Source organism: Polypterus senegalus, chromosome 12, assembly GCF_016835505.1.
Source record: "Polypterus senegalus isolate Bchr_013 chromosome 12, ASM1683550v1, whole genome shotgun sequence".
NCBI classification, from domain to species: Eukaryota; Metazoa; Chordata; class Cladistia; order Polypteriformes; family Polypteridae; genus Polypterus; species Polypterus senegalus.
The window spans coordinates 162,446,438-162,508,534 of NC_053165.1; the positions used below are offsets into that span (position 1 = coordinate 162,446,438).

At 40.6% G+C, this 62,097-nt stretch overlaps 2 protein-coding genes across 3 annotated transcripts in view; both read right to left on the bottom strand.

Annotated features, from left to right (window-relative positions):
- The window catches only part of LOC120540092 (hepcidin antimicrobial peptide), a 6,071-nt gene extending 5,387 nt beyond the window's left edge, over window positions 1–684 (bottom strand). The window contains exon 1 of one of the 2 annotated variants that reach the window (XM_039770578.1): window positions 459–684. In XM_039770578.1, coding sequence (XP_039626512.1) covers window positions 459–536 — 78 coding nt within the window. In that variant the 5' untranslated portion in view covers window positions 537–684. The remainder of the gene's footprint in view (window positions 1–458) is intronic. The other variant, XM_039770577.1, reaches the window with a different exon arrangement.
- Window positions 685–16,488: 15,804 nt separating this feature from the next.
- LOC120540548 (upstream stimulatory factor 2-like) lies at window positions 16,489–57,117 on the bottom strand (the record flags this gene model as incomplete). The annotated part of the gene is made up of 8 exons (XM_039771386.1): window positions 16,489–22,125; window positions 22,235–22,363; window positions 23,097–23,191; window positions 24,541–24,599; window positions 27,754–27,841; window positions 38,937–39,090; window positions 44,330–44,452; window positions 56,974–57,117. Coding segments are annotated over 8 exons (882 nt in total), but the record flags the coding sequence as incomplete, so codon positions are not given.
- Window positions 57,118–62,097: the final 4,980 nt, after the last annotated feature.

The following is a 62,097-nucleotide window of genomic DNA, read 5'->3' on the forward strand; positions in this document are numbered from 1 at the left end:
GGGACGTGATCCCCGGTCTCTATGTTTGTGAGGCGGCTGAGCCACCGTGCTGCCCCCCGGAGTTCCTGAAAGGATCAAATGACTGGTAGAATTCCAGGGAGATCCGCCGACCACCTGTGCGGCATTTTTTTTTTAAAAGTTCATCAAGGACTAAAAAGTCATTTGATGTGCGCACACGGCGCGGTGGTCTGTTCTGCTCTTTTGGACCTCCAAGGTCCCCAGTACGAATCGTGTCACCCACCCTGCCTGACTGTGTGGAGTTTGCAGGGTCTCCCCGTGCAGTTTTTTTTTTTTTGTTTTAACCTCCCGACCCAAAGCCCATCTAAGCTGGTAGTGCGAGTGTGGGCGTCAATGCGCACGGTGGACTTGTGTCCCGTCCAGGACTGGTCACCTGCTTTGTGCCTAATGCTGCTGGGTCAGGACCACCGAGTCATGCATGCGGACTTCATTGTACTCACCTCTGTGAGGGGGCTGCACTGTGAGGTCTGAGCCCAAACGGACAGCACGACGAGAAAGAGGACGGAGGTGGCCGACATCGCGTCTTGTACTTTGCGTTTCGAACAAATCGCTCAAAAACTTCTTCTTGTGTTCAGCTGCGCTTCTCCTCGGCTTACTTCGGATCTCCTGCGCCTGCGCCTGGCAAGTTTGATGAGAGGAGTGAAGAACGAATGAAGTCCGAGGCGGCGAGTGGCGCTACTTATAGTAAAAATCTGTCGGGATTACCTCACAGGTCCCAGCTGTCAGGTGGGACATATCGGACATCACCGCCCCATTACCCCCCACCCCACCCCCCGCAGGCTTCCGGACTTTCGGTAAGTGGGGGGTCTGTCCTCTTTTGGCTAAGTGACCGTCTGTCATGTGGTGTCGCCATTCTGGGTGTCATCATGGCACTGGCTGATTGGAAAGGAAACGAAAAAAGGAAAGAAAGAAAGGAGGACAGAAAGAAAGATGTCCAAAAGCCACAAATGACACACCGTATAATCTATTTAGGGGTCCGATCTTTCCACACTCAGCATACACATTTAAGGTCTACTTTGATCCCATACGAGTTCATTTAATAATGGCGTTTTTGCTTTGTATACATACTTTTAAATCTCATAGATACATAGGAGGAGTTTAAGGGGTGGGGTCGGGGCGAGCACTGTGTTACTAAAATAAGTCTGTAAGAAGGGGATGCTGTCCGTCAAAAGTTTTTTAAGGCCACAGCTAATTGCAAATGTGTTCATAATCAACAAATACGAACAATAAATCCATCTTAAACAAGGAAAACTTATTTTCACGTCTCCAGTGTTTAAAACAAAGAGTGAAACGCACTGCACGACATAAATGACAGATTTACTTTACTCTTTTAATTTCCGCTTGCCAGACGCCACTTCAACGTGTAGATTTCGTTTACAGGGCTGTCCTCATTTACATGGCGGATCATTAAGCTGCGATTTAAATGAACGGAACGCTGCGCGCGCACGTGCTCGTGCCCGCGCCTTATGGCAGAATGTGCACTGGCAACCTGCGATGGAGCGGACTGGGCGGACTGGGCAGACGGCAATCAAACGTTACGCGCACCACCGTGACGAAATAGTTACTAAATGAAAACGTCTCTGTGATGAAAATAAGGAATCGTTAAAAGTGCTTTAAGGTTCCATCAATCCACCCGATTTTTAAACCCACTAATTTTGAGCTGTGGCGCAGGAAACGTCATCGGGTGCAAGGCAGGAACAATCCTGGACAGGACGCCAGCCCATCGCAGGACGAACACACACACAGACACAGAGACACCACTGGGCAATGCCAACTCTCCTAACCAGCTTGTCTTTCAAAACAGCTAATCCAATCCCAGAACATCCGATTCACGTACACATTTTCGACCTTGTTTAAAAAATAAGAACGTGTTGATTTCTGACACAAGAATAATAAGCAGTCAAGAAAAAAAAAAGGTTTCGGTCATTTCAATATTATTAGCGTAACTTATGTACCTCTTCAGAATTACAAAGTGTTATACATGTGATGGCGAGATTTACGGTATAGAAATTTTTATTACAAACAATTCATGATATGTGACATGGGAGGTGATGTGAATATGTAGCAGCCTAACGTCAAATGCCACACCAATAAATGTACTGAGAGAGAGATAGAGTGAAAGGCACTATATTATAGATAAATAGTGTAGTTGGCAGGATTAGATAGAGAGAGATAGAGTGAAAGGCACTATATTATAGATAAATAGTGTAGTTGGCAGTTACCCTGTTGAACCCACCAGACAGACGTCCAAGACACACGTTTAAAACACCAAGAACATTCTTTAATAATATTTCTTTAATAATAGTGCACAAACCCCGCACACTCCAAATCAATAACAATAATAAACCACAACCAATCCTCCACTCCCAGCAGCTCCGTCACACTTCCTTCCAACTTGGCTCCCTCGGCTGAGTTTCCCACAGTCCTTTTAAAGTCCACGACCCGGAAGGATTCCTTCTCCGGGTCAAACGCCTTCTTCAAGTATCCCAGAAGTACTGCGGGTTTCTGGCCTCGTGCCTCTGAAGTACTTCCAGGTTAGTCCCCTGGTTCTTGGCGAGCTCCCCCTGGTGGCACCCAACAGGGCTGAAGAGACGGACCTCATGTCCCATACTGCCCTGCGGGAATCCGAGGATCCATTTCCATCCAGGGGAGCTGCCATCTAGCGTCCCGGGGGATGTAGTGCTCTGAAAAGGCTCGTTTCTTCAGTTGAGGGACATCCCGGCAGGGCTGAAATGCCGGTCGTCCATCATAATAGACCGATAGATAAAGTTTAGTATAGTCAGCAGGATTGGACAGATAGATATGAAAGGTGATATATAATGAATGGCTACATCCGTCAATTAACATTTTTTAATAAAAAACTTTTTTTATAAATATATATAAATAAATATGTATCTAGTACCTTTCAAACAAAAAACTGCCTGTTTAATTTTTTGTGAATTCACAATTAGAATTAAACAGACAATTGATTTTGTGTAGGTAGGCGTGAAAGACACTATAGAAGCTGGATAGTTAGTCTCTATACTAGAAATTGGATAGATCGTAAAGGCTCTATGTAATGTATGCATAGGTGAGAAATAATAATACATTCTACATTTTATTTATTTGTAGGCACCTTTCTAAACACTCAAGGACACCGAACAAAAGATAAAACACAAAAGTTAAAATCAGACCAAACAATTGTAATCAAAGAGTAAAAGCAGTATTAAACAAATGAGTTTAAGTTTAGATTTGAAAGTAAAAATGATTCAATATTTCTAAGCTCAGGTGGTAGTGACTTCCAGAGCAACTGAATGCCGTGCCCCCCATGGTGGCACGACGGGCGAAGGGGAGAGTCAGGTGGATGGAGGAAGAGGATCTGAGGGTACGGGAGGGAATGGCAACATGGAGGAGGTCCGACAGATATGGAGGGGCGAGGGTGTGGAGAGCCTTATTAAAAGTTAGTGGGACAATTTGGGATTGAATTTGGAACTGAAAGGCAATGAAGCTGCTGCACGATGGGGGTGATGTGGTGAATAGAGGGGGTCCTGGTAAAGACGAGGGTGGGCAGCTGAATTCTGGACCAGCTGAAGCTTATAAAGACCAAAGAAAAGGGAATTGCGATAATGGAGACAAGAAGTGACAAGACTATGAATGAGGATAGCAGTGGTGTGGGGTGAATACGATTAACGTTACGCAAGTGGAAATATGAAGACCGGGAGATGTTATTGAGGTGGGACTGAAAAGATAAAGTTCTGTCAATGATAAGACCTGCGGGGAAGGGCAGACAGAGAAATTACCAATAACAGGAAAAATGATCCGTTTTGGATAATGTGGATTTTGTACCAATGAGGAGAACCTCAGTGTTGTCACTTGTTATTTAATTTAAGAAAGTTTGAAGAAAACCAGGATTTGATTTCTGCTATGCAATCAGTAAGTGAGGAGGGTGGAAAGGAAGCAGTAAGTCGGCTAGTGAGGTAGAGCTGGGGGGCATCAGCATAAGAGTGGGAGCCAATGTTATATTTATAAAAGGGAAAGGAGGTCAATAATGGAGAGGAGCGGCCCCAGGACAGAGCCCACCTGAGGTAACAGCGATGGGTTAGGATGTGAAGGTTTTAAGATGAACAAACTGAGTGCGGCCTGAGAGGTAAGATCTGAACCAGTCTAGTGGAGTGTGGGTAATGCCAACCGAAGATAATCTACTGAGAAGAGTCGTGTGACAAATAGTGACAAAGGCAGCACTGCGATCGAGGAGGATGAGAATAGGAATTAAACCAGAAACAGCGGCCATAGGGAGGTCATTGGTCATTTTTATAAGTGCCATTTCTGTACTGTGGAAGGGATAAAAACCAGACTGGCACTGTTCATACAGATTATTTTGAGATAAATGAGAATGAAGTTGAATAGCCACTATTTTATCAAGAATTTTGGAAATGAAGGGTAGATTAGAAAATGGACGAAAATTACTGAGATAGATAGATGAGAAAGGCACAATATGACAGATAGATAGATAGATATGAAAGGCACTATATAATAGATAGAAAGATAGATATATAGATAGATGTGAAAGGCACTATATAATAGATAGATATATAGATAGATGTGAAAGGCACTATATAATAGATATATAGATAGATGTGAAAGGCACTATAATAGATAGATGTGAAAGGCACTATATAATAGATAGATATATAGATAGAGATGAAAGGCACTATATAAAGGGATTTTCAGACAGATAGATGTGAAAGAAGACAGCTAGAAGTTGGCCAGTGCCGTGTGTACGACTGATGTAATGAGACACACACACACACAGACACACACACACACAGACAGACAGACAGAAGTGTTAATAAAAGTGTATCTCATACGTCAGCTTTCTCTAAAGTTCACGGTGTAGGTCGCATTTCGATTTATTTATTGCTTTATTGAAATGACATGTTGCATAGCCGGCTGCGCTTGTCTTCTACAAGTCTGTAAATTAAAACAAGATACGCGTTTGTAAAAGTAATTTGCCACTCATCCTTCACGTCACGCGGTGCAGATGCTGCCTCCCCACTACGCGCTCTGCCTCTGTCGGCGTTTTGCTTCATTCACCCCACGGGCGCCCATATTTGCCAACTTTTGATTTTTGCTCCTCTCCTTCCCATCCGCACACGAAGCTTCCCGTATAAAAACAACGTCGGCTTTCATCTGCGTCACTTTCTGAAGCCGGCAGTCCAAGGCTCCACTTCGCAAACACGATCGTGTGACCTGCGCGGCGAGACGGAGAGGCGCCACACCGTGCGACTCTGCCACAGGACAATGACCCAGAAGAGGAAAGCTGGAGCACCTTTTGTGCCAGCCTGAATGGCCTGCCAGATATGTGCAAGTCACGGAAAAGTACGCAGAGGTCAGTAACACTTGGTTACACGTTTTTCTGACGACGCTAAGCACAAATCTGCATGGCAGGCAGGCTGGCCGCGCCGTACCGGAATATCTGAACAAAAAACCCTCATGTAGCTCCAGAGAGCCGGGGGTCCAGAGGTGGTACTGGTGGGCACTGTCCGGTGGTACATGGCGTGAAAGCGGCAGCCTTTTAAATGTTTGCCTCTCCGCAGCATCCTGCTGTTGAGGTGGAGGAGTTTTCTGCATTTTCTTTTTCTCAGAAATATTCAGTTATGTGAAAAAGTAAGTGCACCCCATGAAATGCATTCGCTTTTTGAACATATGTATGTATGTATAGAAACAGAGGACTGTTTTACTAAAGGACAGCATGGCATCAAGAGGTGGGGGGCTTTAGAGGATTAAGACCCTTGTCTCTGGCACCTTGCCCCTGATCTTTCAGTTCCAGATATACATGAATAATTGCGCTAAGCCCCTGAATTTCTTGCCCATCGTGTGCCACTGATATTCCGTTATTCTGATGAATAAAAAGTATGAAATGCTCCAACTTTTGTAACTTAGGCACCAAACACAACTGGATGTTACACCATGCCGCCATTGTCGAACTTATTTTCTTAATAGTTAATAATTGTTGTGTTTGTTAAAATTCTATACAAGTCACTGAAAGATTTTCAATATGTGCAGCTGTAAAAAGGATGGGCTGTCGAAAGTTGTGAACCTTCAGGCTGAGACCGACATCTCAGATCAGCAGAGACCACCCAGCATTGTTTTACTCATCTTTTAAATGTTGAGTAGGCCGACATCTTGAGATCTTAATGCATGCTGTGCTTTGTGTGTAGTGACAAGTCTGGATAGTTTAGCAGGTCCACGGCCATTTAAGTCTTTACATGTAAAGAGGAGGATTTTAAAAATGAGCTCTAAGCTTAACTGGAAGCCAGTGTAACGAGCTGAGGACTGGGGTTATGTGGTCGACCTTCCTCTTCTTGTGAGGATTCTGAATGAAATGAAAGCTGCATCAGGGAAGACCTGAAGAAAACCCGGATGAAGATGGTGGAGGAGGCCCGAGTACTGCTTTGATAATCAGCTCATGAGTGGGATGAGGTGCATTTGGAAAGGGAACACTTCAGACTATGGGGGTCCCAAGAACTGGAATTGTCAAGCTATGGGGGGTGTACGTGTGACAGAACGTGGCCTGTATGTTCTCGAGTGTTACAAATCTGGCTTATCAGTGGAAATTTACAGAAACGTTTAGAATCATAAATGTAATTAAAACACAAAACTATTAACACAATGATAAGAACGCACCAAAATAATAACTGAATTGTGTGGCCCCGTCCCCCCAACCTTCTTAAACTTCCGAAAAGCAGCCCAGCTTAGATCAGCTCACATAGTTGGAGAAGCTAAGCGCCGATGGCGTTACCTCCGAGTCCAAAGAAGCATGCAAAGAAATGGTGTGAACGTGCGGGCAGTGGAGGAGGCAGAGAGAAGATCATTAAAGCCACGTGGAAGGAGGCCTGGAAAAAGTCAGAGGAAGGAGATGACCTCGGTAAATCTCAAGTGAGGTAGAGAGAGAGAGACACCGAGGGTCTGACATTCAGTGTGTTTACATGCCTTCGGGTAGTCCAGTTATTCACAGCCACCCACTTCCTAAAATTTCACGTCAGCTCTCATTCCAGTTAGTGAAAACGGGTTATTGGTCTGTGAGAAACGTGGGGAACACGTGGAGATCTCTTCACAAGCAAACTGGTTACGTGGCTGTTGCCTGTGAGTATATTGTGGTCCACACACGTGTTCAGCAGCCACAAATGGAAACGTCCACCAAGATGCATTTCCTGGGGCGACCGCATTATTTGAAATGACCCGTCTCTGTATTTCAGACATGCTAACATTGCAAAGCTCAGCGGCAAGCATTGGGGGTAACACGGTAAAAACAGGCACTGGCATGATGGTGGCAGTTTACACACAGGCTGGTACAGAAGCACATGCCAGGGAGAGGTTAAAGATGTCAGTAGAAACCTCTGCCAGTCCCTAAGCACCAAGACTGGGATCCCTGCCGCCTTCTTGACACAGACAGTTGTCAGCACTCACTTAACCGCCAGCTGTCTGCCAAGTCAAAAAAGCGCCAGCACCCGGGCCTGCCACCAATCGGGTGAAGAAACAAGTCAGTTCCTCAGCAAGTAGGACCCTGGACTCTGCCCGTTGGCCTCTCCCGTTTTTAAAGTTAGTCATCTGCTGCACACCCCGCCACATACGAGTCGTTCACAGGACCCTCAGTCACCTCCCTCTCTTTATACCCCTCTGGCGGTCACGTCTGGCAGCATCGGCGAGTGAGGGTACTGGAAATAAACTCAAGTCAGAAGTTAAGAACTTAGGGGTGATTACTGAATTCTGGCCTGAATTGTAAATCACATATTAATCAGATTGCCAGGACAACATTTTTACTTTCTCGTAGTGTTGGAATCGTCCGAAAACCTGACTCTGAAATTTTGATGAATCTCGATGTTTTGACGTCCCCAAGAGTCTGATTTACTTTCTCATAGGAGAAAGTATTGAAGTCGTCCAAACATTTGATTTCGAGATTTTGATGAATCTCAACATTTAAGACCTCCCGGAGTCCGAAAATACCGTTTTTTGGAATTCCCTCTCCACACCAGGTAGGCAGCGTCTGTCAATATTAATGATATCTGTGCCCCAGTTATCATTTGTGTCAGGCCGTTTGGATCCCGTTGTGCATAAATGAGACCCTGCTAACCTCGACATCTCTCTTTGCTTTATGGCGGTTGTTACCTTTGTGCTTCCCGTTGCTTGCCATTGTTCCTCGGGTACCCTAACCCCTCGCACCCGTCCTCCTTTGGGGTTGTTGTTGCCTGTGATCGTCGCCTATTGTAGAGCTCTAACATTTGCAGCTCAGGCCCTTCTTCAGACGAGATGTAATTCTTCTTGTTCTTCTTACCTGAAGAAGGGGCCTGAGTTGCCTCGACAGCCTGCATATTGTAATCTTTTTAGTTAGCCAATAAAAGGGGTCACTTTACTTGACTTCTCAGTACATTCATAACGGCTAACGCGGCACGGCACCGAGTACTACAAGGCATCGTGCAGTTCTGTTTGTGATTAGGTTTCTTGATGGTCTTTATGCAAAAAACATTTATATCTCTCTATTATAAAAGAGAACAAATCTTGAGACGAGACGAGACTATTGCCGAGAGATTTGTTCAAGTCCCGCCCTCCTCTTCACCATTTCCACGCCCCGCGGTCCTCTCGCCTCTCATTGGTGTGAATGCTTTTGACAGACACAGCTCCTGCTCTCTCAGCTCTTATAAATTTTTACATTTTCCTCACTAAGTTCCCAATAAAAGAATTTCATCCCGAAGGGTTATCAACAGAAGAAATGAGTACACGGGCACTCCTAGCACCGAGAAACAATGAAGACAAACAAATTCACGCAAAAATCGTTCATCGGTTACACGGCAGATTGGTTAAATGCGTATCAATCGACTACGCTGGAAGAGTTGGCGGTGACGGTGCAGAAGATGAAAACATCAACTTACAAAATCACGAAGAGTATTGACAACCGTTAACACCGTCTGGTCTTCTACCGGCCGAATTACTGTAAAAAGGACGACGTATCGTAATGTTATCACGTAATTTATGTCTGAGTGCAATAGGACAAGATGAGTTGTATTCAAAATGAGTCAAACAATTCTGACTGTCAAATTTTAACAGGCAACAAGAAAGGTAATGGAGTCCATCTTCAGGGATAACATGAGACTCCAAAGGAGATCTGGATATGCCATTCGTATTAAAACGTTAACAGTTTCACGTTAGAATCGCTTCTGCTATGACAATCAACAAATCACAGCGACAAACATTTGAAAAAGTCGGTTTATTTATTAGAGAGAAAGAAACGAAATTTACTCACGGGTAGTTAGTTATGCGTGGCGTTGTCACGATGAGAGTCCAAACACGGAATCCAAATTCAATGCACTTTTGATGAACTTCTTTCCAAGTATTGTTTTTTCTGTAAAAGTTTAAAAAGTATTTGCGTGTTAATTCCAAAGCCAAACAGAACAAAAACGGATAATACAATGAATACCTCGAACACAACATGAAACATAATTTTCGTTCAAATCACAGGGGGTCCTCGGGTTACAACGCTCACTCCCATAAAAACGTAAAAAAAAAAAAAAATCGAGACGTGAGAAGGAATAAAGGATTTTTTTTTTTTTTTATACTCATTATTTTTTCTGTTCCTACAGTAAAGTATATTTATGTCCTTTTCCTTTTTCTGTGGCTTAGTTGTGCTTTTATGTTCTAGATTATGATTTTGCAAATGTGTTAGGATAGGTAAGTGCCTTAGGTTAGGGTGTGTTTCGACTTGCATCACCGTTGTAGGAACAGAACTGTGTCGTAACCCGAGGACCCCCCGTATTACGTTTTACTATTTTCTTCTATGGTTAATTACTTGCATTAATGTAAAATCGTTAGTTTTATTACGCACATGTAACAATTCCCATGAAAATAACAATCTGTTTAAATTGTACATTCGCTTCCCCATACGCGAGCGGCAGAGTCGTGAGGTGGCTAACATGTAGCGCCCACCCGGGTGTTGGCGAGCAGAGCCCCCTAGTTACTTATATAAACGTCACGTGTCCCAAATGATGATATATTATTTTCCGTCTACAACTCCAGACACCTCAGACGCTCATAAACAAGACTTGAGCTGGGAGAACTTTATTCCCCCGTGAGTTGAGGTGCGTCGGTCTGGGATGGAATAGCAGGCTGCCTGCTGCTTGTGCCGATCCACACATTTACAAAACAAGAGACGCCGATAAGGAGGTGCGAAGGAATTTAATGAGGCACGGGATTACGACTGGTTTTGTAGGCTTCATCGCTTCTAGTGTTAAAAGCATTTCAACTTGCTGCGCCATAACATCAAACTCCATAAACCTGCCAACCTCCCCCAAAAAAAAAAAAAAATCTCAAACCAAATGCCGACAAGATGAGCCCCCCGTGGTGGTATGAAGTTATTTTCCGCCCTACGCCAGGCTTATTAGGGCGGCCACTGACTGCTGCGTAGTCAACCCATGGCTGGGTCGCCTTATGATATGGCACTGGCCCTGTGACTGCCACTGCCAGGAGAGAGAGAGAGATGAGAAAACAGACCACCCGCCTTATTAAAATTCTTGTCAGGCCGATGCCATCGCCATCAAGAACAAGGCAGGAGACAACGCGAGGTGGGAGCCTGAGCCACCTACTCACACCCAATTGATGTGGACTGGGAGTCGGAGTGTGACCAGGACATTGGGAACAGGAGCAAAGGGCCTGAAGCTGCGAGACTGCACGAACGGTGACGGTGCCACCATGCTGCTCAAAATACTGAAATACAAATAACCCAGCAGTCTAATCCTATTCACTTCTACCATAAAGGCACTATATACAGTATGTTGAGGGTCTTCTTCGGCACAGCTCGAGTGAGACTCTGTGGAGGGGACTAGCGTGCAGCACTATGTGAGCACAGAGTCTAACATGAATTATTACTCAACAGACAAGAGAGAGGCAGAGAGATCAAAGACCACCAGAGCAAACAGCAGGCCGAGCAGCAAGGCGCCTGGCTGTGTGCAGAAGTGGCGCCGGACCTGACCGAGTGGTCTGGGATCAAGGATGGACGCCAAAGAAGGGCCAGGAAGAGTCACTGGAGGATACCAGTGCAAGGTTGGTTCTCAAATCCAAACTTGGCCTCAGTAGAATGACACACAACTTGGCTATGTGACAATTCATGATCCAATCAAGAGCCACACTACCTATTTCTAGGGTTCTGGTTTTGGGTGGTGCAGCGGTGTACCAGTTGCCTCACACCTCCGGTGGTCTGCGTTCATCTCTCTAGAACAGTTGTAGTCAGTTTATGGGGTTTGGTGAGTCTCAAGGCTAAGATATTGGGCTTCTAAAAGCATGGACTATAAGAGTCCTACTGCGAAAGACCACTTGGGCCCACCCCAGATTGGAGTGGAAGATGAGATTATCCGTCTGCTCCACAAGGCTGGACAAAGCTGGCCGCACTGTGAGGACTCTGCTGGTTTGATGCCTCCAGGACCATCCAGCCATCCCTGTTAAGGTGGTCATCTTAGAGAAGAATGAGCCCCTGATGTCCTGGATCAAGGACCATCGGTCAAGCAGACCACCGTTTGTGAGGATCAAGGACTGTGTCATCCCACACTGGAGCAGCACAAGGCACAAGCCGGTCTGCTTTACTCTTCACTCTCTAAACCTACAAATATAACAGCAGGACAGGTCACTGGCAGACATTCTTAGATGATTCTGTACTTATGGGGTCTATCGATAAGGGGGATGAGACAAAGGAGAGCAGTCAGGGGCAGAATTTCCAGAATTGTCTGCAACACCAAGAAACTACTGATTGATTTCACCACACCAAAGACCTTCTATGTCTGGTCACAATTTTCATATATACACATATATATATATATATATATATATTCTTTTGCATGTTTGTCACACACAATGTTTCTGATCATCAAACACATTTAACCATTAGTCAAATATAACACAAGTAAACACAAAATGCAGTTTTTAAATGATGGGTTTTTATTATTTAGGGAGAAAAAAAATCCAAACCTACATGGCCCTGTGTGAAAAGTAATTGCCCCCTGAACCTAATAACTGGTTGGGCCACCCTTAGCAGCAATAACTGCAATCAAGCGTTTGCGATAACTTGCAGTGAGTCTTTTACAGCTCTGGAGGAATTTTGGCCCACTCATCTTTGCAGAATTGTTGTAATTCAGCTTTATTTGAGGGTTTTCTAGCATGAAGCGCCTTTTTAAGGTCATGCAGGTCATAGCATCTCAATTGGATTCAGGTCAGGACTTTGACTAGGCCACTCCAAAGTCTTCATTTTGTTTTCTTCAGCCATTCAGAGGTGGATTTGCTGGTGTGTTTTGGGTCATTGTCCTGTTGCAGCACCCAAGATCGCTTCAGCTTGAGTTGACGAACAGATGGCGGACATTCTCCTTCAGGATTTTTGGTAGACAGTAGAATTCATGGTTCCATCTATCACAGCAAGCCTTCCAGGTCCTGAAGCAGCAAAACAACCCCAGACCATCACACTACCACCACCATATTTTACTGTTGGTATGATGTTCTTTTTCTGAAATGCTGTGTTCCTTTTACGCTAGATGTAACGGGACATTTGCCTTCCAAAAAGTTCAACTTTTGTCTCATCAGTCCACAAGGTATTTCCCAAAAGTCTTGGCAATCATTGAGATGTTTCTTAGCAAAATTGAGACGAGCCCTAATGTTCTTTTTGCTTAACAGTGGTTTGCGTCTTGGAAATCTGCCATGCAGGCCGTTTTTGCAGGCCAGTCTCTTTCTTATGGTGGAGTCGTGAACACTGACCTTAATTGAGGCAAGTGAGGCCTGCAGTTCTTTAGACGTTGTCCTGGGGTCTTTTGTGACCTCTCGGATGAGTCGTCTCTGCGCTCTTGGTGTATTTTGGTCGGCCGGCCACTCCTGGGAAGGTTCACCACTGTTCCATGTTTTTGCCATTTGTGGATAATGGCTCTCACTGTCGTTCACTGGAGTCCCAAAGCTTTAGAAATGGCTTTATAACCTTTACCAGACTGATAGAGCTCAATTACTTCTGTTCTCATTTGTTCCTGAATTTCTTTGGATCTTGGCATGATGTCTAGCTTTGGAGGTGCTTTTGGTCTACTTCTCTGTGTCAGGCAGCTCCTATTTAAGTGATTTCCTGATTGAAAAGGTGTGGCAGTAATCAGGAAATTGAACTCAGGTGTGATACACCACAGTTAGGTGATTTTTGAACAAGGGGGCAATTACTTTTTCACACAGGGCCATGTAGGTTTGGATTTTTTTTCTCCCTAAATTATAAAAACCATCATTTAAAAACTGCATTTTGTGTTTACTTGTGTTATATTTGACTAATGGTTAAATGTGTTTGATGATCAGAAACATTTTGTGTGACAAACATGCAAAAGAATAAGAAATCAGGAAGGGGGCAAATAGTTTTTCACACCACTGTATATATATTATATATATACACACACACACACACACACATATAGATAGATAGATATGAAAGGCACTATATAATAGATATGAAAGGCACTATATAATATAGATAGATAGATAGATAAGAAAGGCACTATATAATAGATATAAAAGGCACTATATAATATAGATAGATATGAAAGGCACTATATAATAGATATAAAAGGCACTATATAATATAGATAGATATGAAAGGCACTATATAATAGATATGAAAGGCACTATATAATATAGATAGATATACACACACACACTCACACACACACACACACACACACACACTAACCGACCCCCATGGCGCCGCCCAAGTAGTAGTGAAACAGGGCAGTGATGAGGGCCCTGCCCGGCAGTCTTGTCTTGGACTAGCACGAATAGATCATCCAGCAAGCAAACTCTCTTAGCGCAAGGAGAGAAGTCACAAAATCAACCAGAATGTTCAAGCAAATTCTAGAAATAAGCCCAATCTAAAGCTGTTAAATAGTTTGCTCATTTGCTAGCAAATAGAAGGTGAGGTACACCCTGAGGCTGCTGCGTGAGTGAAGAGGGACCTGCACCGCTGTCTCTCTCTCGGATTTGTGCAAATAAATTGGTACCCCAAGCAAACTTTGATTCTTAGCACAATGAGAGAAGTTGCAAAATCAACTAGAATGTTCAAGCAAATTACAGAGAGAAACCCAATCTAAATCCATTAAGTATTTCTCTCGTGAAAAGCAGACAGACGGAGTTTATTAGAAAAAAACTTGATGCATTAGGGTTAAAAGTAAAAGGAGGTAAGGAATTTAGGGGTAACTATTGATTCTGACCTGAATTTTAAATCGCATATTCATCAGACCACTAGGACAGCATTTTTTTCACTTAAGAAACATAGCTAAAGTTAGACCTCTTATAACATTACATGATGCTGAGAAATGAGTTCATGCGTTCGTTTTCAGTCGACTAGATTACTGTAACGCACTCCTCTCAGGACCACCCAAAAAAGACATAAATCGATTGCAACGAGTGCAGAATGGAGCTGCTAGAATCCGAACTAGGAAAAGAAAATCTGAACACATTTCTCCAGTCTGAGCGTCACTACACTGGTCACCAGTGTCATTCAGAATTGACTTTAAAATACTGCTTATGGTTTACAAAGCCTTAAATAATCTGCTCCATCTTATATATCAGAGTGTCTGACATCTTATATTCCAAATCGTAACCTCAGATCTTCAAATGAGGGTCTGCTTAGAATTCCAAGAGCTAAACTTAAGTGGTGAGGCGGGCAGGCGGCCTTCTGCTGTTATGCACCTCAAATCTGGAATAGCCTGCCAACAGGAATTCACCAGGCTGATACGGTGGAGCTCTTTAAAAAACTGTTAACACCACATTACTTTATCATGGCCTTCCCATAACTTCATTTTAGTTTAATCCTGATACTCTGTATATTCAATTAACTATCATTATTATTCATGGTGGCTCCCAAATCCAGACAAACCCCTACTTTCTCTTCTGTTTTTTTCCGGTTTTCTGTGGTGGTGACCTGTGTCACCACCACCTGATCAAAGCACTGTGATGTCCCTACATTGATGGTACATGGCCATCATCATCATCAAGTTCTTCCATGAGAACCCTGAATACCATGAGGACTGACTGAGGTCATTTATGTCAGGTACAATGCCTAGAGAGGGCTGGGTGGTCTCGTGGCCTCGGTACCCCTGTAGATCTTAATTTTTTTTTTCTCCAGCTGTCTGCAGTTTTTTTTTTTGTGTGTGTGTGTGTGTGTGTGTGTGTGTGTTTTCTGTCCTCCCTGGCCATCGGATATTACTTTTTTTTTTCTATGTTAATTAATGTTCCGGGCGGCACGGTGGCGCAGTGGTAGCGCTGCTGCCTCACAGTTAGTAGACCCGGGTTCGCTTCCTGGGTCCTCCCTGCGTGGAGTCTGCCTGTTCTCCCCGTGTCTGCGTGGGTTTCCTCCCACAATCCAAAGACATGCAGGTTAGGTGGATTGGCGATTCTAAATTGGCCCGTGTGTGTGCTTGGTGTGTGTGTGTGTCCTGCGGTGGGTTGGCACCCTGCCCAGGATTGGTTCCTGCCTTGTGCCCTGTGTTGGCTGGGATTGGCTCCAGCAGACCCCCGTGACCCTGTATTCGGATTCAGCGGGTTAGGAAATGGATGGATGGATGGATAATTAATGTTCCTTTATTCTAATTCTTTCTTCATCATGTAACGCACTTTGAGCTTCATAATTTGTATGAAAATGTGCTCTAGAAATAAATGCTGTTGTTCTACACACATACATACACACACATACAGAGAGAGATTTCTCCATTGAGACATATGAAGTCCTGTCAGTCATCTTTCCTATCTATCTACTATACAGCGCCTTTACATCTATTACAAACGCCTTCTCGATCTGTCTATGTACGCACTGCGACGTACCGATACAAACTGAATCTTCAAGTCATCTTCACATGAAATCTTTAAGTCACCAAAATTACAAAACAGTGCAAGAAAGAGCAAAAGCTGCCGATGTTTCAAACCCCAAGGCGCAGTGAACAGACAGTAAGGCTACAAACAGAAGGGCTATTTTAGGCACAATACATACAATAAATATGCTCATTAATATGTGTATGAGGAAATGTAAAAATCAATAAACAGAATGGCATTGGAGCATAAACAAATAAATGCTTCATAAAATCAGTTGTTTGGTTTATGAAACAGTACAAAAGCAAGACTTTTTTTTTTTCTTTCTTCACATGTGTGGGTGTATCACGATTTGACTGCCATTTAAATAGTTTCTTTAGATAAAGGTGATATAATTTAACAAACATCAGGCCAGATTTACATTTCCTAGATAAAGGTGATAAAACACAACAAACTTCAGGCTGCTTTTCTATTTTGCAGTCCATCGATTTATAAATTAAATAAACATAAATGCAAATTTCACATGTAGGAAAAAGTTAAGTGCAGCCCTCCATTCATCATCACCACTACCTCAGATACCTCAAAATCTGGTGCAAGTGATCAGACTTCCTGAAAGAAGGTTCTAGATACCTAGGAATCTGGGAAGGCCGTGAAAAAGTCCACCATTTCACCGTCCAAAAGGTCATCGACAAGCAGAGAAGATTTCAAACAACTGGCAACTTCTCCAGGCCAGGCCACCCCAGCAAGTTCAGCTTGAGAACAGAAGCCAGGATTTCATCACAGGACTTCCAGGTCACTCTTACCCAGCGTTGATGTCAAAGTGCACAAGTCAGCCATTAGAAACGAGATCTACATGGGAGGTATACTAGAAAGAAACAGAAAGAGCATCAGGGAGCAAGACCACAGAAAGGAAAAAAAAAAAAAAAGACCACCCATCCATCAATCCATTTTGCAAACCTACTTCTCCAAAACAGGATCAAGAGCAAGCAGGAGCCTATCCCATCAAGCACTGGGTGCAAGGCAGGAATGAGCTCCAGGCAGGACGCTTGTCCATTGCAGGGCGAACAAACACACACACACACAGAGACACACACACAGACAGACCCCTAAAGGACTAAGTTAACCACACCAACTCACCTAAAGGGGCTTCAGCTGCCCCACTACCCTGTTCTGGATAAGCAGATTAGGATACACTGAATAACAAGTGATCTATTCAACTTCCATGGTCTAATTCAGTAGATGGACAGCACTGCTGCCTCACACCAAGAAGACTGGAGTTCAAGTCCCGAGGTCTCAACATCTTGATGTGCGTTTCCTCCCACAGTCCAGAGTCATGCCAGTTAGATGCACAGACAATGCTAAATCGGCCCTGATATGTAAGTGTTAAGGTAGGGGTTACAGCGTGAATTGGTCATGCTAAGGCACACAGACCCTGCAATTAATTTTTCATTGTCCAAAAAACACAAAAACATTTTCTCTCTCGTATTTAAGCACAAAGGATAACATGTATTAAGATTTTGAATCCTGTGTGTGTGTGTGTTCACCCTGCGATGAGCTGGCAGTCCCATCCATTCCTGCCATGTGCCCAGTGCTTGCTAGAATGGGCTCCAGCATCCCTCCAATCCTGCTCTGGATAAGTAGGATGTGTGGCTACAAATCCTTTAGATGATATCCTTGGGAAGAAGAATATCTACAATACAAGAACGACCTGACAGGGCAGAACAAAACTCTAACCAGCCGTAAAAAGCCATGTTTCTAATTAAGCAATTGAGGTAAAAAAAAACACGAAAAGCTACAGTTACTATGGCTGTTTAGGACGGACTCTGCAGCCCCCAGTTTATACCAAACTCTAATATTAACATTGAACATGGTGGAACGCAAACTTCAGACCGGCATGTTAGTGCCACCCTCTGGTCAGGATAGGTATTGCAGTGTTTCAGGTATGTAATTACATAACGATCTTCTTTGGGGCACTGGGAAGAAGAGTTTTAATGGAGCTCTCCATACTGTACGCAGAACATAATCACACATTGCACTTTAACTTGGCCCAGTGAATAACAAATAGCACACACACACACACACAAATCCTTGGTTCAAACCCTGGACCTATGAATATTTGCATGCTAGGGTTTCTTTTTTTTGAGGTGCTCAGATTTCCATGATACAGCAATCATAAAAACCCGCTTTGGCAGAAGTTAATCAGGAAAAGTTAATGAATGAACCAAAGTGAGACTAACCTTACATTCGTATATCTTACCTTGAAACATCGGCATTCGTCTGCTCGAAAAATCTTAATAGTTTTATGCAGTAAAACAGGTTGAATTTACCTCTAAAAAAGGAAAACAGTGCAACTGACCACAAATCATAATACAAAAATGATCTGATTATATATACTGTACATATGTATACACGCAAAGACACAATTTAATATTTTACATTTTTTTCCTTTAAGGAAACATACATTGGCAAGTAATCAGTAACAGACTGACAGCAGACAAAGAAATTAGCCATTGTTTATTTCGCAATGATACAAAAAAAAAAAAAAAAAAAAAAAAGTGATTGGTTCTTAGCTGTAAACAACCAACAGTTTGGGCCAAATGTCTCCGCATTATTTCTGCCTTCAGCATTGGTTGCTACTGCTGTTACTTGTTTAGGACAAATGGGGATGGTTCACAATTGGCCGTTTTGTTTTTATCACAGTCCTTAGCCGTGGGTTAGTCCTATCATGCTAATATTACTAAAAGGGGCTCCAAGATGTAGGAAAAACAAAAATAAATCAAACTGCAATTTTTGCTTTGTGTTTATATTCTTTCCCTCGGCCCCACCTTCCTCAGAAAGTCTAAAATATTTCAGCTCCTTTATACACTGTTCAGCTTTCACAGCTATACTACAATGTAAGAAGTCCGGTAAATAGTTTGAGAAAGCAAAAATGGAGATGGCAAATTGGAAAATATCCATCCTCTCAAATGAATGAGTCCAGCCATTTCATTTCGCAGACGCATGTCCATTCTCTGTCCTTCACGAGATCCTGTTTGAATGCACTGTACTGTATATACACACACACAACAGGCCACAAAAACATGGCCTCCTTTGACTCAAGTGAAAAAGCTGCAAGTATAAAAATGAACTCCAGTTGGCAGATAAAGGACAGGGTGATGCTGTTACCATTGAAATCCTAGAGGGCTGAACATTTTCTAGGCCTCAATAAGAGGATCATTTCAGAATAAACTCAAATGATGTCAAGTGAAGTATAATCACAAGCCTGTACACAAGGACTTCCTCTGATTCAGAGAACCGCCGCCTCTGTCACAGGATATTCAAGAAATAAACAGTTCATTTATTAGATAAAAGATGTACCTTGAAGTGCATTAAATAATCTGTGCCTTGCTAATTTCTTCACGTTTTTGGAAGCACCTGCTGATGTTCAAAATACCAGATTACAAGAGGCTCATACACCTTATCATTATAGGGTTACGTGTGAGCGCACAGGTTGTACAGAACATTTCGAAATAATTATGCAGGGGTCAGCATGAAAAGAAACCTACTGAATACCTTTTCAATTTTTATTTCCCTTTAGTCATACAAGTTGGGGATTTTAGACGGAATATAGACAAACACAAACTTGTTAGTCTGGACGTTTCACAAAGCCGAAACTCTCGAAACATTTTCCAAACGTGAATGTACGCCGTTGCTTCTACTACAGCAGAATGTGATGAATGTCCGCTATAACCAGCGCTGAAAACGGAGGATGCACGCCCGGTGTAAATCACTGAATGGCGTACAGCCTTTCACAGTGGTACATGTTAACAGGAATAAATTAAGATGATCGCATTTGACAGACCATTTGCAAAAATGTACCATTATTGATGAAGTCTAAGAATAACAAAAAAAGCTTTAAATTTGATATAAGGTGTCTAGTTTTAAAGTCCTATCACGTTTGGCATCATTTGAAATATCAGCATAAAACGTCACATACACACAATCCTTTCTCCACCTCACTAAAGAAAAAGTGCTCTTGAAATGCAACTTCAAACAGAATCCCAAATTATTAGCAAAACACCTTCCAAATGCCACTCCCTACCTTGCGATATTTGTTAAACTAAATAAAAGCCTTTAACTACAATGTGAAAATTGAAAAAAAAATCTAAAAAGTGTCATACCTAAACCCATAGTAACAAAAACTAATCTTTTAAATATGTAGCAAACTTACTTTTCACTAAAGCTGCTGTATAAAGCGAAGCCTTTGACCGACATTTTGCTCCAAAACCCTTCCTTACTTAATTTTAAGTTAGTCTTGCCTCCGTCTTATTAGAAAGCTACAACATAATGCTTTCCCTCCATCAATTTACTTTTCCTATTAAATCCCAGTCTGACAACATTTGTCAAAAGTTTACTCCTTTGAATATTGATTTGTTACTTTCTACGCATCCTTAAGGTCTTCATTTAATGTTCGTTTTCTATTCAAGCAAGCAGCTGGGTTTCCAAGAGCCAACCGGGTTATTAATGTTGCCCAAGGTAAAGGTAAGCCTCTCAAAACATAAACTTTAAAATCTTTATATGTTAACTTGATTTTGTAATGTTTACACATAAACTACTAACACAGATCACATTAAAACTCAGTACATTTGTTATAGTGATGAAGCTGATGAAAGGTGGGCCACAGGGTTGGGGGGGGGAGGTATTTCTTCTTTGTAAATATTTACTATATTTGTGCACAAGAAAACTAATATAACATAAAATGAAGTGAAAGGGAAATAGAAGACTGACGTCTGCAGTGTTTGTGACCAACTGTTCCTCCCTAAGACATACACCTCTGTGTCCGCTTTAAGGCTTTCATTGACTACAAAAGGAATGGCTGGTTTATTGTTCATCTTATATTTGGGGATTCTGTACAAAGATGTTCTTAGGATCACTCAGACTCAACTATTCACACTTCAGTTATTTTGTTTAGTAAATATGTACAAAATGTAATGAAAGACACAGATATACATCAAAACATGACTAATTCTACACATTATCCAAATCCCTCACAACTGGCTCAATTTACAATGGTGGAGATGAGACGTGCTGCATGCAGTGTGCTATACATCATCAAATGTTGCAGCAGCAAATACACTTTATTTTTTTAAATTGTCGTTTTTTATATATCAACATGATTATATTTACTGCTAAAATGATTTCTGGCGATTTACAATGTCTGGGAAAGAAAATTTTGCTGAAGGTGCGGCGAGGTTTGAATTTCTGCACTTTTCTACATCCACAAATATCAACAACAACATAATACCATAAATATAAAACTTATAATTAGTCATTCTGTACACATAGAAAAGCGAGCAGGAAAAGAGGCAGAAAGGGTCACCGATCTGCTTGTGAGGCACATTGTTCTCTTTATCAGTCTGGCAACTTCCTCTTTGCAAAAATGACGTTTTGTTACTTTATTTTCAACGTCATTCACGTAAAGCTCTAAACTGATGTACTTTTTTTTAAAGCACGTACGATGCTCCTTTTCAACCTTCACTTCATCTTTACTATTATGGCTTTTGATTCCAATCAAGCACCAGCCATTCCATTTCATTTCTTAAATGTGATATTAAAAACTCTACCTAACACTGCAGACCATCCTGCTCTGGTTTCATGACGAAGAGCACCAGTTACACTTTACTAAAGTGGTAAAAATCCACGGTTGGGGAGGGGGGGGTTTACTTTAACTTTAGCCTTTAACTTCTGCATCAATATCTTGTTGCAGATAATTTGCACTAGGAAGACTAGCCAATTGTACTTCTTCAACCACAACAGCTCCTTCATTGGCAGTATAGTGACAATGCTGCAACCTACATTCAAATATTATAATTTATAGTAAACATCCAACCACTAGGATGGGGCCGTCTTAACAGCATTTAACTGATTTGGGACATAAAATTGCCCCAACCTACACTCACCAAGCACATCAATCAGATTTCTTTGCCAACAGCACCACCCATAATCCAAATATTTAAAGTCAGCTTCAGATATCACTTTCTGAATGAAAGGCTAATGACACTGGAATTTGGGGCCTTTTATTTCTCTCTCTCCTCTCTTTTATCTCCTCTTGAAATACGTGGTGTTGCAAGACTTCACGCAGCATAAAGGGAGTGGGGCGGATCTCAGCGAGTCATTTTCTCCTTGACCTGTTGATAGTTATTGTCCAGTAGACTCTCCCACTATTTCAATTCCATGCTGCTGTAGCTGAGCTCGGAGAAGTGCATTTTCATTTTTCATTTCTTCTACCTGTGATCCAGAAATGAAAGAGAAAAAGCAAACATTAGTAGGACAGAAATGTACAGGGCCAAAAAACATAAAATTAACACTTGTCATCACTTATTCACTGATGCTGCACCTGCTGCCTGAGGAGCTCATTGTCCACCTGGACTCTTTCCACTTCCTTGAAGCTTTCCTGAAGTCTCTGGTTGGTTTGTCTCAGCTCCCTAATGTAGTCGCACGCTTTGGACAGGATACCTCCTTTACTCTGAAACCAAAACATGTTCATTTTCAGTATTATGCCGATATTTTAGCAAAGCTGGGGTACCCTTGCTCCTGGCTGTGTCTTTGCCCTTCTCTTAAAAAATAAAAATAAAAAAAACACGGGAGAAGTGAATTTAAAGATGGGATATATAGCTAGATTTTTTTCTGAGAAAAATTAATTAAAAGGTAAGATTTTACATACCTCATACAAAATAAGGACATACAGGTGAAATATTTTTTTTAAGTACAATGCAACATACTGTACAGATAGTAAACATATGTGAACGATTTAATCATAAAATTGTACTTTTTTGAGCTGCCATTTAAATCATATTAAGCATTTAGCATACAGAGATTACATTTCAAGAAAGGCTGAACATTTTTTTTTTACTTCAATTAACTAGGCTGCACTCACTCACTGTATTTATAGTTAAGCAGAGGTAATATGTCAGTTCCTGTTAAGTAAATAATGAGCACAGTAGGTAAATGTAGTACAGAAAATGGAAAAAGAACAACACACACATCAAAAACAAAAAAAAGTGAAATGTTTATATCACTATTCACCGTGCTCTTCAATGCAAATGTCTTTACAGAATTTTTAGCATAAACATCAATAACCAAGTGTATGTCCAGCTGGATTTTCATTTTTTTTAGATTTAGATTTTTTTCTTGATAAAACAAATGTAGTGACTGTATCCCATATAGAAAAAAAAATTAAAGGAGGAATAAATTCTTACAGCTCCAGTCTTGCTGTTGTCAGTGTTGCATTCTGGAATGATCTTAGACAAGGTCACAATCCAATTGTTTATTTTGTCTCTCCGTCGTCTTTCAACTACAAAAGATTCCAAGGTGTAGGGATAATAAAAACATTAATAAAGTTCAGGCTCCTAACACAGTACATATTTTCCCTATAAAATAACGTACACATTCATTGCTAGAGTGATAATGATGAAATTGTGGGGGGATTGAGGGCAACAGTTGTACTGTATGTAATCTGTAACTTGATGCATATATCTCAGTTAAACAGAAGAAAGACTAAGTCAGTTATTATTTGCTTAAGTGCTTTACACAGGTTTTATACATGACAATTTTGAGCATCCCAAAAGTATTCTGAGATTATAAATTTGGGATTTTCAGTTGCTAGCATGCATAGTAATGATGCAGAAATGACATGTGCCTAGACCATTTACCATTTCATAAATATATTTCCATATCATAAAAAGTATCATCTCCAGAGCAGAAAGGGAAATTATATCAACTTTCTAGGTATTTTTGTTTGCTTTGAGATAGTACTTCTTTAAAAAACAACACTGCAAGAGAATTAGAAGTTCCTCTTCACTGATCATTTGGTAAGCAGCTGCTAAAGCAAGAGGGTTAAAGACAACCTTGGAAAGAGAGAGACACAGACAGACAGAGAGAGCGCACACAATTTTCAATTAGGAGACACCTTAGCACACTAGTTTGGGTACAGAAGGATCGCCAGGGATACTCTGCACATAGTATAAGTAAGTAAAAAAAATAAAATAAATGAACGCCACAGGTGCGGGGTTGGAAGTTTGATTCTTCAAAGTCTGTCCAGAGCTACAACAGTCCCCTAAGCTATCTGATGATAGTTAGACCTAATGGCTCAGAAACTTCACAGGTTTATTTTTTCAAATTTCAGAAGTATAAAACTCTGCAGGAAAAAAAGATGTAAAACAACAGAGACAGAGAGAGAACATGCAAGTGAGCAAAAGTGGACAGTTAAGTAGGGAAAATCAGTTTTTTTCTTGAGTGGGCTAAAGGTTTCATTAGCCAAATGTAGCAAATGTTTGAAAAGAAAGGCCCAAGGAAAAGCAAGCTTTGTTTATTATTTACTTTTAATCAGTTAGCTTGCTTTCCCTCGGACTATCCCTACTGACATTTTTAACATCTTTCCAATTTAGATTTTTAGTTCTCTTTGGCTCTTCTTTGCCTTTCATTAAAGATCGGACTCATTTTGGCTATGTTGGATGGCATTAGACAGAATGCACTCAGACATGCTGTTTACTACACAATTACTCATGTGTCTGTATGCTTTTATCTTTGTCAATTTGTCCACATAGAAATAATAGAAAAACGGCAAGCAAAATATTTCAAATGTGTATTAATTAACACATACATTCTCAGTGTCACTGAAATACAAGAAAAAGCTGTACTCGCCTTCATTGTGTTGTGCTCTCCTCCTTTCATCTCTAGGTGTTCTTGGGCCGTCCATCTTCCTGTAAAGAGATAAAAGAAAAAGTCAACCTAATGAGCTTGTAATACAAGATGTGGAAGACTGATTCTTATTGAGGACTAAAGTACATTAATAATGTGTTTTCCATTTAATATTTTGCAACTTTCTTTGGTTAAAAGACAATGCCTTAATGAATAATTATTTTTTTCACCTTTTTAATATTATTAGTATTATTATTTTCACCCTATTTTGAACATCAATGTAGAATTGTTACTATTAGTGATCTGAGCAAAAGAGACTTCAACTAAAGATTTAAGATTGGGTGTGTGATTTATGTACAAAAAGAATACAACATTTTGGGTTTAAAAATTCAGGTTGCAGTGCTTATTTTTTCATACAACACATATCAAAAGGCTACACATCTAAAATGATTCTTGTATTTCTCACTTAAATAACAATGGCTAGAAGAATGAATTACAAGATAGAAAAGATCTAATATGATTTGCCTTTATTTCAACTTTTATATTAACAGTAGCTGAAATTATAATATATGACACACACAATCCTAATAAAATAAGCTTATCTTCTGAAATGATCAAACAAAAGGTTGACTCCGATATCCAAAGGTATAGCTAACTCAGGATTGGATAAAAGGGAATCCCTCTTTACAAAAGAAATCTTTATTATTAACTTAAAGCAAAAGTTCTGCAAAATACTCTAGGGCATAGAAATTTGAACTCCACCCATATTTTTTTGTTAAAAAGTGAAGCATAAATTATTTAAGACAAAGAAAAAAAATAGTAAATTTAAGAAACAACACAGGGCAAACTTCTTGACAGAAGTGGAAATGTGACTCAAAAGCTGCCCTATCGTGTCACTGAAGATAACAATCACTTACGTATAAAAAGAAAAGCTATGCAGATTTTATCCTAATAGTTTTCCTTTGTTGGTAAATCTTAGGATTTAGCTTTTTAGTTCAACTAAACATGGAGATCTTATTATGTAAATCACATACAATTAGGATAAAACATTTAAACAAAATCAAAAGATATGGCACATATGTTGAGTCTTCTTAGCATCCTCTCAAAAACTCACATGGGCCTTAGGAATCCTGGCATATTCTGACACTCTAAAATTAGAATAAAAGTGAGATTTCATACAGGGCAAACTTAAAAATAATGTTTCAGTTACTCAAACTATTACACTTAGAGGTGTCAAGGAACACTGTAGATACATCACCTGCCCTACTAACTTTTGATTAAAAATCTACAGAAAGGTAAAACCCTTAATGCAAAACACAAGACTGAAGTTAATAGTTAAATGCCCTGTAATTAATTATAATAACTATTCAAATTTACCTCCACAAATGTGTTTTGGTTTTGTATTCTGTTTTGACTGTTTTAGCTAAACAAGGCAGAAGTTAACTCTGCTTCTTCACAGCTCTGGAGTCTTGCATTTGAACTCTGGCCTGGGCACCGTCTTCTGGGAGTCTACATTTTCTCACCATGTTTGCTTGGGTTCTCCTCTTTGAGCTCGTGTTTTGTGTTACACCTCTCTGTGAGTGTAAAGACACGCGCATGTGTGTGTGTGTGTAGTGTGCCCTCAGTTTTGCCGCGCTCTTTCCAGGGCCCATGCCCACTTCAGACTCAGATTTCTTCTGAACCACATATGCAGGTTAGTAAATAGATAAATGGATATCCCAAGGACAGGGAACACAGAATACACTCACTTTACTGTCTGTCTGTAGGAAAGGGCACATTATGACACCTATATACAGTATCTAGATATGGGGCTCATAGTTGTATTTGTATACACAGGGTGCCTGCGTTTTCTTTTTGCATACCACAGTTCACATTTTAAGTTGATTCAATTGTGCTTCACCACTAATTCTGTGTGTGCAGCCTAGAAAACATTAAGAAAGGAATCTGCTGCAACATCAAACATTCTGCTTCCTCTCTGTTAATGAACAGTTTGTCAGTAACAGAAGGGAAAAAATATGATACATAGATAGGTTAGATAGACAGACAGACCATGGTGCATACAAAAACAACGTAAAATCAGGCACATCAATACCAAGTATTTACGTTCCAACGAAAGCTATTAAGATGGATGAATAACTAAATAATGAAATATAAATATATAGAGAGTGACAAAATGGATGCCTCAGCCTTGAATAGACGAGTGCTGTATAGAGCTGCTTATGACACTTGTCAACGTGCAGGTTGTGCATTCCTTTTGTGTTTACACAGATGCAGGGCACTTTGGCCCTGTCACTTGTCAAAGATGTATGAGGCTGAATGGCAATCATAAGCAAGTGCTGAGGGAATAGGAGGGTGCAATTTGAGTATGCCACAATGAGGGGGATTCATTAAATGGAGGTATGAAAGGAACTAAAAAATGTATTTTTTCAACCAAAAAAAAAAAATTTATAATGAAAGTTCTACAGATATTACGGTGAAGAAGAAACAAGTATATTGGTAATGCGTCATGCTACATGTGATGTGCAAACAGTAACAGAGGCTCTGCATTACAAAGGCAACCTTAAAAAAAAAAAGTATAAAAATATATATTTTTTTCCCCCAGAGACATTGAAAATAATGCACTCTACTTTTACCAAGTAAAATGCACATTAAATACGTGGATAAAAGAAGCAAAAGAGAAATGGTAATGTAAAATGAATCTGCACAAATCAACTTCCAATTATGTTAGGAATGCAATGGGTAACATAAACGAACACATTCTCAAACATGCTTAATCCACGTCAGAGTCACAGGGTCCTGGAACCTTTCCTAGACCCATCAAGGATGGAAACGACCCTGTAAAAAAAAATATACTGTCCATCGTAGGGCTCACTCATACAAATGCACACAATCTCGCTCTCAAAAAAGGTCAATGTGGAATTTAATTAACCTAAAGTTCACGTCTTTGTACATGTGAAAGAAAAACTAGAGCACCCAGAGAAAAACTTACACATGTAAACTACACGCAAACAGCATATGACTCAAGCCCAGTATGCTGGTTCTATGAGGAGGAAGCTTACCCAATGTGCCACATCACCACCCAACTATAATGGGTGACTAATAGTTCACGTAAAACATGGAAATAACTGGCATATCGGAGATAGTTATAACCTATCACTATTTTAAAATCATGCTAATTGGCACAAAAGCATTTGAGGTAAGAGTAAAACATCTTACGGAGAATAGGGGTGCGTTCTGGGTGCAATGGTTCTCTGTGTGCCAGACTGTAGAACATCTGGCGGTGTCATCATCACGTAGAATTGCCCTGTGAGAAGAAGATATGACAGAATTAACACACAAACATTAGGATATTAAGGAATGCAATTATTAAGTCGGATATTAAGGAATGCAATTATTAAGTCTGTAATCTTAATATTATTCTAGTTACTGAATGAATTCTTTTTCTCTATCTTGCTGGTTATCAGACAATTTTATCAACTCACAAAAGATAATGGTATAAATATTCAGTTCACAATTCTACACTTACACATGCTACTTACATCGTTTATCTCCATTTCGCTACTTTGTATTACACAATGTGCTCCTTTCACTGCAACAGCGGAGCTTTCTAATTACTCTTGCTTCCAAGATAACTTAGATAATGGCCAAGTGGAAATATGAGGACAAAAAGTATAATTACAGTTGGAAGTAATCAGATTAAACTTGGAAGCAGGCAGAAAAGGTCATGCCTAAACATTCAATTTTAAAAGAAAGTGTGTTAATATTAATTTGAGCATTCCTAAAAAACTACTGCAACTGGAGATATTATGAATGACAAGACAAACTATGGTGATAGTATTAGGCATAAAACAAAATAATATTCTGAAATCCTCTTAATCTAATTCAGGGTCAGGGGTTGGAGGAGGGACTGGAGCCTATCCCGGCAGCACTGAATGCAAGGCAGGAATCAACTCTGGATTAGGCACCAGTCCAATGCAGGAAAAACAAAATAAACAGTCAAATGCAATTTATTGGAAGATATAATGTTTTAAGTTGTGAATGAAAATATATATTAATAGTATATTTCCAGTACCGCCTAGCTTCATAAATGCTACAGTTACAATCATATTTGATGGAAATTCAGTCAGTCAAGCTGCACTTTTTTTCTGGTGAAATTTTACATTTTCTGAGGAATTAGATATACAAGTTCTAATGTCATACCACTAACATATCCAACTATGAAGACGAGGTGTTGCAACAGATGAGAAAAAGCAAAGAATTATAGAAATATCTGGAGCCTCGCTAGAACTTCAGGCTGTACACGGAATACACAAAATGATGAGGCCTACTGAAAATGAACTCCTTTGCTGTAGACAGTGGGATTTACTGATGTAACTTAAAAATATAAACACGTTCGGGGCGATATGGCTTTGTCCCACTGTACTGTACTACTCGTTGTGTTACTGACGGGAAAGACTATCCAGCCATTAACAGTCATTGAGTTTTAAATACATTTTTACATTTTTCCAAAATTAAACTGAAAGAAGCAATCCAGACCAGAAGGACCAACTGGGCAGCTTTCGTTAAATTAACTTGAATGATATTGTTTAGCACTGGTGTCTCAGTTCTTTAAGTGACAGCTTGGAATTGGCACGTTGTTTCATCTTTCTTCATGTTTTGTAATTGGGTTGTTTGCATCTAATCTAAGCATTACGATAAGGGCATGAGAGGAAACTATTAACATACAAGCTAATCTCCAAAGGTGTCAGTCACCACAAACAAAGAAGCCGGGACATCTTTTTCAAAAATAATGATTAACTTAACAAAACTTTCAGAGGCAGATTCATTTTTGCCACAATTGGAAACTAGTAACTTCAAAATATGACAATACAAAACATAACTTTAAAAGGGCCTGGCTTGGTTTTGGTCACATTCCTAAAAATACTATTTGGCTCATTTTATTCATATGAAAGAAAAAAATAATGCATAATTATCAAAAACAACATACTGCAATGATTTTTAAGCCATCAACAGCAATTCACAAGCATCATGCTTCTCCTTAATTTATTAACTCTGAACATTGTTCACAAATGCATAAAAGATAAGATTGTCTTTATCACAGGATATTCAGAAAATATAAATATTTAACCTTTTATGCCCTCCTTTATAGTGCCACCGGTACAGTAACACAAGACAACTGTTCAAAGGGTTCAGACATATTATATACGTCTAATTCTGCCACTTTAAAGTATGTAAGCTGTACTGAGCAAAAGCGGTCGTTAACTTTTGCTTACAACACACCAAAGATTAAACCAACACGTTCAGATTTAGATTTTTTTAATCTGAGAGCACTTTTCTTGAATAGCTAAATGCATCCTGATATACCAAATACGAGGGATGTTCAAAAAGTTTCCGCACTTTTATATTTTCATCGGAAACGATGAAGGCCGGATGGATAGTAATTGGGCATTAAAAAGCTGGTACAACGCTGGGAAAATTACATCTCAAACGAAGGGGACTATGTAGAAAAGGGATGTCATTTGACTTTGAAATTCTTAATAGAGTTTAAAAAAAAAAAAGTTCCGAAAATTTTTGAACGCGCTGTGTAAGCCTGTGCTGTAAAAAGCCTGGGGTCCTAGAAACTATTGAAATTGTCAGGAAAAAAAAAAACCTGAAATGTAGAGATGTCAGGTAATTGAAGGGAACTACTCTGGGCATCTCTCTCCTAGGAGGATTCGTTTTGCCAACATGCTGGCATCGCCTGTGCATTAGTGGAGGGAGAAACACCCTGTGATGATTAAAAAGGTAAGTCTATCAATGGTTGTAGTATTCGTTAAAAATAAACCAGGCAGCCCGCTGACCATTTTTATGATTTTTCAAATATATAAACATTCATTTTACATTTTGAGATCCATCCCTCCATCCATCATCAAACCCACTACATCCCAACCACAGGGTCACAGGGATCTGCTGGAGCCAATCCCAGCCAACACAGGGCGCAAGGCAGGAAACAAACCCCGGGCAGGACGCCAGCCTACCGCAGGGCACACACACACACACACCAAGGACAATTTTGAGACAATATACAAAATTAATTAAGAATGCTTCTTTTTTAACCTTTGTTTTACCTTAAATGTCACATCATGTTTTATTCACAAAGATTATGAAAAATGCAAGCCTGAAAATAGCTGTATTATTTTGTTAAAACAAAGAGAGCCAGAATACTGGCCACATTTGTAATTTTAATATAGAAACATTCATTTTATGTTTTATGTTGAGAAGCCCAAGGAATCATCACCATCTTAATTTCCCCATGGGATTATTAACATTTATCTAAAGTACATTATTATTATTACTTAGTGGACACCTTTATCCAAGACATCTGACAACACATGACACATACTAATGCTTACTTTTTTTTCCCCCTTTTTCAAATCGACGCACAGGCAGATAAAGTGACTTGCTCATGGCTAGTGTCACTTATTGGATTTGAATCCACAACCTCAGGGTTTGAGATCCCAAGTCCAAATCTTTTAGTCACTATGCCACACTGATTTAAATCTTTGTTTTACCTCAAATATTACAAGATCACCATGCTTGACTTGTCATGATGACGAAAAGGTCGAGTTTGTCCATGGCTATTGTTCAATTCAATAAAAGGAGTCGGCTTATATTGGTAAGTTTTCAAATCTATCAATATTCATTTTACATTTTTGCTTTGGAAGCTCCATCTAATTATCACTGGCAATTTTTTTTTTGGTGAACCATCACTACACACCATTAATTACAAACACTTGTTCTTAATCTTTGCTTTACATGAATCATTGTGGCTAGTCAAAACATTATTTTGTGATATTTCGAAGTTCCGAGTTTCGTTATCATCACCATTTTGCCACGGTGAGTTAATTCACGCGACTACCTTGCAACAATAAAAACAAACTTAAAAAACGTAATAAACCTGAAATTATTAGGACAGTTACCCATAATGCCGTATGTATTCAGACCCTGCACTTTTAGCAGCATTCTCCTGCTAACCCAATTCATCCTTCACAATGAAGCCAATTGACAGTAATCAATTAATCAAAAAAATAACAAAACTCTCAGACTTACAACAATAAATATTAAAGTACAGGGAAGCGCTTCTCCTGATCACTTCCGCGTCCATGTTTACTAAAAATACGAAAGAACACAAACGGAATTAATCTAAAAAACTGGCAATTAACTAACAAAAAGCTCCTAACCTGTGTCAACCGCATTCCTTCAAAGAAGGCCCATATAGTTGAGATGAAAGGTTCGTCCTTTTTAAAGCCCCACTGAGGAATCTTCTTGCATACATTACTAGCTTGACGATTTACGCGGCTGTCCATTCCGGTGCCCGAATAGACAAGCGCGTCCTCAATTTGGAACAGATTACAGTCTCATTAAACGTGATTTTACACGTCTGCCATTCAACAAATATAGCATCTGTACGAGCGCCCGACTTTTGGCTTCAGACAGTTTGCCAAGCGGACGTTATTTTGCCACTCGATGTGGCATCTCCGCCAGTCAGGACGCGGGTCCCAGAGTGCCTGACCGGCGGTGTCCACTTTGAGATGCTTGGCGCCGGTCTTGTCACGTGACGCAAGTCTCGCGCGTACTTTCGGTTCCCGCCCACAGACGGTCCACTACAACTAGTGATGGGAAGTTCGGATCATTTTACTGACTCGGATCTTTGAGTCTCGTTCAGCAAAATGAACGAATCATTTTTCGAGTCATTTCGTTCAATTCTCTTTCCGGCTCAGACTGCATAGGTTAAGCTTATGGGGCTGTCACGTGATGAACGAACGACTCGAAACAGGTGAATCAATTCCAATATAGAAACTATAGGAAGTTGCGCAAATGCGCATGCGCGACTGAACGAATCACTCCCACGAGACGACTCGTTCTTCCCGAGTCACATTAAAGATTCGTTCGAATCGTTCAAGAACGACCCATCACTAACTACAACATATGGCTTTGGGGTGCATTGGGGGTGACGGTTGTTTCAATCGCCACATGTGGTATGATCAGTTTTCTTAACGCAGCTTTTAATAAATCGCGAAATACCCAAAACACATATTTCGAGTACGTTTTCCAGTTATGCAGGTTAACAAATAAACACGTTTAATGGTTTGAACGAACGAGGCGCTTGTCCCGATTGCCGCTATTATGCAGTCGCTCGCTCGCGCTAGGAAAAAGAGCTTGCAACTTAACTACAGCAAATTGAGGAGGACGTCCTACCTGGAAAGTATAAAAATAAACTCTATGTTGGTTATAAGGGATGAGTGGAAAAGGCACCCGTTTAATTCACAGTTATTCCATGAGACGGTGAAGCTTTCGAAGTTCACAATTGAAAAGTATTAAACGCATTCGTGCGATTATTCGATGCCTTGAACCACACGGGTCTCCACCATAATCGGCTCGGTTTTTATATGAGTTGGCTAGCTCATTGAAATGACATTGAAATGTTCAATTTAGATTACTAGCTAACCTCACCTGCATGTTTTTGTACAGGAGGGGGGAAACTCGCGCAGACACGAATTGGGCGTGCAAACGGTATTAAATACAATGAAGCCATTTTAACATACTGTGGAGTAGCAACGTGAAGAATTACTGACAACATTATTGCTAATGGAAAATAAAATGACATTTAGCTTCGCTGCATCACATCTCCATTGCCCTGGGTCTGAAAACCATCCCACTCTGTGTGCAGGTGTAACTGATCCTGCTATTCCCGAGTGAGTGTTCCCCAGGGCACCTGGTGTCTTCCTAAATCCATGCATTATAGAAGTAAATGTGGACGTGTTCTGTAGTAAGACAGGAGTTCCATCCAGGGTCGGTTCCTGATCTGCAGATTATTCTTTTTGTGATCAGATGTTTTAGTTTTTCAAAAATCAAAGAAGAGTAAACTCGATTAATCAAAGAAGAACAAAATTTCATTACAGTTATGGTAACCATTAGTCAATGATTAAAAATGCTCAACACCATCCTTACAAGACTAGTTGACGCCCTAAAAATAAATAAATAATGGGAAGACACTATGTGGTTGTAACAAGACTTAGGGTAACTATGGAGATTTGACTGGTGTGGTTAACGGAAACTTTGCTGGATCGGGGACAAACATAATCGAAGGACAAAAGGTGGTATTTCCACCAGCCACAGGGCAGCAAAACCTCTCTCTGGGTTCTCCAGTTTGGAAGCCTGGCAGAGCTCTTGGGATTGCGCATTCCTGTTTGTCAGGGGAATACAGCTGATCTGGAAGTGCATGTCACAAGTACCCCCAGGTTGAGCTTTAAAACTCACCTCCTTAACTCTGTCAAGTGAGTTCAAAGTAGGAATGACAGGAGTGGCAAGAGCGCACCTAAAATAAGGAGGAAACCAAGCAGGGCAAAAAAACAACAGGGAATTGGAAGCAGCGTGATAATAGGTCTGTATTGGAAGATTGGTTTGAATCCTACCTGGCAGGTAGAAAATTCTTTGTGAGTTGTGGTAATCACATCTCAAAGACACATGATATCCGATATGGTGTTCCACAAGGCTCTATCCTGGGTCCGCTGCTCTTCTCAATCTACATGCTTCCGTTAGGTCAGATTATCTCAAGTTACAACGTGAGTTACCACAGCTATGCTGTTGACACACAGCTGTACTTATCAATAGCACCTGATGACCCCGACTCTCTCGATTCACTAACACAATGTCTTACTGGTATTTCTGAATGGATGAATAGTAATTTTCTCAAACTAAATAAAGAGAAAACTGAAATTTTAGTAATTGGCAATAATGGATTCAATGAGGTTATCAGAAATAAACTTGATGCATTAGGATTAAAAGTTAATGCGGAAGTAAAAAATTTAGGGGTAACTGTTGACTGTAATCTGAATTTTAAATCGCATATTCATCAGACCACTAGGACAGCATTTTTTCACTTAAGAAACATAGCAAAAGTTAGACCTCTTATATCATTGAAAGATGCTGAGAAATTAATTCACGCTTTTGTTTTCAGTCGACTAGATTACTGTAATGCACTCCTCTCAGGACCACCCAAAAAAGACATCAATCACTTGCAATGAGTGCAGAATGGAGCTGCTAGAATCCTAACTAGGAAAAGAAAATCCAAACACATTTCTCCAGATTTGATGTCACTACACTGGTTACCTGTGTCATTCAGGATTGACTTTAAAATACTGCTTATGGTTTATAAAGCCTTAAATAATCTCACTCCATCTTATATATCAGAATGCCTGACATCTTATATTCCAAATCGTAACCTTAGATCTTCAAATGAGTGTCTCCTTAGAATTCCAAAAGCTAAACTTAAAAGAAGTGGTGAGGGGGGCCTTCTGCTGCTATGCACCTAAAATCTGGAATAGCCTGCCAATAGGAATTCACCAGGCTGATACAGTAGAGCACTTTAAAACACTGCTGAAAACACATTACTGTAACATGGCCTTTTTATAACTTCACTTTAACTTAATCCTGATACTCTGTATGTTCAATTCTTCATAATAACTATTCACAGTGGCTCTAAAATCCGTACTGACCCCTACTCTCTCTTCTGTTTCTTTTTCCGGTTTCTTTGTGGTGGCCATCCAGCCTAATATGGCATATATATACAGTAATACGGTACTGTGGCTGTTTGTCTGTCCAGGATTTTAAATCACCTGTAGCTTGCAAACCATTTGACCGATTGACCTGAAATTTAATACACAAATACTATGTGGCATCTACTATCCACTTTCGGGGTGATGATTGACCTCCAAGGTTATTCCTCTTTTTATTTTTATTTTATTGTAGAATCAGCTCTCGGTAGCGGCCAGCTGGGCTGCGGTGTGGCGCATGCATACGGTCGCCATTCTTATTCCTACCACCTTCGGCGTCACTTCCCCAACCTCTTCATATCTTAAATCATTCTTCAGGCAGATTAAAAAATTAAAGAAAACGTACTAAGTAATTGCAACACGAACACTGACTTAATCAGTTTTAACGCGAAAAGATGCCAACGAAAGAAGAGAAAAAGCGGACAGCTAGAGTAAAGTAAAGAAGAGCTGCTCAGCAAGCACATCAACCTCTGAGCAAACGAATGGTAAACGTACAGAGAAAGAGTCTGAACACTACAAGTCAACTGTATTCACTGCACAATATTGTGCAGTACTCCATTACTGGTGCCTGCTATTTTATTCTAGTTTTATCTTGGATTTGGATGATGCAGAAATCCACTTTGATACATTAGATTTATTTAAGATGCATTTGTGCTTGCTTTGTTAAGAGGAGTGTTACAGGGACTGTCATGAAAGGAGGAAATAATACAAAAAGAATTGCCCATATCTATCATCTCTCTCTCTATAATATTATATATATATATATATATATATATATATATATATATATATATATATATATATATATATATATATATAGTAATCCTCGCTATAACGCTTTGACTTTCAGTTTCGCTCTATCGGATTTTATATGAAAGCATAACTAAATATATAACGCGGATTTTTCGCTGCTTCGCGGGTTCTGCGGACAATGTGTCTTTTTACTTCCTGTACATGCTTCCTCAGTTGGTTTGCCCAGTTGATTTCATACAAGGGACGCTATTGGCGGATGACTGAGAAGCTAACCAATCAGAGCACGCAGTTAAGTTCCTGCGCGCTGAATGCAGTGTTAACCAGGAAGTCTCGTCTCGCTCATTCAGCATCAACGTGTTTCTCTGTGTAAAGAGTTGTGCTCTTTTGTGTTTATCTTTGTGTGTAGTCAAGCCCTTCATTATGGCTCCAAAACGATCTGCTACTGCTTCAGGGGCCGTGCCCAAGCAAACGGAAGATGTTAACGATTGCTGAAAAGGTAAACGCGTTTTGGATTTGTTGAAGGCTACGATTCTTTTATTTAAAAGTAGGAAAGGAATATAAGATCTACGGCCGCAGTGTCCTTTTAACCAGGGTGCAAAACAAGTTGTAAGTGGATGTAATAAGGCAGTAGTCTGGATGGAATCTGCTTTAGGGATTTGGATTGAAGAAGAACAACGGCAGTGCTACACAATCGCCTGAAGTGGCTCCTTTAGAAGAGCTGTAACGCTCTCCTTTGCTGTGCAGTAAAATTAAACTCATTGTTATCGGACAAGTCAACGTGTCATTGTTGGTGAGTAACCATAATTAATTTTCTACTTACGGTACTTACTACATGTATGTATGTTTAGTGTCACTGTACACACATTTACTGTATACTATTTTTGTTGCATTGTACGTATTTATTGCTGGTGGCCTGTCTATCGTAATGGCTGTAACATATGTGATATCGGAGACACTTAATATCTTTAAAATAATATTTTGGGTTTACTGTATATAAACAGTGTTTTTATATACATAATTTCAATGAATCTTACCTAACATCTAAGAGAATACAAAGGGATTATGCTGTATAACACTGCGGGGAATATTTATAAACAGTGTGGGAGAGTTTATAAGGGCTTAAAATATATAAAATAACCATAGAAACATATGGTTTCTACTTCGCGGATTTTCACCTATCGCGGGGGGGTCTGGAACGCAACCCCCGCGATCGAGGTGGGATTACAGTATATATATATATATATATATCTCCACACACACACACACACACACATATTGTGACCCGACATTTGCGTGATAGACATGAGTGCTGACAAAATAGCGCCAATTAAAACGCGGCATCAAAATCGCAAAAGTTTCATTAAATATGAATTACTAGTTTAAAGCATATATAATAAGGTTTATTTTAGAAGTCAATATTATGAGACGCGGCACGCAGATAGTCCTTAAGATCATGCCCTGCATATGTAGGAAGAATTGCAGCAAGACTTCTTGATAGTTGAGCGTATTTAGACTTGCTGGCTGCCTGACTGCTGGTAATTCCGCTTTGTATACGACACGTTATGCCAACCCTCGACTGAGTTATTTGTTCGCGGCATGCCATCAGCAGTTATAACAGTTATAACCTAGCACATAATGTGTACATAATGCGCACGTACGCATCCCACTCTCTTGGCCGCTCTTGCGATTTTGTTGGCGCGCATTTGTTGAAAACCAGTTAGCTGGTTTGTCTGGGCTCATATGTCTATCGCGCTTTTGTCGGTGAACCCTCACATATATACATAAAAAGTTCATACCACAATTACCCTGAAACAGCTAGTTCTACATGAAGGCGGCTCATCAGTTTTCCATTAAAACCATAAAATCAAGCAAATCTGGGGACTTCCATTGGGAAGGAAGAGTCAAATTTAGAAGCCGCTGTCCCAAAGGCAAACAATCCTTTTTCAGCTCAGTGACAGATCTAGTAGGAAGTAAGTTTGATTATTTTTGATTTGATATTTTGTTAATCCCTGAAGAAAAATGTATTTTTTTGGCGGTCAAAGCAAAGGTTAAGCCACTGCAGTTGATTCAGTTTTCAGTTTAAGGGCCTTGCTCAAGGGCCCAATGGGGTAGGATCTCTTCTGGCAGTAATGGGATTTGAACCTGCAACCTTCCAGTTGCCAGCACAGATCCTTAGCCTCAGAGCCACCACTCCACAGTTCAACAAGTTAAAAAAAAAAAAATTAAGAACAAACATACCAGGGAAATAGTTAGATATAAGCAGTCCAAAGGTTTAAACTGGAAAATATTGCCAAAAATATGAATAAAAATTCATTGGGCATTGGCTAGGCAGATTTAGATCCATCACCCATGTTGGGTAAGGTAAGGATGATGAACAGTATGGAACTGGGCGTCTTGTAGTTCTAACTTGCACAGGACGCTTCAACGATAAATCTGGTCTCTTTGAGATGTACTGATGTACTGGATGAACAGGTTCAGAATATGAATGAATGAGCAACTTCATGAGAGTGAATTTCAAATGATGTTGACAGGATGTATATCCTATTCCACAGCAATTTGTCTAGAACTGTCTTTTTGTATTTTATTCTGTCTAAACATTTTAGCAAATTTTTTGAACATCTTTTAGTGTGATAAAATTGCCTTGCGTGTCATTTTGGGTTAAATATTTACATAGACAACAGTCCCGGTGCTGCGTGTCTCATCTGTTGATGACAAAACAGATTGAAGACAAACCAAATTTTTTTTCACTCCATATGAGCTGCCAGGCAAGAGGAGAAGAGGAAGGTCTAAGAGAAGGTTTACAGGTGTAATGAGAGGGGACATGCAGGTGATGGGGGTGACAGAGCAAGATGACGAGGACAGGGAGATGGAAAAAGAGGATCTGCTGTGGCAACCCCTAACGGGAGCAGCCGAAAGATGAAGACAGTACTATCAAAATTAAATTTTAATTATGTAACCTAATAATTAAGAAAAAAGTATTGAAGAATTTAACGCAAAGTTAATTGTCAAAATGCATTTCTTAAATAATTGTCCTCATCATGAGAGCCATACCTCCAGCCTGTGCCAACGTTTGGTCTGCAGTCTGCACCGAAACTGCAGTGGCTGTGCCATCACCAACTGTGGATGCAGGGAAGTATGCAAACCTTGTCTCTCCACTGTCTGTTGCAGGGCTGCCACCATTACTAAAAGGGTTCTGGATCACTGCCTGTCAAAGGAAGACATTTGGAAATCAAATTAAAACAGTAGAGTAGTATGGAGAGGGAAGTACTTCTGAGTGCAGACTTAAGAGTACGTCAAAGTTAAGCAAAGCCTTTTGTATGGCAAGAATGCCGAGTGTCCATAAAGTCCGTGTGCAATTTAAAATAATTGTAACTTTGTAAGTATATGTGATAGAAAGAATTTGTAAAAAAAAAAAAAAAAAAGGATTAGAAAGAAGAAACGCTTACGTTTTTAATTGTTCTTGTTAATTTTCAACATGTCCACCATCATTACGAATACAAAGGGAAATACGATTCTATAGTTCTCGGAAAACATTTTCAAGCTGATTTTCAGTAATACCAGCAAATCACATCAGTTATCCTCGCTTGCAAGTCTTCTAAAGATTGAGGTTTGGTTGAATAAACATTCGTTTTCACATGTCCCCATAAAAAGAAATCCAACAGAGTCAAATCTGGCGAACGTGGAGGCCAAGAAAATGGGCCTCCTCTTCCAATCCATCTGTTAGGGAATATCTCATGTAGAAAGTGTCTAACATGCAAAGCAAAGCGACAAGGAGCGCCATCTTGTTGAAACACTGTATTCTCTATCAGTCCTAATTGTTCAAGTTGAGGAATAAAGTCATATTGCAGCACTTCTAAACAGCTATCACCATTAACAACACACCCTTCAAAAACAGAATGGCCCCATGACTTGATTTTTTCCCCAAAGCACACCTCACATTAACTTTGGGATAATCTCTTTCATGTTTAACAGACTCATGCGGATTTTCAGTTCCTCAAATACGGCAAAAATTAAAATTCTAAAGACCCCAAAAAAAAAAACTAGATACACCAAGCTTTCTAATTCTATCACATATACTTACAAAGTTACTGCATTTTTAAATTGCACACGGACTTTAAGGACACCCTGTAGTTAATTGTTAACATATACAGGCAGGAGAGAAAACGCTCAGACATGGAAGAAGGCTTGCCTGTTTTTTCCATTTCTTTCAACATCATTTTTGACTTCAACACAGCACATTTTCTTTTTTAGTATCCTTTAGGTTTGGCTTATTCGTTGACCCTGATGCTGGACAAGTCTGTGGCAAGTCTTGAAGCATTCTCTTCTACTAAATACTAAAATTTCCGATGTCTTAGACGCTTCTACTGTAAGTAACCAAGATTTTAACATTGTATGTACAATACATGCAAATTTAGGATTAAGATTTCCATGCATTCTTGTTCACATATTATGGGACAATATTGTGTGTGTGTGAAAAATCTTACACCTGTAGATATGTGCTAGGAGGGTGTGGAATGTTTACCAGTAATATAACACAAGTCTAAGATAATACACAAGGGACACACTGGTGAGACTGAAAAAAAATGCCTGTTTTATGTGCTTTTTTCCATCCATCCATCCATTTTCCAACCCGCTGAATCCAAACACAGGGTCACGGGGTTCTGCTGGAGCCAATCCCAGCCAACACAGGGCACAAGGCAGGAACCAATCCTGGGCAGGGTGCTGTGCTTTTATTGTTTTTATTATTTTATTGTTATTTTATTTTTATTTTTATTTTAATGGTGATGGACAGGTTGACAGATGAGATTAGACAGGAGTCCCTGTGGACTGTGATGTTTGCTGATGACACTGTGATCTGTAGCGAGAGTAGGGAGAAGGTGGAGGAGACCCTGGAGAGGTGAAGATATGAGAGGAGAGGAATGAAGGTCAGTAGGACCACCAAGGCAGAATACATGTGTGTGAATGAGAGGGAGGTCAGAGGAATGGTGAGGATGCGGGAAGTAGAGTTGGCGAAGATGGACAAGTTTAGGGATCAACTGTACAGAGTAATGGGGAGTGTGGAAGAAATGTGAATAAGAGAGTGCAGGCAGGATGGAGTGGGTGGAGAAGAGTGGCAGGAGTGATTTGTGACAGACGGGTATCGGCAAGAGTGAAAGGGAAGGTCTACGGGACAGTAGTGAGACCAGCTATGTTATATGAGCTGGAGACGGTGGCACAGGAGACAGAGCTGGAGGTGGCAGAGTTAAAGATGCTAAGATTTGCATTGGGTGTGATGAGGACAGACAGGATTAGAAATGAGGACATTAGAGGGTCAGCTCAGGTGGGACGGTTTGGAGACAAAGTTAGAGAGGTAAGATTGCGTTGGTTTGGACATGAGCAGAGGAGAGATGCTGGGCATATTGGGAGAAGGATGCCAAGGTTCAGTCTCTCCCTGTGCAGCGAGAGAGAGAGAGAGAGAGAGAGAGAAAGAGAAAGAAAGAGAGAGAGAAGAGAGAGAGAGAGAGATAAAGAGAAAGAGAGAGAAAAGAGAAGAGAGAGAGAGAGAAAGAGAAAGAGAGAGAGAAAGAGAGAGAGAGAGAAAGAGAGAGAGAAAGAGAGAAAGAGAGCGCACGCGAGAAGGCAGTTAAAGGCGGCACCAGGCTTGTTTTTAAAGAGACTGCAGTGTTAGTTTTCTTTGTTCGAAGTTTTCTCCGTGTTATTCAATGTTTTTACATTTAGTTTACTATTACACTGTGTATTCTATGGTATAATTGACTATTTTTGTGCTTAAAAATCTTTAAAAATATATATTTACATACAACTCGTATGGTCCAGAATGGATTAATTGTATTTACATACAATCCTACGGGGGAAATTACTTCGGGTCACGGCCAAATCGGGTTGCGACCAGAGTTTTGGAACAAATTACGGTCGTGACCTGAGGTTCCACTGTACGAGGTTAAAGTGGACATTTCGAGTTTAAAGCTGAAATTTCCAATTATTCACAAAATAGACATTTTCATTATGTCCTTTTTTTTTTTTTCCCCCTCAGTGGCTCAAATACGCCACCGTACATTCTGATGAACACAGCAAAGGAGAAGGTATGTGAGACTTTTAAAATATATCGTGTCATTACTTTGAGGAATATGCGACGCTTGAATGTCGGCGCTTTGTGCTTCACCACATCGAACCATTCATCAAACATCGAAGCGCGCACGTCGATCTGCAAAGCGGCTGGAGTAGTAAGAAATTCAGGGTTTGAATGTGGAGAGTTAGGACGATATTCCAGAAGAAGATGACAAGAGGACTGTATTGGGATAAATGTATATTGCTGGACATGAATAAATATAGATCACCTGAAAATAAGCCCTAGTGCATCTTTTGGAGCAAAAATTAATGTAAAACCCGGTGTTATTTTCAGGGAAACACAGTATTGATAAAAACTGCTAGGTTTAATTAAGATGAAAAGGGAAGTGCAAATTAAATGCAAACAAAAAACAAACTGTAGTGTCCACAGTAAAAGTGCACACGTTCAGCATTGCACCATACAAAGCCCGATTATAAACAAAGGCTCATTACACAAAAGCCTGGCAAAGAAGAAAGCGGGCAAGTATAAAATGTCCTGTTCAGCTTATCTCATTTTCTTTTCTTTTTTTTTTTTATAAAACATTGCATTCATCTTAAAACACTGGAAATAATGTGGAAAGCATAGAAGACTTAGCATCTGACCTAAAATACATTTACATACCTAAATGACTCTTTAAGAATTAAAAGACAGTCAGTAATAACAGAAATATACAAGCACTGCAGAATTATCTTACATTTATTACATTTCAGTTCTGTCCTTATGGACATATACAGTATGGAACAGCCTCTCATTCACCCATTTACATCATTATAGTAAAATGATACCAACAACCTGTAAAACCAACACTTCTCAGGGACAAGCTGACAGAGATGGCAGTAGACTCACACCTGGTGCCATGGATCGTGGACTATCTTACAGACAGACCTCAGTATGTGCGTCTCGGGAACTGCAGGTCTGACATTGTGGTCAGCAGCACAGGGGCGCTGCAGGGGACTGGACTTTCTCCGGTCCTGTTCAGCCAACATACATCGGGCTTCCAAAACGATTCGGAGTCCTGCCACGTGCAAAAGTTTGCTGACGACACTGCTATCGTGGGCTGCATCAGGAGGAGTATAGGAACCTAATCAAGGACTTTGTTAAATGGTGCGACTCAAACCACTTACACCTGAACACCAGCAAAACCAAGGAGCTGGTGGTGGATTTTAGGAGGCCCAGGCCCCTCATGGACCCTGTGATCATCAGAGGTGACTGTGCAGACCTATAAATACCTGGGAGTGCAGCTGGATGACAAACTGGGTCTGTGTAAGAGAGGACAGAGCCGACTATACTTCATTAGAAGACTGGCGTCTCTCAAAATCTGCAATAAGATGCTGCATATGTTCTATCAGACGGTTGTGGCGAGCGCCCTCTTCTACATGGTGGTGTGCTGGGAAAGCAGCATAAAGAAGAGGGACACCTCACGCCTGGACAAACTGGTGAAGAAGGCAGGCTGTATTGTAGGCACGGAGCTGGACAGTTTGACATCCGTGGCAGAGCGACGGGCGCTGAGCAAACTCCTGTCAATCATGGAGAATCCACTGAACAGGATCATCTCCAGACAGAGGAGCAGCTTCAGTGACAGACTGCTGTCACCGTCCTGCTCTACTGACAGACTGAGGAGACCCCACACTATGCGACTCGGGGGGTAAACGTTAACATTATACAAAGTTATTGTCTGTTATACCTGCATTTCTATCAATCTTTAAGTTAATATTGTTTTTCTATCAGTATGCTGCTGCTGGAGTATGTGAATTTCCCCTTGGGGATTAATAAAGTATCTATCTATCTATTATATAGCGCCTTTCATATCTATCTATCTAAATGAGGTGTATGTTTTGATAACATTTATTTTTTAACACATTTTCTGGCATGCCAATTTTTACAACAATGACAGTATTTTCATGGGAAGGGCGGCACAGTGGATAACTGTCACCATCTCACAACACTGGGGACACAATGCAATTCCTGGCTGTGACGCCTTGTATGAAGAGTCTGCGTGTCACCCATGTAAGTGTCCTCGAATGTGCACACAAAAGGACTGATTTGCAACTGTGGCTCAGTGAGAGAGACGGTCACCGTGTGATCTATGATAGGAAAGGAATCCCATTTAGGGTCGCTTCCTCCCTTATCAGTTTTGGCTCCAGCAGCTTATGGCCTTGTACTGAAATTTGGGTTTGAAAGAACTTTTTTTAATTTAAAAAAGAACATTCATTTTGCTGTCGAGTAGCTTTCAGAGTTGGTAGAGTGGATTTTCTTTATATTTTATTAATTATACAACATCTACATTTTAAAGGAAATAAGGCACACAATTCAAGAGCCAAGAAACAATGTCCATTACCACCTGCGCAACGGCCTGCTGTCCCCCTGTAAATGCTGCAGTGGAAACAACGCTGACTGCTCCAGTAGTGTCTGTTTGGCCGTCCAGCTGTCCATCTGTCACCTGCACCACTCTGTATGTTACCTAAAGAAAGAAAGACAGAAAGACACTGAAACATCGGGAACAATAAAATAAGAAACACATAGTCAATCTAAAATAAAAGGGGGTTTGAGGGGGTCAAAGAGATTAAAGGTAAAGCAGTAGTAATCTGGAGTGGCAGCCATGCCACATGCACTTCAGAAGGGGGTCATCCACCTGCAGCTAAGCCTCTTTGGGCCTTACCAGCAGGGGGGCGCTTACCCGGTGTTCTGTGTGTGGACCCCAATGTCCCAGTGCAGTGATGCTGTATAAATGGCGCCACCCTTCCGATGAGACGTAAAACCGAGGTCCTGACTCTCTGTGGTCTTATAAAGATCCCTGGGCATCCTTTGCGAAGGGTAGGGTGTATCCTAATGTCCTGGCTAAATTACCCTCAATGGCCTAGTCCTTCTGGCTCCCTAATCACCCCATGTTTCGAAATGGCTAATTGTCTCTGTAACCGTTAATATGTGGTGAGTGTACTGGTGCAAAAATGGCTGCTCCAGGTGGACGCTGCACATTGGTGGTAGTTAAAGTGGCTCCCCATTGACTGTGAAAAGCGCTTTGAGTGGTGAGAAAAGCACTATATAAATGTAAACAATTATTGTGATTAGTTTCTAACTATATTAACTTGTAAACTTGTTGCACTCAGTAAAGAGCACTATACAAAAATATTCTGACTTGAAATTGAATAGTATTCCATTTCTACTAGGGTTAAATTAAAACCATCAAGGAATAACCACATACTGCAGTTGAAGACAAGCCTTTGGGGGATTTTTATTTAACTGGCAAGGCTTGGCAGCTGCTTAAAAAAATAAAGGACCAAATGAAGCTCTTTTTCGCAATTAAACATTATGATACAGCAATTATAGCTCAATATTAACTGTAACCATGCAGCTGGATAAAGGCAAATGGGGAAAAACTAAGGCACTTCAAGATCTTATGCAGAGAAAACCTAAAGAGGTATCTGCATATTGAAGTCTGGGACAGGAATGGCTTTACAAGCATCAAAGTTTTTACGGCTATGAAATTTTGCAGTAATCTTTAACAAAAAGCAATGTTATTGGGGAATAATAAAAAATTATTTGGTTATTACATAAATCAAAATCGGGAATTTCTCGTATAGTCAGATATGGGGATGGATATTTGAGGAGTAAACCGTAAGACAATGATTATATTTTTTATATTATGGACATTAAAAAACCATCAACAACAAATCAAATCAAATTAATAACAAATTGAACAATTGTTATAAAAGTAAAGCTGAATAAAATCGGGATTCTGCAGCTGCATGAATAAAAAAAAGTACCACTTCCGGTTAGCGGAAACAGCTCATAAGTTGATAGAAATCTAGGTTTTGTACCAAATACTTGTATGCAAAATGTGGTTGACCGAAGTGAAGGCGTAATCCAGTTATCGTGTTCTCACACACACACACACACACACACACACAAATACAGACATTATTCCAAAAATTATATTTTTGGACTCTGGAAGGTCAAAAACGTTGAGATTCATCAAAATCTCAAAATTAAATTTTTGGATGATAATATTTTCCCTACGAGAAGGTAAAAATCGGACTCAGGGAGATCAAAAACATCACGATTCAACAAAATCATGAGGTCGAATTTTTGGACGATTACAATACTTACCCTATACTTCATATACGAGGAAGTAAAAATGCCGTCCTGGTAATCTGCACGAGTAAAAGGTAAAGCACCACTTCCGGTTAATGGAAATAGCCCAAAAGTTTATAGAAATCTACATTTGGTACCTAATACTTGTATGCAAAATTTGGTTGACCCAAGTGTGAGTGTATTCAAGTTACCGTATTTACCTACACATACATCATTCCAAAAATGGTATTATCGGACTCAGGGAGGTCTAAAATTTCGAGATTCATCAAAATCTCGACATCGAATCTTTGGACAATTACAATATTTTCTCTATACTTCGTATACGAGAAAGTAATAACAGTGGATGAATATGATTTATAAATGTCAGACTTTGACCGTTTCACTAAAACTGAAAAAGCACGTATAGATATTATCCTTTTAAAAAGTATGAATATTAGAATTCCCAGCAAAATGTTTACCAGGTCAGTAAGACTACATGTTCTGTAGCTTCTTCCTGCTGGGTGGAGAGGTAAAATTAAGGGAACATATTTGTATTGAAGCTCGAGTATTACGAGACAAACTGGCCCATCTTCACTTCTGACACATTTTAATAGCTTGTCTAGTTTTTAATGTGTACTAAATGGATTAAACTAGCAAGTACGGGCGAAAACATAACTTTGACCAGTCTGGACACAGTTTTCCATGTTGTTATTAATTTGCTATGTACATGAGCCAAGTTGTTGTAGGGCTCGTCTAGTCTCCTCTGATCTCTAGAATTATAATGAGTTGTCCTGAAAACTATTTTTACTATAGTTCTTGCTATTAAAGGAAATCTAGAAAATAAAGATTGGATGAATAAGAGATCAAGAAATGAACACAAAGTAATAAAGTAATATGATTTCATGTAGACAAACTGCCAGTGTCCTGCACAGCACAAGTAATGTATGCCAAATTATAAGAATAAATGCTCTTATTAAACTTTCTGGATGCCATGCCACTTAGAACTTACTACAAACAGTAACTCAACTTTTTAAAAGCGTTTTTCAGGGAAACATTTTTTTCAATGAATTACTCTTACTGTTTAGATTCATCAAAGATAGCTTTATGCAAGACTTAATGGAACATTTATCTGATGTTACCAGCAATTCATCCCTTATTTTTTTTAACTGCATTATCTCATCATTACAGGAAAGCAGTAGTTAATTCTGGCAGCCCCGACTGAAGGGGGTTGGGTGGAGGGGGGGTGTTATAGGAATACCATCCCATCTCAGGTACATATTCAGGTTCACTCATAAATTTGTACATTCTCAACATGTGGGATAAAACTGGAATATCAGGGAAGATTCACACAAACGTGAAAAAAAAACACAAGAGTGACGGTACTGCGGCCTCACAGCTCAAAATTCTAAGATTCACAGTTGCCATGACCACGACACCCAGAGGAAATCAACTACATTTTTTTTTTTAACATTGTCCTTTAAGGTGTCATGGTGGTTGATTGTGGTGTGGCCACTGCCTGTGCGAAATACGCATGTGTCTGTCTGCATGATCTGTTTTACCCTCGTGTTTCAAGCAACAAGTGAACTGGTGGGTGTAAACTGAATAAATGTTAATGTTTTTAGGTGTCTACTCTGTGATGGAGGAGCATTTCAGTCAAGTTTGTTCCCTGCCTTGTGCCCACTGCTCCCAGGAAAGGCTTCCTCTCCCCACAGGAGAGGCCAAATGCTTTATACTTCACAGGCTGAGCCTCCTGCTGTCAAATGCAAAGCAATACAGATAGACCATCACTTAAAACAAAATGATTATGGTATATACAGTATATAATATACAGTGGTGTGAAAAACTATTTGCCCCCTTCCTGATTTCTTCTTCTTTTGCATGTTTGTCACACAAAATGTTTCTGATCATCAAACACATTTAACCATTAGTCAAATATAACACAAGTAAACACAAAATGCAGTTTTTAAATGATGGTTTTTATTATTTAGGGAGAAAAAAAATCTAAACCTACATGGCCCTGTGTGAAAAAGTAAATTGCCCCCTGAACCTAATAACTGGTTGGGCCACCCTTAGCAGCAATAACTGCAATCAAGCGTTTGCGATAACTTGCCGTGAGTCTTTTACAGCGCTCTGGAGGAATTTTGGCCCACTCATCTTTGCAGAATTGTTGTAATTCAGCTTTATTTGAGGGTTTTCTAGCATGAACCGCCTTTTTAAGGTCATGCCATAGCATCTCAATTGGATTCAGGTCAGGACTTTGACTAGGCCACTCCAAAGTCTTCATTTTGTTTTTCTTCAGCCATTCAGAGGTGGATTTGCTGGTGTGTTTTGGGTCATTGTCCTGTTGCAGCACCCAAGATCGCTTCAGCTTGAGTTGACGAACAGATGGCGGACATTCTCCTTCAGGATTTTTTGGTAGACAGTAGAATTCATGGTTCCATCTATCACAGCAAGCCTTCCAGGTCCTGAAGCAGCAAAACCCCCCCAGACCATCACACTACCACCACCATATTTTACTGTTGGTATGATGTTCTTTTTCTGAAATGCTGTGTTCCTTTTACGCTAGATGTAACGGGACATTTGCCTTCCAAAATGTTCAACTTTTGTCTCATCAGTCCACAAGGTATTTTCCCAAAAGTCTTGGCAATCATTGAGATGTTTCTTAGCAAAATTGAGACGAGCCCTAATGTTCTTTTTGCTTAACAGTGGTTTGCATCTTGGAAATCTGCCATGCAGGCCGTTTTTGTCCAGTCTCTTTCTTATGGTGGAGTCGTGAACACTGACCTTAATTGAGGCAAGTGAGGCCTGCAGTTCTTTAGACGTTGTCCTGGGGTCTTTGTGACCTCTCAGATGAGTCGTCTCTGCACTCTTGGGGTAATTTTGGTCGGCGGCCACTCCTGGGAAGGTTCACCACTGTTCCATGTTTTTGCCATTTGTGGATAATGGCTCTCACTGTGGTTCGCTGGAGTCCCAAAGCTTTAGAAATGGCTTTATAACCTTTACCAGACTGATAGATCTCAATTACTTCTGTTCTCATTTGTTCCTGAATTTCTTTGGATCTTGGCATGATGTCTAGCTTTTGAGGTGCTTTTGGTCTACTTCTCTGTGTCAGGCAGCTCCTATTGAAGGGATTTCTTGATTGAAACAGGTGTGGCAGTAATCAGGCCTGGGGGTGGCTACGGAAATTGAACTCAGCTGTGATACACCACAGTTAGGTTCTTTTTGAACAAGGGGGCAATTACTTTTTCACACAGGGCCATGTAGGTTTGGATTTTTTCTCCCTAAATAATAAAAACCATCATTTAAAAACTGCATTTTGTGTTTACTTGTGTTATCTTTGACTAATGGTTAAATGTGTTTGATGATCACAAATATTTTGTGTGACAAACATGCAAAAGAATAAGAAATCAGGAAGGGGGCAAATAGTTTTTCACACCACTGTATGTATGTATGTGTGTGTATATATATATATATATATATATATACACACACACACAGTGTGTATATATATATATATATATATACACACACACACACGGTGGTCCAGATCTAATTATGCAGATCCAGATCGTCTGGATGACTTTGATTTATGCAGGGACGATTCCAATTCGGCGCGAAGACAATTCTTCATGTCATCAGTTATCACACTTCTCGATGATCCAGGATTTTCTATGTAATAAACTTAATTTATAGCGTACTGAAAATTACATAACTATATATATATATATATATGGTGGAGCAGATCTAATTATGTGCAAGTCCCTGTCTTGTACCCCAGGACACGAGTCCGAGTACTTTAGCAAAAGCAGCTTTTATTTCCCTTGAAGCAGGAACAGCACGGTTAGTTATTTATTGTGGCGGGATCTGCCACTCTCCTATACACAGACACAGCAGTCAGGCAGGGTCATGGCCAGGTAATACTGTTCTCTGCGGTTATAAAATTCCTTGCATCATCCATCGATGGCAGACGCTTTTAGCGTGACTGTGATCTTTTTTTAAATTTGCTTTCGCAGTGAGCTGCTACAGCGCTAAGAAGCCTGCGGTCGCACCGGCAACTGATAGGCTGTGTTCTACAGACGTGGCAATCATGCTTCTGGACGCTCTTGGCAATTTCGTCCCGCTTTGGGGAGGGTAGTCCCAAAATAGTTTAGAAACCTTACAACATAGAAAATCCAATGTCTGTCTGCTTTTCACGAGAGAACTACTTAAATGGATTTAGATTGGGTCTTTTTCTATAATTTTCATGATACAGGAGAAAGTAGGATGAAATGTCACCTTTTATTAGCTAACTAAATAGATTACAAATGCAAACTTTTGAGGCAGCCTCGAAAGCTTGCATTTGTAATCTATTTAGTTAGCCAATAAAAGGTGTAATTTCACCCTACTTTCTTCTGTATCAATCTATGGCTGACACGGTACAACACTCTACTGCTATAATTTGCTTGAACATTCCAGTTGATTTTGCAACTTCTCTAATCGCACTAAGTGTCAGAGTTCGGTTGTAGCATCGATTTATTCACGCAACTCCAAGAGACAGGCTGCGGGTCGAGGGGTGCGGGGCCTCAGGAGTACGGAGCTGGGCAGGGCCCTCCTCACTCATGTGCTAGCCTCCGTTTGGGTTGCTCTACCTCTTGCCACCACTTAGCTAGCAATACCTGTTTGTTCAGCAGACATCATCACCTAGAGATTGTTAAAGAGTAACGTTTGAGATTTCTGAGGGAGAAAGAGAGAGAGGGGTCAGAGCTACGTGTGGTATAGGGAGTAGCTGCTGATTGGCAGAGATATCAGGGCCACGTGCTTTTCTCCTCACGCCGGTGACGCTCTCCCATCAGAGTTCAACACGATCACAGGGGCAACGTTTGACATTGGAGCATACCTACCTTCTGCTTGGCCCGAGATACCTTGCCAACTTTTTACATTTTTGGCAAAGAGAGTACAGCTACATTCTCACCCCGATAGCAAAACTAAAAATATTTTATATATAGAGACACTTGGTTGAAAGCTATCAATGTAAATTCTTCTCAATACAAATTATTACTTTTTTTTCTTTTAAATTATTGATATTTAAAGTTTGTACTGTCTCACTACTCTGTGGACAGAGCGACGGGGGATAGCTAGTAAAGAGATACAGTAGATGCTTAATACGTTTAAAACCAAAAGGCAACAGAGGACAAGAAAAGAAAAACTCTTTGATGTGAACTTAGGAGAACATAAATCCTTATGGACACCAAGTTGGCACAGGTAAACCAAATACCTGCAAATACTGTACACTTTTAAATCAGTGCAGTGTTGTTAATGTTTTGGATCTAGAAGAATTATCTAAATGCATATTTCAAATGCTGCCTCATTGTATGTAGGAAGTGCATTGCATTTACTGGAGTACATTAAACTATAATTTGTTTTGTAACCAGTCAGAAATTACTTTGTATTTCCCCTTTTTAAAAGGGAAGTGGCAAAGACCTCTAAATTTAAAAATGCACAGAAAATGCACATTTGCCAAATTCTTGTAAACGGTGCCCTATTTCAGCAGTGACATTCAGGAAATGAACATTTGGAAAGCGACTGGCCTGAGCACAAAAATATCCCCAAACATCGTACAGCCATCCTATTTATTGGTATAGCTGGTGACTTCATCCTGTTATTACTTCTAGCTAACCACAGTATGTCAGACTATTTGTAAAAGAAAAGGGCAAACATGCAACATAGAAAAAGAAACAATAGTCACAAAATCAAAACATTAACAATGATTGGAAAATTCTGTTCAAAACAATTCAGTGCTTCTGTATTCTAAAATCTCCTACACACCAGGAGAAAATCCTGCCTGATGCAATGGCTGAGATCAGATATAGAAATGTAACCGGAGTAGATTTTATACTTATTTCATGTTTCATGCACTCACCAAATAACATTAATTTTTTAAATTCAGTGAAAGGAACAACTGGTAATTTCTATTTAGTTACTATGTAGTGTCAAGGATAAATGTTACAAAATGAGGAAAGACTTCCATCAGTAATGCCTGATTTAAGAAATCCATGTATGCAGTACACCTATGGAAATTTGTTAAAATGAAATCACACTGGGCACCAGCGGCAGTATCTGAAACTGCTGGTTTGTGTTTTCTGGTCCAACACCTTAGCCTGTAGGTCAGGTCAGGTTAGGTTAGGGAGCAGGCACTGGTACAGCACGTCGCCGTACCCATCACACAACAAAACACCTTGGGATCCTGCTTGGCAACCCCCTATGCAGACACATGGTCCAGTCCTCAGGTGTTACGTGGGCATCCCCTTGGCCTGGTCCAACCACTCAGGTCCTTAACAATGAGCCGGATCACCCTCAGGTAATCTCTGACTTCCACTTTGCGCTGACCCTTTAATGTCCTCATTTCTAATCCTGTCCTTCCTCGTCACACCCAATACAAATCTTAGCATCTTCAACTCTGCCACCTCCAGCTCTGTCTCCTGTGGCACCGTCTCCAACCCATATAGCATAGCTGGTCTTACTGCCATCCTTTAGGCCTTCCCTTTATCGCTTGCCGATACCAGTCTGTCACAAATCACTCCTGACACTTTTCTCCACCTGTTCTACCCTGCCTGCACTCTCTTCTTCACTTCTCTTCCACACTCTCCATTACTCTTTACTGTTGATACCAAGTATTTAAACTCATCCGCCTTCACCAACTCTACTCCCCTCATCCTCAACATTCCACTGACCTCCCTCTCATTTACACACATGCACTTGGTCGTGGTGGTCCTACTGACCTTCATTCCTCTCCTCACGTCTCATATCTCCACCTCTCCAGGGTCTTCTCAAACTGCTCCCTACTCTCTTTACAGATAACAATTTCATCAACAAACATCACAGTCCACGGGGACTCCTGTCTAATCTCGTCTGTCAGCCTGTCCATCACCACTGCAAATAAGAAAGGACTCAGAGCCGATCCCTGATGTAATCCCACCTCCATCACTACTACCGCAGACCTCACCATGGTCACACTTCCCTCGTACATATCCTGTACAACTCTTAACTGATAACATCATAGTCCACATCATCCAACCTCTTCTCTCTCTCGTTCTCTTCATTTATCAGCCTCTCAAAGTAATCTTTCCATCTTCTCCACACACTCTCCTCACTTGTGAGTACATTTCTATCTTTATCCTTTATCACCCTAACCTGCTGCTCATCTTTGCCAGCTCGGCCCCTCTCTGTAGCCCACCGATCCTTTTCTCCCTCCTTAGTGTCCAGCCTCTCATACGCCTTTTCTTTAGCCTTCGCCATCTCGCTCTTCACATTGCACCTTTTCTCCTTGTACTCTTGTCTACTTTCTGCATCTCTCCGATTATCCCACTTCTTCTTTGCCATCCTCTTCCTCTGTATACTCTCCTGTATTTCCTCATTCCACCACCAGGTTTCCTTTTCCTCCTTCCTCTGTCCAGATGTCACTCCAAGCACCCTTCTTGCTGTCACCCTTACTACATCTGCTGTAGTTGTAAACTCAACCTTGCAGTCTTCCTTTTTCAACTTCCACCATTTGATCCTTGGCTCTGCCCTCACTCTCTTCCTCTTCTTGATCTCCAACATCATCCTACAGACCACCATCCTATGTTGCCTAACTACACTTTCCCCTGCCACCACTTAGCAGTCTTCAGTCTCCTTCAGATCAACTCTTCTGCATAGGATGTCATCTACCTGTGTGCATCTTCCTCCACTCTGGTACGTCACCCTATGTTCCTCCCTCTTCTTAAAATACGTATTCACCACAGCCATGTCCATCCCTTTGGCAAAATCCACTATCCTCTGACCTTCTTCATTCCTCTCCTTGACACCATACCTACCCATCACCTCCTCGTCTCCACTGTTCCCTTCACCAACATGTCCATTGAAATCCGCTCCAATTACTACTTTCTGTCCCTTGGGTACACTGTTCATCACTTCATCCAACTCAATCCAAAAATCTTCTCTATCACTCATTGCACACCCAACTTGCGGTGCACATGCACGAACAACATTCATCATCACACCTCCAATTTCCAGCTTCATGATCATTACTCTGCCTGACACTGTTTTCACCTCCAGAACACTCTTGACATGCTGTTCCTTCAGAATAACTCCTACTCCATTTCTCCTCTCATCCACACCATGATAGAACAATTTGAACCCACCTCCGATCCACCTGGCCTTACTCCCCTTCCATTTAGCCTCTTCACACACAATAGATCAACCTTCCTTCTCTCCATCATATCTGCTAACTCTCTCCCCTTACCAGTCATACTGCCAACATTCAAAGTTCCTACCCTCAGTTCTACTCTCTTTACTTTCCTCCTCTCCTCTGGACACGTCTCCCCCCTCCCCTTTTGTTCTCCTTCTTCTGCCAACAGTAGCCCAATTTCCGCCAACACCCTGTTGGCTAACAGTACTGGTGGCGGTCGTTGTTAAGCACTCATATGGAAATTTGTATTGATGTCCTCATATTGATTTGGAAGTTTACACCGGAGGCCCTTCCTGACATAACCCTCCCCATTCATCCAGGCTTGGGACCAGCATGAAGAAACACACTGGTTTGTGCATCCCCTGTGGCTGAGTTGCACTCTTCACTGATGATGTGCTACTAAAAACAACCTCTACAAGCCCACATGGCTCCCTCCTGACCAGCATGTGACACAGGAGACAGAAAGCCAATCACTTGGCTCAGCTTTTGTCACATGCACATTCAGCTGGTAACCCTCAATCTTAAGTGGGGGAAAAAGACCCTACAATAAAAAATATATACAGAGTGCAAAAATCAGTTCTTTAACCAAAGATGTATTGTATACAGAAAACACTTGTGCCAGTTGGCAGTGTGCCCTGTTGGCTGCTAATCATAAGACTGCTAGTTGAAGGACATCACTGTGAAGTGCCAAAAGTTATTATAAAAAAAAATAAATATAATATATATATATATATATATATATATATATATATATATATATATATATATATATATATATATATATATATATATATATATATATATATATATATATATATATATATATATAGGTCCCCAGCCGGGAGGACCAGAGGAGGGCTTGTGCCTCCTCCAGACCGCGAGGGGGCGTCCGTCCTGGTTGTGTTGGGGACCTCGGGTAAAGGGGTTGGAAGCCCAGCCCTGTAGGGACCTGTGGCCACCGCCAGGCGGCGCCCAGATGCCGGTATATCCCGTGTGGTCCCTGGCTGGAGCCCGGCTGGGATGCCCAGGAGGACCAGAGGAGGGCTTGTGCCTCCTCCAGATTGAGAGGGGGCGTCCGTCCTGGTTATGCTGGAGGCCTCGGGTACAGGGCTTGGAAGCCCAGCCCTGTAGTGACCCGTGGCCACCGCCAGGTGGCGCCCCAGTGCCTGATTATCCCGGGAGCCCGTCACTTCCGCCACACCAGGAAATGCCGGGGGGAAGACGACAGGGGACACCGGACGGCTTCCGGTGCGCAGCCGGCACTTCCGCCACACGGGGGTGTGTCCACGGGAGATTGCCGGGAAGCAGCTGGAGCCCATCCGAGTTCCTATAAAAGGGGCCGCCTCCCTCCAGTCAGCAGTGGATGTCGGGTGGAAGTGGACAGAGCTGGAGAGAGGACTGGAGGCGGTCAAAGAAAAGGCACAGAGACTGTAAGGCCTGGACTGTGGGGAATCGGTGCAAGAGGCACTGGGGTTTTGTGCACGTGACTGTTGCTTGTATATATTGTAAATAAACAGTGTGTTGGGTGAAGCAAAGATGTCCATCTGTGTGTGTCCGGGCCAGCATTCACAATATAAATATATATATATATATAAATATATATATATATATATATATATATATATAAATATATATATATATATATATATATATATATATATATATATATATATATATATATATATATATATATATATATATATATATACCGTGCAGCACAGTTATCTTTGATAATAATGTCAGCTAAATTATTTTAAGAAAAAAGGAACACTGACTTGGCTTTGATTAGGTCTTGGATCTAGTGAGCTGCATTTTGGGTTGTCAGATTTGGTTTAGAGCTGAAGGACTCATTTGCTAAGTTACACATTGAGACTTGTATAAATTCAATTCTGGTCAGCTGCCCAATAAAAAACAAAAAACCATCACCCTTAACAGTTTCCTCTCCAATTTGTGATTTGTGTTACTCATCACTGTACTGTATATACCGTATATACGCGCGTTTTAAGTTCTCCTGCGGATAAGTCGGGGTTTGATTTTACCGTATCATTTCCGGTATTTTATAATGTCGGTCATACAAGTTGAATGCAGAAAAGTCATGCTTATTGGTCCAAGAGATTACGATCTGCTAACGCCCACCTGAGAGAGGAACCATGGAGCACACGGCCTATTATCTCTATGTATTGTACCTAGGTGACCACACGGTAATCAGATCAGAAGAAAATGTGAAGCTGGTTTTAATTTAAAAGTTGTTGAAGTGGCGAAAGAAATTGGTATCTGCACTGTTGCAACAAAATTCAATGCATCCGAGAAACTGATGCGAGATTGAGGGAAGCAAAAAGATGTTAAAAAAAAAATAAAAAATTAAGTGTTTTTTTGAACGGGCGTACAAGTCGGGGACTGATTTTATGATCAATTTTTCTGGTTTCAAGACCTGACAAGTATATACGGTAGTTCAAAGCAGACAGACTGACCAGACTTGTGGGTGCGGAAATAAGCTTAGGTCCTCAAGGCAAGTCCTTCATATGTGAGTGAGGGACACAACTTGCCTAGTTGCTATTCTGGCATTTAAATGATGCATTCAAAAAATAGAAGTACAACTGTAAGAAGAGAATGAAAGGGAATAAACAAACAAAAAAAAAGCATAGGCCCGACTGCAACCAGATCTTTCTACATATTTAGCATTCTTTGAAAGAGCAGTCACCTACCTGCCCGCCACTGTTTTCTGTGCGGAACTGGTATTGGATGTTGTGATCTGCAAATGCGGTGGCCTGTTGAACGCTGGCAATAGCCACAGCTGTTTGCTCGTCAGCTCCCGTTCCGTCACCTAGAAGAATAAATAGATTGTTGGAGTTTCAAATCCTTCACGCAAATTATTATTGATTTACTGTCAAACTTATTGCAATGCAAGCATTGGCTGGCACCTACCATGAAAAGTATTAGACAAGGCAGAAACTGATAACCGGTGGGACACCAGTCCATCACAGGGCTACCCATTACTCCAAAAACTCAAAAAAAAGACTTTGTGCCAAGAGATTTAACCTCGCCCGGGGCCGGAAATAAACGACGAAGAGTAGAAGACAAAGTAGAACGTCGTAAAGAGGTTCAAAAACGTTGCCACAATACACATGCAGAGCAGGTTAGAGATGATGAATGTACTAAAATTCGAAAGTCTCAAAAAAACTGATAGCAAAGATCGCATTAGTGCAAACAAATGGAAATTATTACTCGGTGAAATAACGGAACAGCGAAAAGAGATCGAATATATTGTTCGGCTTTAAACTTTAAGTCGGAGACTTGTACAGTAGATCGTCTAATTCGTGTTGCCATCAGGGAAAAAAAAAAGTAGCGTTTCTTCCCAATGAAGAGGTGTATCCGCGAGAATTAAAAGATTTGTTATTTGGTGAAAGTGAAATCCACAAACACTACAGGCAAAATATCCAAATCTACAATAATCTGTTCATGTTTGCATCATTCAATGCTCAAAAACGTAGTTTTACACGATTCAGGACCATACGCTATGAGAATCTGTGGTCACACAACAATTAAAGCTACGACTGTAATTTCAAAGAAACCACAATTCGGTCAGGTTTATATTTTATGATCACGACGAAGTGACACAACATAGAATCAAAAGAGTGAAATGATCGGATGTATTAGAAATTCTACCACCATTAATGGATACGAATCCATACATCCAAAAGTATCACATTTTACACGAAATGTATCTGAAAAACACGGACAAAGAAGTTTTCTTGGATGTCTGTATGAATCAGAAAGATCACACTCACATATAAAATAAACCAACATGTGACGAATTGTCAGTGATAATAGTTTCAAAAGACGGAGCTATCAAAGACAGATGATCCTGTTCCGTGGATGCAGTGGATTCTCCATGATTGACAGGAGTCTGCTCAGCGCCCGTCGCTCTGCCACGGATGTCAAACTGTCCAACTCCGTGCCTACAATAAAGCCTGCCTTCTTAACAAGTTTGTCCAGGTGTGAGACGTCGTCCTTCTTTATGCTGCCTCCCCAGAACACCACCACGTAGAAGAGGGCGCTCGCCACAACCATCTGATAAAACATCTTTTTGCAGATGTTGGACGCCAGTCTTCTAAGGAAGTATAGTTGGCTCTGTCCTCTCTTAAAAAGAGTCCAATTTATCATCCAGCTGCACTCCCAGGTATTTATCTGTCTGTACCCGCTGCACAGCCACCTCTGATGATCACGGGGTCCAGGAGGGGCCTGGGCCTCCTAAAATCCACCACCAGCTCCTTGGTTTTGCTGGTGTTCAGGTGTAGGAGGTTTGAGTCGCACCATTTAACAAAGTCCTTGATTAGCTTCCTATCCTCCTGCCCACGATAGCAGTGTTGCCAGCAAACGTTTGCATGTGGCAGGACTCCGAGTTGTACTGGAAGTCCGATGTACATACGACTGCATGTGTGCACTGAGCTAAGAGAACATTCCTGTAAGCCCAGACGCTCACAGCCTACATTTAAATGTCATTATACTACCAGCAACAGGAACACTTTAAATAAATAAATAAATAAATAAAGATGAAGCTTCTGCATTCTACCACTTTGTCTTAAGCATTGCTGTTTGTTATACTTTGAGGTACAATTTACATTTAATAATATTGTTTGCTTGTAAATAATGTTTTCATTGTTTATTTGATTATCTTGAAAGGGGAAAATAAGAGAAAAACATTTTTTATATTTTATTATTAAAAATAAAGTATGCAGTAATGCTCTCCTCCTCGGTGCTCTTCTGCAGCCCTCAGGTCACAGGAAGGAAACAGCAGCCTACTTCTCCTTTTCAGTGCAAGTCAGAAGTGGCACAGCCAGAGTTCAATCATAGTTATGACCGAAGAACCGAATAGCAATGGTTCAATTCTGGAAAGATTCTATAAAATGAGGGTATTTAAAAGATAAAGTGCTGTACTTATTGAAATACTGCACCAAAACACTTACTTTTACATCATATTATGTAACAGAGCTCCTCCATGGTCTGGCACAGCACCTACTTTTTAATGTGCATTCAGAAAAGAAAAAAAAAAACAAAAAAAAAAAAACTGACAACAGAGCAGACATCCAAATTAAATTACAAAACTGTGACCAATCTGCAGAAGAACAAATCTCCTCACTGTTTGGTAGTCCGTGCCGCTGGCTGATCACTTTCTTACTTTTCTTACTGTAATCTAGCCCACAAGCGCTCTGTGTGTTCTGTTGTGAATTGATGCATGAACAGCAGTTAAGGGGTCTCACCATTTTGACTGCACTAGTGATAAGATGACATCTGAACGTGAAAGGCAGAATACCTTACTACAGCCCAGGGACAAGGTAGTTTATGAGTAGCTGGGCAACAAGCAGCTAAAGGATGTCTAAAATTTCTAAATTGCTTGATGCATGTTCTTTTTTTTTCCAATTAAACTGCATTTGCAGCAGCTCTCCCTTTCAGTGCTAGCAAGCTTGCTTAAAAGTCGCGTCTATAGAAAATACTGAAATTCTGCCTGCCCTTTAATTACTGCCGTCTTCTTGAGCAGCAGAGGTGTACTTGTATGGCAAGCTGTTTTAACATGTATTGACATTACTCGACGGGTCATCATTATATTTCAATAATTTAATTTTCTTGTATCTAAAATGCCTTTTTGACTAATCAGAATACATCTTGCCTGAAGAAGGGGCCCGAGTTGCCTCGAAAGCTTGCATATTGTAATCTTTTTAGTTAGCCAATAAAAGGTGTCATTTTGCTTGGCTTTTCTCTACATTCATAATGGCTAACACGTGGTGCTGGGCGATATGACGATATATATCATGGGGACGATAGACATTTTTCTATCGTCCTATTTCTCTTCTATCGTTTCTAACCTAATTTTATCAATTACTAAAGAAAATATTGCATTAAATAGGCTATGACAAATGTATGATAATGCCTTGTCGCTATGCAATGCATACTCTACCCTTTATATAAGTGATAATCAAGAATAAAAATGAACTTTTGAATGTCACTTCAAAATAAAGTTGCAAAAAAAAGTATGCAATGATATTTTTGTCAAACTTTTGAGAGAATAACTGAAAACGTACTTTATTGTGGGTGGTATATCGTGATATATATCGTTATTGTGATATAAAATAATCCATATCGTGATATATGATTTTTCCATATCGCCCAGCACTACTAACACGGTACAACACCCTAGTACTACAAATCAGAATATGAATTTAAGAGATCTATTAACGTACATTGCATTATAGAATAGACAGTTGTGGCAGACGGCTGGGACACCAGGAAGAACCGAGAGAGGGCCAATATCTCCCCTGGGCCACGAGAGGGCAGCCACCCTGGTCTGCATGGGGGCCACGAGATCAGAGCTTGGCAGCTCATCCCTGTTGGGGGCCCATGGAAACTGCCAGGGGGCACCTGGACGTTTATTAAACCCTGAATGGCAGCACTTCTGCCACACCTGGAAGTGCTGCTGGAAGGAATTCCAGGGACACCCAGAGTGCTACCGGGAGAACCTGGAGCGCAACCGGGTTGTTTTAAAAGAGGCTGCCTCCCTCCAGTAGATGAGCCGGAGTCGGGAGGAAGAAGACAGAGCTTGGGAGGAAAGGAGTAAAGGTGGCAGAAAGATTGCGAGAGACTGAAGAGACTGGTTGTTTCAGGCATTGTGCTGCTGTTTATTATAATAAGCGTGTGTGTGTTTTGGGACATTCTGTGTCTGTCTGTCTGTCTGTGCCCAGGGGCTGTCTTACCACACAGTATAACCTGAAGGACGTTCCCTCATCGCCCCATACCATGACTTCTATGAAGCTTTTCACTGGAGGGTCTGGTCTGTAATTCTGTTTCGACTAGTTGGAAATTAAAGCTATTTTATCATTTAGTGCAAAGTCTCTTTGTAGATATCTACAACTGTATCTTCACCAGTCAAAAGCCTATTAGAGATATTTGTAATTAGATTTTCATTTTTCAGAATATGAATTTCAGATATCTGCAATTACATTTTGACTATTCAGACATTTCAGATATTTAATTATGTTTTAGTATACTAAAATATCTGAAAAGGCAAGTCAAGTTTTTATACATACCTCTAATTGAAAACTCTGTAGAAGTGAACAGAGAAAGCTGTTCGGTTTTCACGAGCCAAAATGTCCCTAATTAGATTTTTGACTTGTGAAAATATAATTTAGGATATTATAAATAGAAATTAGTCAGGACGGTAGGAAGACCAGCCATGTTATATGAGCAGGAGACAGTGGCACTGACCAGAAAGCAGGAGACAGAGCTGGACCCTGGAGAGGTGGAGATATGAGAGGAGAGGAATGAAGGTCAGTAGGACCACCAGGACAGAATACATGTGTGTAAATGAGAGGGAGGTCAGAGGAATGGTGAGGATGCTGGGAGCAGAGTTGGCGAAGGTGGAGGAGTTTAAATACTTGGGATCAACAGTACAGAGTAACTGGGAGTAGAAAAGAGAAAAAGAGAGTGAAGGCAGGGTGAGGTGGGTGGAGAAGAGTGTCAGGAGTGATTTGTGACAGACGGGTATCAGCAAGAGTGAAAGGGAAGGTCTATAGGACGGTAGTGAGACCAGCTATGTTATACGGGCTGGAGACGGTGGCACAGGAGACAAAGCTGGAGGTGGCAGAGTTAAAGACGCTAAGATTTGTATTGGGTGTGACGAGGATGGACAGGATTAGAAGTGAGGACATTAGAGGGTCAGCTCAAGTGGGACGGTTGGGAGACAAAGTCAGACAGGCAAGATTACGTTAGTTTGGATATGTGCAGAGGAGAGAGAGAAGGATGCTAAGGATAGAGCTGCCAGGCAAGAGAAAAAG